The 72,089-nt window shown below is 40.2% G+C and overlaps 1 protein-coding gene across 1 annotated transcript; it reads left to right on the forward strand.

Annotated features, from left to right (window-relative positions):
• Positions 1 to 8,685: 8,685 nt before the first annotated feature.
• On the forward strand, positions 8,686 to 27,623 carry fgf10a (fibroblast growth factor 10a). The gene is made up of 3 exons (XM_051413167.1): positions 8,686 to 10,217; positions 24,288 to 24,391; positions 26,743 to 27,623. Exons 1-3 carry the CDS (start codon positions 9,770 to 9,772, stop codon positions 26,941 to 26,943), a joined length of 753 nt encoding a protein of 250 aa, XP_051269127.1. The 5' UTR covers positions 8,686 to 9,769; the 3' UTR covers positions 26,944 to 27,623.
• Positions 27,624 to 72,089: the final 44,466 nt, after the last annotated feature.

A 72,089-nucleotide genomic window follows, 5' to 3' on the forward strand; every position in this document is an offset into this window, starting at 1 on the left:
AATTAATTTGCCTTAATTCTTTAAGAAAGGTGGATGGAAGGATCTATAATCATTAATTTATCCATCCGCTCGCCTTCTCTGAAACCAGAACTAATCCACCTGTTGCATTATTCACCCGGAACCAACACTCCCAGTCCCTGCATCAATATTTCAGTGAAGGCCATACACCTCCACTGGACAGCATGACGAGATAGATGTGGATGTTGGACAAAATATAGCCCACAATGCATTTTGTTCAAAATTAACATTTTGCTTTAACTTTTATGCTCAAAGTTGAAAACACATGTCAAGTCCACGTTTGACATTCATAGGCAGTATACAAACATTTAATAAAAAGTCTACAACCCACTATAATCTAATTAAAGACAATTATAAGGACATTTTATGTGTTTATTCATATATAGTATTGGTCAACAATTATACATTCTCCAATAAAGACAGACTGTAAATAAGAAACCTACTGTAACTTCTCTATTCAACTGAACAGGTCTAACATTTAAAAAATATGTATACGTCTCAAGTAAAGGAGACATCTCCAGCAACAGATACTACACATGGAGAATATGAGGATCATTCATAGATCTGAAAGGAGCTCTTCAGGTCACTGAGTTTGTTTCCTCGACACTACGGTGGCTGCCGAGTAAGTTAACAGCTAGCCACGTGATGGAAACGATCATCGCATTGGTGAAATGTTATTTGTTACTATGGCAAATGTATCATGAGAATTAGCATTCCAGTGGCAGTTGTGTTTAACATTTCAGCTTTTTAGTCTCCTGCATGGGCCGCACTGTAATTACTTCCATGTAGTTAACGTTATTAAAATATGGAAGCTATCTCAACACTATTAGAAGAAGCTGTCAGCGGTGCATTGGGCAACATTTCAAAATGTTAGGTTTACATTTCAAAATGTAAACTCAGTCGTACGAGTGGCACCATCTGATATGGGGAATCACAGTTTGTAATTTAAGCCAGTAGTTGACAAATTAAGTATGAAACTGGCTGCAGACGGAGCTTTTCTGATGTCAGACTTTGAACTCTAATGTACAACACACTCTTTGCTTCAACGTAATGCTTCCTGTTTCTCCTCTTGCAACCATATACGTTTTGCCATAAGAACACCAGGGCCGGTTTCATCTTTTCAGATTCTACGACTGACTTGTTGGTGCTGTGTTGCCGCATCTAAACCACATCCAGCGTTAATGATGATGTTAGTTTATATTGACCTTACCGAGCCAACACACAAACACAGCAACAAATACTTCCGATCGGGGGGGTCCGCAGCCATTAATAAGATCAACACCTGCTGCACACACTTTGTGCTCTGTGAAATTTATGTTTCCGAGTGTTGTTTGTTTGACTGTATGGCTCATTATGGCATCAGTGCTGTTGGTGTATGGATATATCTGTAAGGCAGATGTCAGAGGGTTATGTCTGTTACACAGATGCGAGGTTTGGTGTCTAAAAACCAAAATATGGCAGCACTTTCCTTCAAATGTATAATTAGCTCCGTTATGACTTCATATTGAGTCATAATTTTACAGCATGGCCCTAAGAAATAAACTATTGCTTCTCAATGTCGATTTAGAAGGACAATTGTGGATGAAGAAGACCAGCAGCCCTGCATCTGACTATGTTGTTTGTTTCCATTGGTTACAACACTTCAGATCTGTTCCGATGGATCCGTCCATTTCAAGAATTCCCTTAAGAAATATTGGTTGTGATTTCTTTATCCAATAATTATCTAGATCAGCCCTCGAGGACATAAATGTTCAGCCCAAAAGAAAAATACTCATGTGTGGCACATATGATGCTGCATAATTTCATTTCTAAACAATAAAACACTCCTGTGAATGACAGAAACCAGATCGTCAAGACTCTTAATATGTGACGATTGTGTGACGATTAACTGAAATGCTCTATTACTTGAAGACAGTGCTGGCTTTATTTGTTGTTTGTAGTTTTGGGAGAGACTTGTTTGTGATTATAAACCTGCCCTTTTTTTGTTTTTTAAATCAGCATGAGGAGACCATCGGAAATACTGTGGTGTGTGAATCATAAAACACCCTTAAACCAAAGCATCAGTTTTATTGTTCTATGTCACCGTCTCAGAACATCTTTGTTTATGCGATTGTGAAGGTCCTGTCTCTTCGCTCAGGAGTCTGGCATACCTTCTGAGGCGGCCTGAGAGAGAGGTGTTTACTCATGTTTCTCTTATTGCTGCAGTTAACACGCTGATACGTGTTTGTTTCCATTTCAAGTTCATGTAGTGCATTACATTGGAATGAAAAAAAAATAATGCACTCAGTGGGAAGGGCAACAAAACAAAGCTTTAAAAAAGGAGCCCGTGTTGATTAATGTAAAACGACTACAGTTTTCATGCTTCAAATTAAACCGCTTGTTCAAAACAAATCGCAATCAAAGTGCAGAGAGAATGATCTCTTCAGCAGCTTGACCGTAACTGTAGTGTACAGTATCTGTAAGTTTATCGTAAGACCTCCATTTTGTCTATAAATGCTTTAATGTGTCTGTAATTAAAGTTAACTGCCAGGGCCATTTCTGCAGAGCTGGTCTGAAGACCATAATGCGTTCAAAGCCACCAGCCCCAACCGCAATGAAACAATTAGAATCACTGAGCCGAAATGCTGGTCCCTAATAGCGTTCTCCTTCTAGGCATGAGCAATCAAGACTTATCCAAGGCATGACAAACGGAGCCAGAGGGGACCTGTGTCAGCTCATCAGGGCTGGAATCTGTGAAGCCGCTTGACATTTACTGATCTAAAGTCTGCAGAGCTCTTTGGGAATATATACGATCATGGTGATGGTTTGCTTTGGGTGCTGACCCCAGATCAGCCCTTCCACTCTGCCTGACTTTGAAGTTTGGCCTCAGATTGCAACAGCAGTTTTAAGCCAAAACCACGAGACAATGAGACTGACTCATTTTTTTCCTACTGGGGGGAAGATTTTGAGAAATGTGGCCACATCTAAAAAAAATATTTATTCATCATTAGAGAGGCAGCGCTTTTGCATTCTGACCTAATGCACAAGACTTACAACTATGTATTAGTAGCACCGTAATTACTGTACAGTAAATCAGATTTTTGGGGATATTTTTAGTTAAAATTCAAAATCAACTGCTAGACAATAAACTGTAAATCATGTAAATCAATATTGAACCATGTGTTACTTTTTGGTAAGCAAGCACTTGAATTCCCAGATAGGGAAGCCCCTACAGTCTTCTTACCAAGTATTTCGGGGGAAAAAGTTGAATATGTGGTGGTTTGCTGCATCAAAATTGTTTTCTGGTATGACGAAACATTTTTTCCCCTTACGGACGACCGACTTCCAACATCTGAGTCTTGTTAGGACAGTTAGACAGAACAACAAGACTGCAGGGCAAAGCAATGAAGAGATCAGTCAGTAATTGATCAGTAACTGATAATTAGTTCAATAGTGGTTCGTGCTTAATATTTCAACACAGTAATGATTAAACAGCTTAAAAACTTCAGTGTAATAAAAAGAAGGGTCAAAGACACACTTTGTGTATTTGTTTGTGTGTGTGTGTGTGTGTGTGCTGTGTGTGTTGTCATTCTACACCCCAAATTTAAGCCACAGAGCCACTGACCAGATGTTTTTTCTTTTTCTTTCTCTCAATCCATCTCTTGGTATTTTTCTGTCTCTTCTTCTCACTCCTTTGTTCTTTCCCTGAGACTTTCAATTTTTTATTGCTTCACAAGTTCCCATTCATTCATTTATTTCTGCCGTTATACCCACAGTTAGCATGGCGTGCACAATATGTATTATTGCCTTGAAGACCCACCGAAAACTACATGACCTATGACTAAAATTTGACCAAAATAGTTCTATTCAAAACTTCCAGGCTGCAACTGTGTGTTTGTATTATTAATTAATCTGTAATTAAACACTTAAAATGTGTCCATAAAACATCCAAAAACTATTAGTTAATTATCTAAATAAATGCTATTTAACTTTCTGTCTATGGGCTTGATTAATCCACTCACTGTATCAGTTCTATGACACTTACAATCAATGAAAGGGTGTTTCTCATGTTAATGCAATAAAGTTACGCACACATTAGTATAAATGACAAATGGATCGGAGAGAGAAATCTACATCACACCTAAAATGCTGCTCTGCTGGGGTTTGTTTTCTACCTGTGTTACAGTGACTCAACAATTTGCTAGTTTCTTCTCACGAGAGCACTGTGTCTGCACACGTCTGTCTCAGAGAATCTCCTTCAGTCCAATAAATGTTAAACAGCTTGGCCAGACACTAAGGGAAGTTTACGATATCTAAAGCGAGGTTATTCATCACACACCACGACGTAAAGTGCTGTCCGTGGTGCTGAATATTGTCTGCAGGTGTTAACATGTATAGTTATGGAAAAAATTATCAGACCACCCTTATTTCTTTAGTTTCTTGTTCATTTCAATGCCTGGTACAACTAAAGGTACATTTGTTTGGACAAATATAATGATAACAACAAAAATAGCTCATAAGAGTTTAATTTAAGAGCTGATATCTAGCCATTTTCGATTGTTTTCCTGATAATAACCAAAGTCACTTAAGTTCTTACATCAATAGCTATGTCATTGTACTGCCAGAAACAGTGCTTTTAGGCATTTCATGTTTTAGTCACATTATACACACAGGAGTTAGTACTTGATTGCATAACCATTGTTTTTGATGACTGCAGCCATGCTTCTTGGCATGCTCTCCACCAGCTTCTGACATTATTCTGCTGTCACAGCAGCCCATTCCTGTTGCAAAAATTCAAACAAATTTGCTTTGTTTTTGTGCTTGTGGTTCTCCATTTTGAGTTTGATGATGTTCCACAGGTTTTCAATTGGATTTAGATCTGGTGATTGAGCAGGCCAAGGCATGGTTCGAATGTTCTGGTTCTCCATCCAGGCTTTAACTGACCTTGCCGTGTGGCAAGGGGCATTGTCTTGTTGGAAAATCCAGTCATTCGAGGCAGGAAAGAGTTAATCAGCTGATGGAAGAAGACTGTTTTCAAGAGCAGCCCTGTACGTGACCTTGTTCATTCGCCCTTCACACAATTGCATTTGCCCTGTTCCACCCATACTGAAACAACCCCAGATCATCACCGATCCACCCCCATGTTTTACTGTAGGGGCAAGACAGTCTGGTTTGTAGGCTTCTCCAGGCTTCCTCCTAACCAGTAAGTTGGCTGGAGAGGGCATCAACTCAAAATTGGATTCATCACTGAAGAGAACCTCAGCCCAATCATCAACAGTCCAATCCTTGTGATCCCTAGAAAAGAGTAACCGGGCGTTCCTCTGCCTTTCGTTGATGAAGGGCTTCTTCCGTGCCCTGTGTGACTTCAGACCTGCTTCAAGAAGTCGGTTTCGAACTGTCCTTGCTGAACAAGTCACATTTCTTGACAGCGCCCACTCATTTTTAAGGTCCCTGGAGGTCTGACGACGATTCCTGACACAGGAACGGATGAGTGCACGGTCATCTCGTGGGGTAGAAAGACGTTTCCTGCCTCGACCAGCTAGCAATTCGGTAGTACCATGTTCGCCTTGCTTTTTCTTGGTGTAATGAACGGCTGTCTTGGAGATCTTCAGTTTTTTGGCTACCTGTCTCTCACTCATGCCAATTTCCAGCAGTGCCAAGATGGCTGCCTTTTTTGGCTTCACATAATTATTTTTTTTTAGGCATTATGTGAGAGCTGACAACTTCTGAGTTGTGCTACTTCTTGAATGTAAGCAGGAAACCACTCTAGGCCTTTACATGTGCAGTGCTGCTTATGACATGAAATGGCCTCTTATATACCCTGGGAATACAATTAAGCTTAAGCATGTCAAATAGGACAAAGTATTATGGAATCAGCTGCATTTTTTGTCGTGTTCATTTCATTCTTCAGGTAATATACCTTTAGTAGTACCAGGCATTAAAATGAACGAGAAACTGAAGACAACAAGGGTGGTCTAATAATTTTTTCCATGACTGTAGATGGACTTCTGGTGCCTGAACATGTGTGTCAAGTGCAGCACAGACGCTCAGAAAAGTTTCTTGAGGTTTGTAATTCCTAACAGCACTGCAACTAACAATTACCAAAAAAGTCTGCAGATTATTGTCTCGAATAATGCTCTATGTAGAACGTAAAATACAGGCGACTTCTACATGGCCTTTTATGTCAAACCAACAGTCAACTCACAGATATTTAGTTTAGTATAACATAAAAAATACTCAGAATTGAGAAGCTGGAACCAGCCTCCACTTCAACGTCTCTCTCCCTTCATTTCCTGCCATCTCCTTCTAGTCAACTCCGTAGGAAAGGCATAAAATGACTACTATTACTTATATTTCAGCTCTAAGTCTCTAATTTAAACATGAGCCACAAGACAAAGAAAACTCATTCGTACACACCGTATTTTACCTCTCCCGTAGCCAGTTACACAAGGAGTAAAACTGTGCAATCATCGATTAAATATGAAGTAAGGAAATAGCATTATGAATCACTTATGATCATCACACAGCTTGTGAAATTCTGCACAGTAGTTGGTCTTTCACCGCTGCTCCCCATCAAATCAATCTTTGCCATCTGCAAAGTCGGGCCCTCAGCGGGAAGTAGGAGGCTGTAAAGTTGATGTGAATGACAGATTGTTGGCAGCACTCGACATCTGTATAATCTCAGTTAGAGTTGACTACCTGATAGGGAAATGCTGGCTGGCTGTAATTGTACAGGTCTTTTTGTTTTTACGTTGCTATTGCTGTGCTGTTGGTGCATCTGCAAAAAGGAATTGTTTGAAAACACCCTGAAGTACTAATGCATGACGGATTGACACTGAGGGATTAAATAGAGGAATAAACAGCAACAGAACGTGATAACTCAAATTTATCTGCTGCATACCTTGGACAGGAGTCAGTAGCTCAAGTAATAACAGACAAACTTATGAGAGAAGAGAAGAGAAGAGTAGAGAAAAGAAGAGGAGAGGCAGGGGCGGAGATATGGCTGTTGTCTGACAATGTGAAAAGGAAATTAAACAATGCTGAAACCAGACAGTAGACCTAGATTCTTGAAAGGTGAAACACAGCAACACACGTAAGGTACAACTTCTTTCATCCAAACACAGATATTTATCTAAAGATTAAGCTCCAAAGTAAAGAAATCACTTGATAGTATCTGTCAAAACAGCTGAGGGGAAACTTGGCTCAAAACTGTTCTGTGCATCTTTCAAATGAGAAAAAGAAACTCTTGGCACTTATCAGGCATAGGCAATTGCTCGTCATGGAGAGCAGAGAATTTGTAGGTTTTTAACTCTGTCATAAACTCTACAGGAGGTAATTTTACTAATGAGCATCCGGAGAAGAAGACCTAATCAGGAAAATTAGCGCACAACTTCAGTCAGAGACACTTATGTCAATGAACTGACCATTTATATCAAATGGTTATAAAAATACATTTGGCAGAAAAATGCTCTTGAAGCTCTCAAAGAATCCGAGCAGCAAGAGGCTTCTGGTGGGTGAACAACCCCCTCCCCTCTTAATATATGACATACATCCACATTAAATCTTAGTTAAGGAGGATGTTGGGGTGGTGGAGGGGTAATAGTGCGGGGTGTCAGGTTATAATGGATGCGCTGTACACCTGCATGAATATGATTGGATGTTAGGAGTCAGCTGGTAGGCACACAGCTGTGAATGAGCCAGCGATTGTGAAGCATGAATGAAACAGCTGATGCCAATCAGCTAATGCACAGCTTCAACGCTATGCTTCATCTTTTATTCACAGGAGAACTTGACGTCATTTATTTAAGCTACAGCCTAAGGGATTCATATTTACTGAAACACTAGTAGATTATGATATGTACCTTGTAATGAGTAGGTCTGGGTGTGGAAGTTCAGTATTATTTTGGTACTGACCAAAATTAGTCTAAAAATCTGTCTGAAGTAATTAAAGTGTCTTGTTATAATCTTGTTTACTTAATCTCTTCTTCAGATAGTTCCTGATTTAAAATGTTTGGGTTTTTTTACATTTCAGACTATTGCACTCAGGCATTCTTGTGCCGCTGCCCAAGTTTAGACAACATTTAATATTTCAGAACTCTGTCTTCTTTTGTTAAATAAAAAAAGGGTTTTGTAGAGAAACATGTTCATATTTCTTAAATTAGAGAATTAAAAATAGTACTATTTTGGTACAAAAAAAAAAGCACCAAAACCTACCAACATTTTTAAACAATACCCAGTGCTACTTAAGAGGACAGAACTGTTCTAGAGATGGACCTTGGAGCACTGCAAAAGGAGAGAGAGATATGAAGGAAAGGTTTTCCTTCTTTCAGACCTGCTCTGCTCAACTGGTGGGGTTTTGTCTGGGAAGGGGAGGAGACAGAGAAAAGGGGGAGAAGGAGAGGGAGGGAAAGAGAAAACGGGGTGGAACAGATCTCCCCCCTGCACACACACACACACACACACAAACACACATGTACATGTGCAGACACATGCACGCACACATACATGCACACTGCTCTTCAAAGCCAAGTGGTTTTCATAGACATCCAATTACAATAAGAGATGACATCTGGGGAACTGCAGCAGATAAATAAGGTGAAAGGAAAGACAAGATTCAGTCACCTCAGAGAAACTCCAGATAACCAGAGAGAGCACCACTGATAGAGATAGGAGAGAGGGAGAGGCAAAGGAAAGAGGGAGGGGGCCAAAGGAGAGGGAGCCACACACAGGAGGAAAGAAGAGAGGCAACGCGCTGCTCAAGCGCTCAGACACCGAGAGGCAAGGACAGAGGAGAGATAGGGAGCTCAGCTCACTGACAAGACGCACAACAAGAGAGGGAGAAAGACGAGAGCTCCCGGGCTCAGTTACACACTCAAGTAACTTCAGACCAGCTCCGAAAAACCAAGAGAAACAGAGAGAAAAGAAAAGAACAAAGTCTGGATTCTGTGACTCTTTTTTGTGGCCTGCCTTGCGTGGATTTCTCTGTACATTTTATGAGAAGCAGCATTAATCCCTTTTTTGACTTCCTGTTTTTATTTATTTATTTTGTCAGCAGTTTGGCATCTTTTATCCAGACCTTCTCCGCCTTCCTGTTATCCCTGGACTGGAGAAGATCAATGGTTTGGGACATGTGTGTATGTGTGTGTGAAGTAGATTTTTTTAGCAGTGTATATGAATGAACGGATAATGTGTGTTTTTGTCTTTTGAAGACGTATAGGTCTATATTCAAACTTTAAAAAAAAAAAGGATTCTTAGTGCGAGTGTGTGTGTGAGAGAGAGAGAGAGAGAGAGAGAGAGAGAAAGCAACCAGAAGCAAAGAGCGGCAACCTTTGGAGAAGAGAGCGAAGGTGGTGAGAGGTCTTTGAGGCGAGCCCCCCCAGTTGTTCCCGTTGCGAGGTGATCTGGGTTATGGATGTTGACGCATTCCTGTGACGCTGCTGAGGAATAAACAGCACAGGGGACTACAGCAGAGCCACCGCAGGCTTCACCACCACCACCACCACCACCACCAGCAGCTGCATCACCATCACCCCCAATATTACCGATAACGCTACATCTGCTACTATAATCCCATCTACCGCAGACAGATTGTCTTCAGGAGCCATTCTACAGGTTTTAACAGCTACAGCTACAGAGGTTGGGGGTCCCCAGACAGAGGAGGTGTAGTCGGTCAGTCAGGGGGAGTTTCTCCCACTCTCATTCCCTCTCCCTGCACCCAGCTCAGCATGCCCCAGCCCCTGAGCACCTCCACAGCTCTCTCAGCTCCACTACCATGTGTAGATGGACAGTGACACAAGGTGCACCGGTCGCCTGGTTCTCCTCCTGCCCCTTCTGCAGACCTCCTTCACTCCTCCTCTCCCTCACCTTCCTCCTCCTGCTTCTCCTGCTCGGACCCACCTCGTCCTCACCCCTGGCCACTTTATCGCCAGACTCTGAAAATAACCACAATGCGTCGGGAGGGACTCCTCCTGATATCTTCATCTCACGCCCGCCACCTTCCTCGTCACCTCCACCAGTGCATGCATCCTCTGCGAGGTTGCCACGGGCGACCAATGTGTCTTCGTCCTCCGCGACGGTCGTCGGGCGCCACGTGCGGAGCAGCTACAACCATCTACAAGGAGATGTGCGCAGAAGGAAACTGTTCTCCTACCAGAAATTCTTCCTACGCATTGACAAGAAAGGAAAAGTTAATGGCACCAAAAGTGAGGACGACCCATACAGTAAGTCCACTTTGTTATATTTTTTAAAGTGTGTTTAATTGGTTCTTTACATTTTAAGCAATATTCAAGGAAACAGCAACTTGTGAGAATCAGAAACCAATCTGGGATTTTTAAAAGCTTTCACGGGATATTGAGCCATTTAATTTGCACTAAAAATTGACAAAAGCACAACCAAAAGTTTGCTATTAAGCATTTTTTATATCTATCAAAGAGAACAGTGTGGATGCACTAGTTTTCTGCAAAGAGAGAGGTTTTCGGTCTTTCCACCCTTCAGCAACTGTGCACATTATAAGACAGGTTAGTGGGCAAAAGAACAAATAACAGAGCTGCGTGATTTTCAGCCCTTTCACCATGTGTACAGGCAGGCATATTTGCCAGACTACAGAGAGCATGACAGTGGGAGAGGGGAAGAAAAAACAAAATGAGTAAGTCAGGAAGATAAAAAAGAGAGATGATCCACTGGAACCAATTAGAAATGGCCCAGAGAAAGTTCTTCTTTCTTTGAGGAAATATCTAAAACACAGCTATTATCAAACCCCTGGGGAGAATGACAAGTAGACTTACTTCTCGCTGCTATTGTGCTGCAGCCATAATAGTGGTGGGCACATGCTAAGTATGAGGTTATACAGACTTAGATGTAAAGTAATAACCATGCGATTCCTGCTCCTTTTTCTGGTTTTGCATTTTGAGGGCTGTGAAACATGATTTTAACCTTTATTTATCCCAAGAAGGGTCACTGAACACACATGCTCTTTTGTCAGCACCACTCAGCCTCACATTCACACAGTTATACTCTTTCACACTGGGTAGGCTCCCAGCTCTTAGTCCTCCACTGTGGGGCACTCCACTGGTGCTTTCAGGACACCTTGAAATACCTTAAGTGTAGTTTTTGAGGGAGGAAATAGTATGATTGCATGAATGAATGCAAAATGCACGAATGATGTGGAATAATAGATGCATATTAGGAATATTTAGTGTACAGTGACTATATATTAGCATGCAAACCTCACCAAAGCATCTAATCTGTACGCTAGCAAATAAAAAACACTTTTAATAACTTGTAAGGGTCATCATAATCATTTATGACTGATTCAGAACAGAAAATCAGCTGTTATCATTTTGTAGTCCACATCTTTATCTTCTAGTTAAACACATCTGGAAGTTCTCCAGGACTGCCACAGTCTTCTGGTCTCTGCCTAAGGGCACACTGACAGTAGTTGTTGAAGGAGAACAGAACATTACTCCCACATTTACCTGCCCAGAGTTTCCCTGCCAGTTCACTGAATTAGATGGGTGACGTCCAAAACACGAACTAATTTCTGAAAGATTATACCGCAGGCTCTCGCTGCATTACGTCTACTACTATGTATACAAATCTGTCACAGCATGTCAAGAGTGTGTGTGTCTGGGGAATGTAACCGTCATAAATTGATTTTTACCACTCACACACCTTTATACACATGTCGTAGGTTTATCTGTCTGTGGGTCTGCGGTGCTGTACAAGCCTCTCCTGCTAAGAGCACACACACACACACACACACACACACACACACACACGCTTGAGCACAGAGAGGCCAGTCTTGCACATGGCCTCCATATGGCAAAGCCCACTTTTATTAGGGCCAGGGCCAGTGTGAATATGTGTGTGCATGTGTGTCTCTGTGTGTCTGTGTGTGTGTGTGCGTGTGTGCCACTCAGACACCAGGGCTCTGCCAGACATGGTTGAAGGAATTTCAATTAGCGTCTCTTCCTCCCTCCCCTTGCCTGCAGTCCTTTCTGACACACACATGCATGTGCGCACACACATACACTTTTACACACATGCACATAAAGAGCTCAGCCATTAGGGTGCAACGTGTCACTAACTATAATGGCATCAGGTCATGGCATTTGAAGCACAATCCATCAATTTCAACAGCTTTTGCCACTTGATTGTAGTGAAGAAAGAGAAGGCAAATAGATAAGAACTTTGTAGTGAAAAAAGAATCTCAAATATGAGGACTTGGCCATGGAGGCCAAACCTTTCAGGACAAATTTGGTCTTGGCAGCATATTTAGTAGGCATTTCATCAAGTATCTACCTGATAGTAAGTGCAGATGTTTAACATGTTTCAGATTAAAAGAAAATGTGTGAAAATGTGGCTATAAACTTTGGCTGATGTGGCTGTGGTGAAATAATGATTTAAAAGTGTCTGTCTGCACACCATCATATATGTTCAGGTGCTTGTGCATTGACAGCATTTGCATCCATGCTTAAGCTTGCATTTACAGCAGTTTGCATGCTTATGTGCCACCTCCTGCTATTTTGCATGCACTCTAAAATCAGCAGAGAACAAATTGTACCCTTCAAACTAAACCAAACAGAACATGATTCAATTCTCCTCCACTAACTTACAACATGGATGTGGTATCGGCCATGCTAGACGTCATGTTTTTTTGCTTTGCAAGTTTTCAATGCACTTACTTTTTGCTCATTTTAATATGCAACAGATTATAACATTGTTTTAGAGTCGATGGAAGCAAAGAAACTGCTTCAAAAGTGCACACAGACCTTTGGACAAATTAGTTCTTTGAGGCAAGTTTCTGGCCTTTATGTGCTCATTAAAAACACATGGCTCTTCTGACATAATGCAAAGCTAGCTCTGTGTATATATATACTGTAATGTACTTAAATAACAAAGTGTACTAAAATTTCCCCAATGTGTAAGAGAAAACTCAGGTGTTGCACATCTACTAGTTATCAAAAATGGACCTCTCCTTCAGGAAAGCATCACATTGAAAACTAGTAAGGGGGCAGTTGTTAGTGCTGTTATCATGGTCGAGTAGTCTGGTAATGTTCAGGAGGTCAGATTGCAAATGGGTGTCATTAGATGGTGTCAGAGGTGATGAAGAAGTTTCAGCTCCAGCTCCAGGGTCGAGGCTCTCCTCCACAGCGGAGCCTTTCTAATCATCTTGTCAAAGCTGAGGGCAGTACATCATTCAGGGTTTAGGGCCTGTATTGTGAGTGTGTGCTCACTGGTGCGTGGCAGTGTTTGCCTATTTGTGTTCATGTGAGATGGATGCTCATTTATCCATCTCACCTCATAAGGCCTTCAAAATAAGGCGCTCCTAGTCCGAGGATGGGAATCCTATCAGGCTGTCATGTGATTGAGCATTGATCCTGCCACTGACCATAAGCAACAGAACTGCCCTTGTTCTTCTTCCCTCGGTGTTGTCCACGGACTGTCACATCTTGTTTACAAACAAACGAATAAAGCAATGAAACAAATGGACATGTGTTTGCAGTTGGACCACAGACTTGTGGTCGTGCGTAGCTCAATTAGCATTGAACGGTGCCAACTTGACCACAGTCAAAGCTTTGACTCTAACTGTGGCCACCCGGATTGTAAAAGCTGCCGCACATACTTATTGTTAACATTAATCACAGCAGACACATTACCCGCTGACATGAATTAATCTAACGCACAACAATTTATGGAGAGTGTAATACACTGGACATTATTCTGATTTAGTGCAGGTTTTCCATGTCCAGGGTAATTACGCAGGTCTGCCCCCTCTGGTTTGACCTCTACCCATTGACCCAAGTCAGGAAGCTTTGTTAGTGGAAAGGTCAGCGCTACACATAGTGCATCACTTTTGGCTGTTCTGTTACTCTGCCACTGTTATGTGTATAGCAGGGGATGCAAATTTCATTCTACAGTCTAAATTATACTATATATATATATATATATATATATATATATATATATATATATACACACACACACACTATAATACATTTAGATTTCCAGTGACACATCTGCATCCAACCATATTCTCCTACAGTGAATATTCTTCATCGCACAAAGTAATCTAATCTATTATTGAGCGTAAAAAGAAAGAGAGTATTGGTGTTATATTGTTTTCAACACTAATCATCTTGTTTCAAGACGTTTTTACAAACATAAGGCAGATCACTGCACTAGAATCAAAGAAAATTACACTGGATTCTAGAAAATTCCTGAAACAAGTTGATTTTTATTGAAAATTATAAAACTATTTCACTGAAGTGGCAGATTTTTTCCACTTGTTTTGAAAAAAATTGGATTATTAGGACTGTAGGATTTTTGCAGTTACCAAATTACCAAAAAAAGCTAAATGGAGCAAGAAATGCCATAATCTTTCTCCTTTAATGTGAAAAGCAGAACAAACTTGTGTTTCAGAAACATTTGGATACGCCTTAAAAACCAAAACCACCTCTTCTCATCTTTCTCCTCTGCATCCACAAAACCTCCAATGACTCAGCAACATTAACGCATAACAAAAAAATGCCCTTTTTGAAAATGTTTACCATTTTCTTGAAATGAGTCGCAGTCTTTTCCCTTTTTCTACTCCTGTACATCTTTATTCCGCTGCCTTTCTCCCTGCTCTCCGCTTGATGAGTGTGTTTAGGGTTCTCGTGGGAAAAGGTAACAGTGTGGCCCATAAAAGAGAGTTATGAGGCGGTACTGGATGCACCAGAGGTTAGTGTCAGTGTTGCTTTTCATTCAGAGTTACTTTGACATCTTCATGGACTCTCTCTCTCTCTCTCTCCAACAGCTGTAAATAAAAGCTGTGAGCAAACGTCACAGCACAAGCTTGTTCAGGAAATGCTGAACCCATCATCGAGTACCCCTAAAGCTGCCAGAGTCGAGGCTGACATCAACAATTACATTCAGCTGCACTCTAAAAACATACAATAAACCTATACTACCTGCACACTCCCTCTGATCCTCCCTCCAACAGCATTAATTTGGCCTGTGGTTGAAGCTAATAGGAAGTTCTCCTTATAGGTTGTAAACAAAAATCATGGAAAACCATCCAAGGTAATGATTGAAATTAGCCAGGCTCTTTTACTTCATCACCACATAACATCTTAGAAACTCCAATCTGTCTGGATGAACAAATAATTAAATTTTCATATGGCAAACTTTGTGTCTGAGAGTCTGGATCAAATCATGTCAGTTCCGGATCATCACTTCTTTACTGGAATCTACGGAGCAAATGCTGTCAGTGTCCTGCAGAAACATTACATAATGTTGATTATTATCTTACGTAAGAGTGATGTAACTGACGGACAGCTTTGCCTTGCACATTTAACGGATAACGGAACCAAGCCAAAGCATTGATAACATGTTGTAAACGTTCGAGACAGGCGGATTAACAACCCATTTACTGGTATTTACTGGAAGTTTAATGGTGCTTCACACACACAAGTTATTACACAATCTTTGATGTCTAGAGCCTGAAATGTTCAGTTTTGGGACAAAACTTGATCCCAGAAATCAGGCTGCCTAAAAAGTCATAGTGCAAGCTGCACATCCAAACACAGCAAGCTTTCTCAGTGCAAACAGAGACTGCGAGAGAGTGAGCATTAGTGAATTTATCTGCTTTAGAAATCTGGAAACTTACGGTCTTTTAACATAGTCTGAAACTTCCAATATTAGTTATTACGGAAGAAATGATCTGTCCCATATTGTGGCAACATATGCAGTGCTCAGTCTTTTCAGCTCAAGACTACAGTATAGCTCAGTGATGGTCTACATGTTACTGTGATTAACTGTAGTAATAAAAACAACTGTCAGATGTAGCATTCGTATGTAAAAAATAGTGCCCAATTATGACTTCCAAAACTGATTAGACTTGAGTGACTAAAATCTTATTTACAGTTAATTTAATAATTCTAAAATAATTCTAATTACTTTGAATTTAAAAAAAATTCAAGTAATTCCTGTATCCCTCCCACATGAGGATGAATGTGAAGGTCCAGAGATCCAGATGTATGAGTGCCCTTTGACCCCATAACTACCCGAACAGGGTAATTTACAGAGCATGCGTATGTGTTCATGCTCTGGATGTGTCTAGGAGAAAAGGTGAAATGAACAATTCTTTTAAGATATAGACCTTTTTCACAGCAGCCCATAAAAGTAGTAGGGTAAACACAGGTGTTACAAATGATAGTGATTAAAGCTCTCTTCCATTTAGTGTAGCAGAGCCTTTTCCAGTGAGGCAACAGGCACGATAGAGGCACCCTGACTCTGTTTGACCTGGATGGAGCGGGACCTTAATGTGTTTACCCTACTATTTCATGCCAAAAGGGCTGCTGTGTGAAAGGTCTGCTGGTTAAGAGATTTCTTCATTGTTAAAGAGCAGTTTTTATACTTCTGAATGCTCAGTGTTTTTGCCGAGAGTCACTGAGGACACTGACAGGATCTGTCTCATTTTTCCATCACTGTTTACATATTCCCTATCATCGCTGCTTGATATTTTCCCATCAATTCACTCCCCTGTCCATTAATGTGTCAGCTACAACAAGACTGAAATAAAAGCCAGATTTCTGTAGGCAGACCGAGGCAGCCCTGCCACAAACCCCACCAGTCAGGCACCACCTTAAACAAAAGTCTTTCAGCAGCAAATCATGTTTCTGTAAGATCTTCTGATGCTTCGGAGCGCTTCGGCTGTCTGAAGAGAAAATGGCTCCAAAACATCAAGAGTCAATTACAATCCGCAAGGAATCTCAAGTTGGGCATCTTTGTTTTGATGGACGGCCTTTTTCATTGTTTATGTTATGTGGAAGATTCTTGCAGTGTACAATCATAAATATCCAGGAGAGAAGGAGAGAAAGAGAGAGGAACAGGAGGAGATTCTCGGACTTACAACTAGATCTCAGTAATTTAACAGATTTCTAAACAACCATCAAAGTTGTGGTGTGAATAATCATCTCTGTGTATCTGGTATACAAATCTAGTAAATGAGCAAATGTGTGCTTTACAGATGCACTTATCTGTGTAGTTTGCGTGGAAGTCTCGGATACATCTGGTGATACTCCTGAAGTATTCCTGAAGTACATGCCCCCAGAGTTTATATTATCAATATGAAGATTACTGCAAGAATGCAAACACATCGCCCATTCAGGATCAGGTTTTGGCTCGTATCAGCACTGTCCTAACAATAATCCAACAGTTTGTTGTTGTCTGACTAACAAAGCATTACATTTGGCAATAAACTGCAAAACAGAATGTCTTTGGAGTAAACAGTGATGAGACAATTGTAAGCATCATTTTACAGTTGAGACCTAGAAATCGCAGTATTTGCCATTTCAGACAGTTTTCTCCACGGCTCAATGTTGTAACGTTGTGTAATTTCTGCAAAGTTAGAGCCTCTACTACTTTGTTGTAAACATAAAAATACAGTTTGCAGTGCAAAATATTACGTAGTTTAATTGCTGCAGCAGTTTATTTTAAGTTATTTTAAGCTTATTCTAAGAAGTCCATGAGATGACCCTAGACTGTAAACTAGGCTGAACAGTGACCTCTTGTAGCAGGAAACAGAGACAACTTTGTGACGCACGTAATATCCAGGTAAAAATGTTATTTAGCCCGGAAAACCATTACTATTAGCAGATTAATCGACTGGGCGATCGGCAGAGAGATTTTCAAGTTTAAAAGCCAAACTTTCTTTATTTTCAGCTTCTCCAAAGTCAGGATTTACTGCTTTTCTTTGTTTCTTACCATTGTAAATGTAATATCTTTGAGATTTGGATGGTTGGTGGGACACAACTACATTTGAAGATGTCAACCTCAAGCTCTAGGAAATTGTGACAATTTTTTTTTGACATTTTATAGACCAACTACAAGATCAAGAAATAATTCTTAGTCACAGTCCTTTACAAACTTTTAGGAAACCAAAAACAAGAAGCCCAAACAGTATTATAGTATGCTGAAAAATGGAAGCCTAATACGGAAGTGTCATTTTGGTGTTAGCTTTGTGCATGTGAACAGGCAGAATTCATGGCCAGTAAAGCAGTGGGAGGTGAAGAATAGCATCTGTGACAGATAACATCCAGGGCTGCTGCCATATAGACACCACGTGCTTCAGGAAAATCCCCCCCACCGAATACGCACACATACACCTCATGTTACTGCTCCTCCACAGTCACCCTTAACCCTGCTACACACACCCACACACACACACACACACACACACACACACACACACACACACACACACACACACACACACACACACACACACACACACACACACACACTGCTTGAAAGTGAGGCTCTTAATGGAGTCATCAAAGGTAGAGCTGAGAGCTGAGTCCAGAGAGGCATCTGGACAGCCTGGCCGTTTGAACAGAGCAGCCAGGAATGCCGGCTAATTACCCAGTGTGCATTTGTGTGTGCGCGTACTATACGTGTACGAACATAAATGCATGTGAGGAGAGACAAAGAAAGAAAGAACGATCTAAAGTCGAAAGATGCACGGGACAAACTGAATAATATGTGCATGTCCGTGCGTTACGTTGTGGTGTAAAATAACAAGATTTCTAAAGCTGAAAATCCGAAAATGTCTCAAACCACAACAGTTGGGCAACATTGCACTGGCAGCTGAACTGTAAATGAAAAATGTGTGAAATGCAGACGACCGTCACAGCACTTTGCCTGAAAACATAACTCCTGCCGTGTCAGGCCTGTGAAATGTTTTGACAGAAACTGGCAGCTTTGGCACTTTATCATGTTACAAAGTCAACTGTGTTAAAGAAATCACAAGTTTTTTTTTCTCCTCTCGATCAAATCCCCATTAACATCACTGCAAATTTCTTTTGGTTTCCTCCCAGCTGCTCTTAAACGTGTGTGACATAACTTGCTGTGGTCTCGCTGCGCCCAGTAAAGTGATCTCAAATGATGTGGACTGGAATGATAAACAGTGCGGACGAGAAACTTAACGCTATCTGTTGGTTGGACCTCTAGTATTTTTAAACTGAGGGGTTTTTTCACTCAGGTGATCCCTTTTGTAAGATTTTTTTTTTTTTTTTAATAATCTGGGTTTGTTTTTCTTTTCGTACCTCGGCCAGTTTTGAAATCACACACAGCTTGCACGGTGTGCGGTTTTGGCTATTTCTGTCCAACAAGAAAGACAGTGATGTGAGTGTTCATGTCAGGAAAGGAAATAAAACCATTATGGGGGCAAGAATAAGCTGAATAATACAGTGAGTGCAGGTCAAATAGAACAAGCCTGCTAATGAAAAAAATACCGGAGAAGAAACTCATTCAGTGCAGTACAAAACGGGCACACAATATCTGTTTAATATGATTTACAGCCCAGAAACTTGATACGAGCAAAACAAATTTTGAAAACAAATCAGTTTACCAAATATTCTATTTGTAAAAAAAATGTGTCTATATTGAAAATCAGAAACAGGCCTCTGTTTTCTCAGCTTCGGTCTAAACCGTCGGCCAGGCGGGCTTTGATGTGGCCACTTAGCACAGGATGATACTGTTGTCAACCACATCAGTCTAAACCAATACCTCAACGCTCCTCAAAACACATAATATACAGCAGTTTCCACTCCAACCCAATATCTTCACCAGCACTCACCAAGCAAAGCTGAACAACCGAGGAGTGTTTGTTCTCTCTCAGACTTCATAAAGAGCCAGAAATATTCAACCAAACTCTGAGAAAAAATAATGCAAAGGAAATAGTTTAATCCTGTTTAAAGCATGGGTTTGTGGAATTGCAGCGGTGGCCAAGAATACTTGTTTGCATGCATTTCACTCTTTGTTTTTTTGTATCTATATGGCCGAATAGAGCAGAATAAGTTTCATATTTTCAACTGATATCTGATTTGAGCACATTGGTGGTCCATGTTTTCTTTCTAAATTCCTCTATTCTTTTTTTGAATCTTTTATCTTTTTTTACTGGCATGGATTTTCTTCTCTCTTAAGTCTTTGGTGGTTGCATGGATGTAAACTCTCTTGTCACAATGAATACGAGTCGTCGTCAGTCACTCTGTTGCCATAGTTTCAAAGAGGAAAAATGATCTTGGTGTTCAGACCTCAACTGATGCAAATCAGATATTAAATCTTTAAAAAAAACACAACACATAATAGGGCCACTTTTGTTATATGAAAATTTAGTTTCCTGGATGTCACATTTATATTGAACATCTAAAAAGAGTGAGAGATTTAGTCGCTGCAAAGTAACACAGGGGTTCATCCAAATATCTGACTTTTGGACGCAGAATAAAAGAACTGAACCATTCCATTCTTCGCACTGAGGGGAGTTCATGACACAAGCTAGTCCGCAAGTGACAATATTTCACAATACAGAGCGAGACCTCTCCGGGCTGCAGGCACGCAGTAGACCCACTCACAGCTGGTCACCGTGTCGAGGTCAAATTGTGAACAACCGCAGCATAATCTTCAAAAAATCTCCTGGATAAACAGTGGGAACATTTTTATAACCTCCCTTAACCTTTAGGTTCAGCTGGAGTCTCACCGACCGGGTTTCCAGCAGGGCCGGGCAGGGGTCGATGGGAGGTCTCTGCGCATGTGTGTGTTCCCGTTTGTGATCGTTTGTGCTGTGCTGTTATGTATACGTGAGTGTGTGTTTGTGTGTGTGTGTGTGTCTGTGTACTGCAGGCTAGTTGGAAAGCTGGTTGCGTTACCCAAGCCTAAAATGACAACGAGTGTTTATCTTAACTTGCAAGTGACGGTTACACTTTGAATGCGGTACAAAGTAACCATTTGACATATTTCCCCATCCTTTATATATTTAATAATTCTATGGTTACTTACCCAATGACTTTATTTATGCGGTATAAGAGCAAAAACATCCGTTTTTAATACAAATGTGCTACTTATCAGCGTTAACTTCAAACTGACTGTCTTTTTGTTATCAGAAAGATTCTTCAATGTGGTGTCCTGTCATCTCTCCCCTCTTAGGGATGGTCATAAAAAAACGTTTTTTAAAATATCAAACCATAACAGACAGTACTTCATTCAAAACTAGACTTTCTGTGCTAGCAGGTCCTCTGTTTCTGTTTGCCAGTGTGTGTTATCGTAATAAGGACTTGTGCCTAATGGCTCCTCAGTCAGATGGGAAGCTGAATGGTTGACCGAGAGGTGAAACTGAGACAAGATTAGAGAGCAGACAGAAGAGAATATAGATGGTAAAGCAAGAAAGTGATGAGAGAGACAGTGAGGTTGAGGAATTATTTCACAGAGCTTTGAAAGGGTGACAGAACTGGACAACAAAGAAACACCAACCATCCATAAAATGTGGATTTAGATCATCGCAAACTTTTAACCCTCTTAACACCAATTAAAGCTATAGAACAAAAAATATCTTCAATGTATTAAAACTGTTGTGTAGTTACAGTCCTTTTACGTTTACGTGCATTTTAAAAGACACATTTCCATTCACGTTTATGGCTTTGACAGGGTCACACTAGAGTTTAGTTTTGGCTACAAAACACATTAAACATCGTAGTGGTCTTTGTGAAGTGGTTAATGAACAGTTTCTTACTGTTAGAAGGCCAGGTTATGTTTATTTGTACTTGCTGCTCCGTTAGTGTTATGGTTTGGGTTTGACTGGCAAAGACCCCTTTTGGCCTGTCTTTATGAAAGTTGTAGCGCTGCCCTGTTACACACAGGTGTTTGCCCTTGGTAGTTTTTAAAAAAAATTGTTGATAGCGGAAAATGTCCATGCTTTTTATATTAACTGTGCTATTTGTGCATTTAGTGTTGGGTCATAAAACTGTTTTTCCTTTGCACTTAAAAACATAAATTCATAATTAAGATGTTGGGCTGAGATCCAGGGGGCACGAGGAGGGAGAAAAACAGTTTTTTAGAAAAATACATAACAGGCTCAAGACACTAATAAGACAATGTGCTGAATGAGGAACATGAGCGAGTAAAATAAAGTTTTATGTTTTAAGAGCAATGTAGGTGTAGCAGTGTGTTTGTGCATGACTGCCTCTGTGTATTTGTGTGTGTATTTATCACAAAGAGCTCATGTCCGGGTCTGTGTTACAAGCTCAGGTCCTGCTTTTCTCCATCTCCTTGCCATAAACTCTGTTGTTGCAATCTAAGCCTTTTGTTGCAGCCTGGCCTTTTAACTTGCAGGCAGACGGGCTGCTTCTGGTAACTGGTAAAGGGCCCATAAAAGAGCCCTGTGCTTTGGTTTTCGACAAACCACATCAAACGGGACGAGGCAAAAAGGGGTTTGAACAGGTGGACCGGCCTTTAGCGGAGCACAGACAGATCTTATTTTGACAGATCACAGCTCAGAAATGTCAGCTGTGGCGCAGCGAGACGGAACATTTTGAACCTGATAGATCAGCGTTGTGTTGTGGTACACGTCTGTGTGAGTAATGGACTTAACATAACAAGCCAACATGATGCACTGTAAGCTACGAGAATCTTCTTGAAGTTCAGAGGTTTAACAAGCCTTTATTGACCAAATAAGGCAACCGTGAGGATGGATTAATGCTGGTTTACATCAGCCAAGGACTACATTTCACAAAAAGCAACATGGCCAAAAACTTTTAAAAAAACAACAACACACATTCAAGGAAAAACTGTTTGTCGCTGCAAAACATCAAGTTAATTTTGATGCTCTTTTTAGACATTTCCAAATGCAAAACAGTCTCTCATTGCTATTGTAAAGCAATGAGACATAACAGCAGACAATGGGAGATAAGTGTGACACATTTTGCAGTGAGAAAAGGTCCAAAAGTCCAACAAAGAAAGATATCTCAGCATATAAAAGGTTCAGAGTTTGGATTTATAGCTGTAAAACACAACAGTTTGAGGGCGACAACCCGCTTCCTCATCCCCTCATCTCTATGACAAACAAAAAATCACACCAGGGCTGCAGGACGTTGCAGAACTCTGTCTGAGAATGAGAGAGAGGGGATGAGGGGAGGAAATAGGCATCTGGTAAAAAGACAAATGATTTGTATAAGATTTTAAACTGAAAGAACAAAGTGAGAGTCATTTACTACTAAATCTAGCCAATTCTCTCTAAGAGGAGTAGACAGATGCACTAGTTTTTTTGGCAGTGCAGCACTGTATACGGCTGTCCATAACACATTACTCAAAAAGGAAATTGTCTAATTATTGACACTTTAAAATCTCAAGAAAAGAAAATAACAGACCTCGAGAGATACTCTGGATAAACTGTCCCTGTTTCTCACTTCACCCTCCCGACTATTCCTGCAACCAGGCTCCACTTCCTACAGGCCCCTTTAAGCTAATCCTCTCAAACCCCTGATAGTTTTATGGCTTGGTGTAACTAACTTTAGGATGAGAGAAGAAAGGCCCCGCGACCACAGCTTAAACCAGTAATTGGTTCAGGCTTGAAAACTGATACGGATGCCTTGACCTCTTGCCAGTCTGGCAGCCACGAAGCCTCTCTCCGTCCTGTCCGTGTGCCCATTTAGCTGCCTGCCCGCCTGCCTGAGCTCCCCTGGTCAGAAAAACAAACATAGAACGGAGAAATGTTTTTTTTCCTGGCTTACACCTTGGTCCCAGGGCATGCAGCCCACAAGCTAACCAGCAAATGAACAGGGGGCAAGAGGCCGGTCTGAGGTCTGCCTGTCACATCGTGAAGAAAAAAAGAGAAGGGGAGACAAGACTGGGGTTCACTTGTGCGGACGAAACAGAGATGATTCAGGTTTCTTTTGCAGAATCAAAGAACTCCAATTAACAGTGATGCATGCAGACCTAAAACGTCATATTCCAAGATGCACCTTTTCACATTTTAAACTAATGTTAATATGGTCTAATTCCTATTTTTGTGGTGTTTCAGATCCCATACTCTCGCCAACCTTTATTCATATTTTCTTGGTAACAACGTCAACACACGGAAGAAACAGTATAAAGGCCATGAAGTCAGTTAATTTGTATTAGTTAGTGATTAGTCAATGGACAGAAAATATTTGATAATTCTGACAGTTAATTCAGTCATTTTATAAAGCAGAAACCTCCAAAATGTGTTAGTTTCAGCTACTCAAAAGCAAGGATTTATATCAGTTTATATCACTTGTCTTTTGCATGATGGTCAAACAAAGCAAGCAATTAGAAGATGCCACTTGCTGCTGGAAAATCGTCATAGACTTTCATAATAAAAAATAATCATTAGTTGCAGACCTGTTTAGGACCATACATATGTAACCGGTTTCAGCAAGATGTAAAAAGTCAACAGAACAGAAAAAAACCCACAAAGTTTTGACCCGTTTGTGTCTCTGTCCCCGCTGCACCAGGTATTCTGGAGATCAAGTCGGTGGATGTGGGAGTGGTGGCCATCAGGGGCCTCAGCAGTAACTACTACCTGGCAATCAGCAAGAAGGGAGAGCTATACGGAGCGGTGAGTAGCTGTTTCAGTACTGTTTGACATTAATCTGCCTCTTTTAATGTACAGTTACTTATTTTTTTGCTTTTTCGTTTTGGGGTTTTTCAGTGTCCCACCCTAGTGCAGTCTCACAATTGTTAAATGTTTACTGGCGGCACGGTGTAAAATCTGTGTCAATCTTAATGAGTCAAAGCCTTGCACAAGAGATACTTTTCTCCCTAAACTGGTGATTTCCTTGAATGCCTTTTTAAAACAATGGACAAGGCTACAAGACTCTCTATTCCAGAAATAGGAACCACAGTTCAGTCAATGTGAGCTCTCCTCTCCGCTACCTACCTCTCCTCTCCGCTCCATTCAGAAACAGGAAACACAATCCTTCAGTTTCTCTATTCTGCTTCGGTCCCTCTGGGGAGAGCAGCCCTTGTTTCATCCGTTCTCTCTCTCTCTCCTTCCTTTTCTTCAGCTCATTCTCTCCCTCCTTTTTTACCTCTCTTTTTCTTACTTTGAAAGACCCAACTTTCAGCGTGTCTCTCTGGAGCCACACCACAGATGAAATGACACACGGTAGAAAAGACAGAGAGGCATTCTGTTGCATGGCCTGAAACTGAATTCCCATGACGTCTTCTGCTCGGTGCAACACAAGCCATAGTAGCACAGCGGTGAGGGGCTGGCGTTCGATTACACTTGATGGGGTTTACACAGTGACTTCTTTATCCAGCGGTAATCAAATGAAATCATTGTTTCATTACATTGCCAGATTAATGCATGTAAATGACACAACAGAGTATGATTGGGTTAGGACTTTAGGTTGTAACGTGATTGAAGTCGTATAGAATTCTCAAAGAAAACGAACGAGGAAGACAGGGTGATAAATTCGCTGTGTGGTCTGGGTGAAATTAATCGTATTCAACAGTTATTTCTCTATTAAATGTAAATATTTACTTTTTAAGATTTTGGCATAAATTCACTTTGTAAAGCAATTCTGACATTATTATTTTTTTATGATTCGTTACCATAATTTAATGTCACTTGTGATTACAGTTTCTCTTTTTTTTTGCTTTTGCAATCATTTTAATTGAAAGGCAGCCAGGGCGCACGCACACGCACCCACACAGAGTTTGGTCGTACCGAGCACCAGTGTTCGTTAGAAAGCTGCACAGTGTCTGTAAAATATTCTCATTTTGCTTTGGGAACATTCAGTTTTACTTCTGGAACCAATTTGAACAGCTGTGGCCAGATACAGGGAGAGGGAGAGAGAGAGAGAGAGAGAGAGAGAGAGAGAGAGAGAGAGAGAGAGACTGAGTTATATTGTAAGTGTGTGTGTGTGTGTGTGCACGCATTCGGGGCAAGTACATTTTTGCTTGTGAATATCAACCGCATCCAGTTAACTGGCTGTTTAAGCGATGTTAGCCTTAAGCACAAGGGCAGCTTCCAGTAAACTGACAAATGTTACTCTCTCAGATCATTTTCTCTTTATTTACCAGTGGGTGGTCACTGCGGTAATGTAGGCCACAAACACGGTGTCACGATGCTCTTTGCTGGCACAGAGCCCGAACCTGTAAGACGTCACATCTTATGCTAACCTCTCTGCCTGCTGTCCCTTCCAGCACCTCCCCCCCCCTGCAGTCCACTGACACACAAACAACATCTACAACAATTTGAGTTGCATGTCCAGTTTTCAAAATTGGCCTTGATTACACTGGGGATTGTGCAGCAGATTCTTAAACAATGGCTGACCATTTGTTGATCCACGTTGTCACAAGAAGTAAAATATCAGCGAGTTCTTGCTGTGCTAAGACAAGGCCCATAAGAACAACTTGAACATTAATAAGCATGAACAAAATGCAGCAACAAAAACCAACAAATACAACAAAGCCTGAGATTTGACTACAGTTTTCTAGTAACAACTAAAGCTAGTTATGATAGTAATAATGAAACTGAAAGATTAAGAAGAGGGACTGGGGACAAGATGTGGATAAGGAGAAGATTAACTGAAGACTGGGGCCCATTAAATAAAGCACAGTTAATAAAACATACAGTAAGTAAACAACCAGAGATGTACAGTACAACAGCCTTCTGACTTGAAGAGAAGTTTGTTTTTGGCATTAAAAATGAGTAATTAATTATCAAAATTGTAGCAGATAAATGATTAACTCATAGCTTAAGGTCTACAAAGCATTCATGCTCTTGTACAACCCCACATCACGTATCTCACTCACACTGCCAGCACCATATCGTTGGAAATCAAATCAAATCAAATCACTGCCTATATGGAAGTGGTGCCTTTACATTGGACATTTGAATGTAATCTCTGCTCTGAATCATTTGTATGTCACATTCACACTCCCCGTCTCTCTCCCCCGCAGAGGGACTATGGTCTGGACTGTCGTCTAATTGAACGCATTGAGGAGAACAAGTACAACACCTACGCTTCAGCGGAGTGGCGCAACAAGAAGAAGCACATGTTTGTGGGACTGAACGCCAACGGCAAGCCAATGAGGGGGAAGAAGACAAGGAGGAAAAACACAGCCACTCACTTCCTGCCCATTGTGGTACAACCACGATGATTGGACATATCAGCCTTGAGAGAGCTCTGCAGACTGCGGGGGTATCAGACTTTATTTGGAGTTACAGCGATGGCCACATTGGACAGATCTGAATCAGATCTGAATGATGCACTGAGGAGGAAATGAATGGAAACCTATGGACATTGTATCTCTGTTGGATAAAGACATTTCTATTTTTAAAGAAAGAAATAAGATATATTGCTATACAATGTATATATTATTTTCAGTTTTAAGTTATCAAGTACATTGGCACAGTAGAAAATATGAAAAGAAATGACTTCTGTGCCAAAATGTGATTAGTAACTCACATTTCTAGATTTGTGTACATGTGAGGTGCTTGACTGGGAAGAAATATAACGCAGCATGCAAGAAAGGTAAAGAAAGAGAAAAGATGAGGAAGTATTGATGGAAAACTGATGGAAAAGAGGAAGAAAAGAAAAGGGAAAGCAGAAAATGAAAAGGATTAGAAAGAGTTAGAGTCAAGAAGCACCCACACAACAGCAAGTCTAACACTATCATGTTTTTTTCTTTAAAATTTATTTATTTTGTGTAATATTTAACAAAAAAACGAACAAAAACACAAAAAGGACAAACTCTTGTCTTTTTTACCATTTATGCTTCTCTTTTTGAATACTAATCATTTAAACCTAAATAAATATAAAAAATATATTTGTCTTTAAGTTGTTTGACTGACTTTGAATCCTTTTAGATATTTTCACGGTTCAATTATTGGTTGTCCATATTGTAAATACACAACAAAGAGATAGAAATAAATACATATATAAACAAAACACTGAAGGAAATTCTTCAATCAGTTGATCCAGGTAACTGATTCACTGTATTCTCTTAATATTACCATGCAGAGCTCTGGGAATGAAAAGATACTGTAGCACAGGTTGAATGGACGCCACCTGCTGATGAAGACCAATAGATGAGATATTATGATTGGTTTGAACATAAAAAGGTAATTCTTAGGGATGGCTCGATACCGCTTTTTCAAGTCCGATACCTTGAGCATCCGATTTTTACCACCTAACTGTTAACGATACATTTGTATGGATGCTTAACCTAGCCATCTAAAAACATTTTGCTCAAACTGTGAAAGGAATATTCTACTCCCATTAAGGAAGAAATACATAACCTACAGTTTAGTTAAGCCTTTATAAAATAGTTTAGGCTAATGGATCATATCGGATTATACTTCCTTTTTCTTTCCTCAGATATCCGACCAAGTGATTTTTTTCCAATGGTATTGGACCGATACAAATACTATCGGATTGGCATATCCCTGCTCATTCTTGACCTTTAAAACAGTAGGTTAACAATAATCTTAAAGAACTAGTGTGTAACATTTAGGAGGCTCTACTGGCAGAAATGGAATATAATATTCATAGGTATGTTTTCAATTTTGTATAATCACCTGAAAATAAGAATCGGCATGTTTTTGTTACCTTAGAATGAGCAGTTTTTATCTGCTAATACCTTCCGTGGAGGCTGCCATGTTGAACTACTATGTTTGTACAGTAGCTCATAATGGACAGTCCAAACACTAGCTCAGGGTCGGCACTGGCAGATGGACTTTGGACTGAGTTTCCCTAGATGGAGCAAACTCCATTCACTAATGAATACTGTGTGGTTGAAAGCTTTAGAGCATAAGTGGACCACAAGTTAAGGTCGTTCTGTCACACTACTATTTCAAAAAGGTCAGGAATTACCTTTCATGCGCAAATATTTAAATATTTTGACAAAATTAAAAGCATCATAAACATTTTTCTCCAAGTAATCAGTGTCTACAACAAACTGAATGAGTACTTTAAAAAAAACACCAAAAAAAACCCCAAGATGTGAATCAGACTTTTGAAAGAAGCCCAGCAGACAACCTGGCTAATGAGTTCAGGGGTTTTCATTTCTCGCTGCAAAAACCTTACAAGTACACATGGCAAACATGGCTTCCTGGAGGATAAACACTGTCTTTTATGTGATAACAACAAAGACAAAACAGGCTTTAGAAACTGCCGACACACTCACACACACACACACACACTCGGGCGGTTTGGGTGAAGGGGTGTGTGCCTCAGTGTGGTCCAGCAGCTGGGGAAAGCCTCCTCCTTGACCTTACTTGTCTGAAACCTGTTGCTGTCCACCCCCCGAGACAGAAAGACACATGGAGAAGGGCATATGGTATAACGTAAATATCACTCCCTTGTTTATCACCTGATTCTAATTAACTATGATGTCATGTTTTCTTTATTCTTTTCTCGCTTTCCCTCTCTTTTACTTAAATGCCTTCCCTCGTGTTGTTGCTGTCTGGGTCCTGCTCTGCATTCACTTTTTTTTTTTTTCATTGTTTTGAAACTTTTGTCATGTCTTGGGAAAGTTCAGATAGATTCCAGCAATTAGTGGGATCAGACCTAGAGCAAGGTTATCTCACACACACACACACACACACACACACTGCCCAGGGCTGCAGCAGTTGTAATTTGTTCATTGCATCCATCACTTTCAACTCTCTGCCATCTGTTTCTGTGTGTGTGTGTGTGTGTGTGTGTGTGTGTGTGTGTGTGTGTGTGTGTGAGTAAAGTTAATTTCCGAGTATGATGGAATCCACCAGAGTCGGTCCGTCCCGCTGTGTTTATTACAAAAAGGTCCTAGATCCTCTTTTTGTGCGCAGGAATCCTCAATGCCTAACACTCATGTCAAAACGTGAGTAAGTATGATGCATCAGAGGGAGATTCAAATTTCCTTTCATCCTCCCAGGGCACCTAGTCTTTTGTTTATATGATTACTTGGGTGTTCTGTAAACTACATATCAAGTACAATTACTTTGAAATGTGTTCAAGACACTGATCCCCCTCCTCCTTCCCCTCCCTTCTCCCTCCCTCATAAAGTTCAAGGGCTGGCATTCCTAAGCCAAGATGTCTTTATTATTTGGTGGTACAACTTAAGAGATCTAAATATGTAAAATGTCCCATTTAAGTCCTTATTAGAACATGGAAATCTGGAACGAAACTCCGATATTCAAGACAAATTCGTCCACTTGTTCATTCAGGGTACTTGGAATCAAGTCTGCATATATATCATGTGTAGACCTCTTGGAATAGCTTGATGTATTTTTATTGCAACTTTAACATGACTTAATGTGCTCTTGCCTTTTACCCGTAATGCATAACAAGGCCAGACTTTAAAAGCGGGGCATTTATCCAAGACAGATGTTCCACTCTGATTATCAACCCCAATGACATCTGAGTTAGTCTGTTCAGCGGCACCAAGCCACGCATCATTTCTCCCATTTCTACAGTGTGCCTAACATGTTTCTAAAAACTGTTTGCCAATGTCATTTTTTAGTGTTGTGCTTGGGTATGTTTGGTTAGTGTTTGGTTTGTTGAGGCATGTGGCGAGGCTCAGTATGCGGTTTCTGTTTTGACTACATCAGGATCTATCGGACCTGTGTCGGACCTCAAATGAAACGTACACCATCGGCTTCACACGTTCACAGCTCCTCTGTTTGCCCAGAGAGTCTTGTGGCCGTGCGACCTGACCGCAGCAGCAGCTGTGAATATTTTACTTCCCGGGGAGAGGGGGAGAGAGAGCCAGAGAGCCAGAGGAGGGGAGAGAGAGAGAGAGAGAGAGAGAGAGTTTGCGAGCTTTGAATTGGAGAAAGACGTGTGTATGAGGAGGAGAGGTGAATAACTGAAAGAACCACAGTCCTGGGGGCATTTACAGCAGTTGGAGGGGGGAGTGGGGGCAAGAAAGAAAGGGGAGGAGGGGAGATGTTTGCTGAGAGGGCAGCAGTTTGGATGGGATGCCAAAGGGTGAAAGGAGGGGGTGAGTGGTTGAGAGGAAGAACCGGTGATGGGGGGCGAGTTGCCAGAAAATTTGGGGTTGGAGGGTTGGGGGTGGCTTGAAGGGGTATTTGCAGAGGTAAAGAGGGTTGGGGGGGCAAAGGGGCTCGGGGGCAATCATTGGAAGCAGACCAAGGGAGTTCCTGGAACCCAGGAGGTGAACCAGGAGTCCTCCTCCTCCTCCTTGCATGTTCAGGTCCTTTTACTTAATTTCTTTTTCACCATTTCATCCTTCATAGCTCAACTATTTGTCATTGTCTTTTTCGTCCTTTTTGCATTAAAGCTGAATTAATCAATATTTTGCATATTAACAATATCAACATTTCAAAGTGGAATGGGATACTTGAACTGATAAACCCACAGAGGATCACAAACTCTGAAGCTCCAAAGAGCTTTTCAGCCTCAGATATCACACTGATTTTTCTACAGCATGAGGGATTAACTCAAAAAGTCTCACCACTCTAGCCAACCCTGTTTTAGAGCCAGCCATCTCAAGCAAAAAAAACTCTGATTATCTGACTGTATGTAAGCTGTCCAGCACCAGAGAGACAAGGTTAACAATTAGTCCCATCTGGTTCTGTGATTGGCTAGCACTCGTTGCTTTCTTTGGTCTGGGCTGGTTACATTTAGGTATGAGGAGTGAGATTGGTTAGGGTTAAGATAAGAATATCAGGGTAAGGAAATCAGAGTACGGTGGGTCATGACTTTGCACACAGACTGCATGGACAGACCTGATACAGCTATATTAGAGGCATTTCTGATACTGGTATTGGTATCAGGACAACTTTAACTTATAGTAATAAACTTCTACTTATTGTCACAGATAGAATAAAACCGTTTCAGTTATGCCAACAGTTGACCACGCAGAGTGATGTGCTATATGGATAGTAACTCTTGTACTTGCTTGTGCTTGTATGATGAAACACAGCTGAAAACACTGGTGCTCAACATGCTTAGCACGCCACAGAGTCCTCTCAGGTTATCTCACACACACACAACCAGTTGTTGCCCAGGAAACAAATAATCTCATCCATTTTAAATAAAATATTAATAAAATAATAATCCGCTTATTCCAATGGAATGGACCGAATGATTAAACTAAGAAAAAAAGGAGTTAAAAATAAAATGTGCTGGGGAGAACAGTAGAGTAAAATAAATGAAGGGCATAAACGGATTGATAACATTATTCTGCCTTTTGTCAAATGTGGGGCTTTATACAACCTTACCATGGTTCTTGGAGTTCACTATTTAGTCTTATGTTTTTACTTGCTACAAATGCCTGTGTTATTTTATGTTTGTGTTGATAGGCATGTCAAAACCTCTAAAATTAAGTTATTTGAAGATGCAGTGGCATATTAATAAGTTAAAAGCTTCTAAAAATCTTTTTTTTTAATTTTAATTTTCCCCTCTGGGATTATTTGTTTTTCTTTTTAGTGAGGTGTCAGCAGACTTTAACAAGTTTAAATATAGAAATAAGTATCATTCCATCTCATTTGTAAATGTGCTTTCACACTCACACACACACACACACACACACACACACACACACACACACACACCCACCTAGTCACACACGCAGTCACATCAAGTAGTTCACCCCCCGCCAGCCCCCCCTTGACACAAACACACACACTGCTCCGCGTTTTCCGTCTCCCTTTCTGTTCTGGTTCAGAGGCGACCTGTACCTGGAGCTCAGCCTCAGCTCCAGCTCCATCTTCACATCTCCTGAGGGCTTCAAGTTTCCTGCAACAGGTGGCTCAAACATTTACCTTGGCCTGCGCTGAGGTGAGGCCTCTGTTTATCGATTCGGAAAGAGTGAGGAGAGTCAGGAGAGGGAGGGAAAGACTGAAATAAAAAGGAGAGGAAAAAAAGGATAAAGTTAGAGCGTGTCAGCAGGAGGGAAATATTAAGGAAAAGTCACTCTGATACAAGAGTTCTGAAATGTGAGTCACTGAAGTAGAGTGTGTTTCATCTAAATGCATTTGTTACATGGAGATAAAAAAGAATGTAAACATGTATTTTGTACTAATATTTTAGTCAAGGCTTTGATAAACCTATGAAACATTTTCCAGAGCCCGAGCCAGAGCAGGGCCAAAACCCCCAAATCTGTCTCCTCTCCTCTCCTCTCCTCTCGCAGTTTTTCCTCACCTCATTCCTGTCTCACTTAATCCATTTTGTTTCTCCTTTCTCTCCTCTCGTCTGGTTTACCTCTCCTTTCCTTTCCTCGCCTTTCCTCCCCCACCCTCCCTCATCACCCCTACTCTCCAGAGGAATATGCTTGCAGTCTAAATGAAAATATATTTGTTGTTTTGGTTGGCCTTCCCTCCTCTAACTCCACTGGCGTGATTTAGCCTTTTAGACCCAGGGTCGCTGGAAGCGGCTATGGCAGCAGAAAGCCTCTATTAGTCCTTGATCACTGGCTGCCTGACAGCAGAATCAACAGGCTAGGCATCAAGGCCTGACACGGGATCAAATAAAGACTAATTTACTGGGTGTCTGTATATAGTTAAACCACATTAACCATTCCCTTTCCTGGTTTTGTTTTGTAATAACTCAATTAGCTGAAATTAATAAATGAATTGATGAAATGAACAAGATGAGCAGTTATTTTTACTGCAGCAAAACACAAAAGGAAGACAATATTTTTATAATAAAAAATAAAAATACGATTACAGTGAGCCCATTAGAAATTAAAAATGACATACTAAAATCATATTGGTTTCATTTAAAAAGGCAATCAGATTTTCTTTCCATTGGAAGGCATTTGTTGATCAAAAATGATTTGGTTGAATGTCATGTTTACATTGCAGACTAAAGATTTTAATAGATAGCACTAGAAGCTGTTATGAAAGAGAATAGTTTTACAATCTGTTATTGATTCATGGGGATTTCCATGTAGAAAAATGTAATCAAACAGATTAAAATCTGAATATCACTCTCCCTGAAGGAACTTCAAATTGCACAGACCTCCAAACTTGATGTGCAGGTGTTAGATGAATTCAACACATTTAGACATCACTTCTGTGAACCACAAACTCACAAAGTGATAACAGCGAGCTTAGACAAGGTACCACAGAAAAAAATACCCCCAGTACACCTTGTGGATTCAACAAACTGTCTTAACAAGGGTTACACTTGAAACCAAAGAGGTAATGTTTTCAGGATATTTCAAAAAGTTTTTGAACAGATTTAAATATTTGGTGAAACATTAAGCAATGGGAAAAAGATGTTTTTGGTGGGGATAGCGCCACCACATGGCAGATGGTCATTTATTTAAGAAGTATTGAACTTCTCACTCAAGCTTTATCTTCCCCATTCTGTCCACAACTATTTCTGTCACTGTTCATGAGAACAACCAAATGCAACCCGATGAATGCCTTACAAGAAAGGCTGTCTGAAAATGTGTGCTGTTATCCCAACATATAAATAATTATTGTATCTCGGGTCTCTTTGAAAAGCCAGCGTTTCACCCTTCACCCTGCATTTGAGTGTGTCCGTTCAGAACACCTATAAAAACTTATTCGGACGTAGTCGGACGACCCGTCATACAAACTAGTTATTTTTCAATTATTCTCCAACGTATGGTGAACTGAGATTCCTTGGTCAATCACATACTGTATGTACCCATGTATGCCACGCCCTTTAACCGCTCCTACCAATTCCATCCGGTCTTCACCAAAACTGCGACAGAACAAACAGGCAAAGTCTGCAGGTGGTGCTGCAGAAACATGAGGAACTGAAATCTCCAAAGTTTAGTTACCAGCAGATTAATTTCTTGGACAATTAGTCCTTGTACACAGCTCTAATATTTCCAGCCTGTGCGTGTATTTCACTGTGTACTTTGATACAAATCCAAATCAATAATTTGTAAATTAAATGATAAGACTAGGATTGTGCAGCCTTGGTGGAAATGTGTGCTCTCTGAGTTCTTTCTAGTTCTTAGTCTGTCTGTTTTCTGGATTTTTTTTTCTTAGGACACATGTTGTTATGAGAATTATGGCTAGCAGAGCACTGGTAATACTGTATGAAGGGTTTGCAGCTGAGGTCGGTGTGTTATATGTGTGGTGAGAGTGTGTGTGAAGTAAGAACAGACTGAATGTGCTCAACATGAGGTAAGGTGGCAAGAAGAGTGAGTGGGTTTTTTGTGGTAGTGTGGAGGGATTGCTGTGGTGTAAGCCTACAACAGGGTTGTGGCAGGGGAGAGCTATTTTAGGGTGTGTGTGTGTGTGTGTGTGTGTGTGTGTGTGTGTGTGTGCTGGAGCTGGTTTACTCTACATTTATATTGAGTTGGTCTAACAACATTTTATAATACTATAAAATGCAAATTCGTATGTAAACTGTGCGTGGAAACGGAGAAATATGCTCTGCGCTCTCCAATGCGTCTTTTTTTCATTTAATATGCATAAGCATTCAGCTGTTTCGTTTCCTTTCTGAGTCCGAAATGTCCCCCCCCCCATTCTGTTCATCTTCAGTTTCCATGAAAAGATTCTCTGGAAAGGCTGTACAACACAGAGAAGCTTTTTAATGTTTATTATTAACAAGAATATTAATCACAAGACACAGCAGTGAAGTTTCCAGGCCTTGTTGAACCGTATTCCAGTTAGTCTTTTGGTGTCTGACCAAATAGTAAATGCAATAAATTAGGACACATATTTTGCTGATAATTACATCATGTACTTGAATGAATCTCTACTGTCTGTGAGTGGGAGTTATTAAAAGTAATTTCTTTTTTTCAGTTTGTTCTCGTTAACTCCCCCTTGAGCTAAACTCCCACTGGCTGTTGTTACAATTGAGCTCATTCCTGGAGACTCTTGGACTACTTCAATGACACACATGCCAAGAAAATCAACACATTTGAAAAAAAAATAAAATCAAATAAAAAACCTCAAGTGCCGAGACTTGAAACCTGTCACACATGATAATTTGCGTAGACTGTTGGGCCCAAGTGTCCCTCGGTCCCAATTTCAGCTGCATGGTTGGAATGTCTCAGTCGGGTTTGGAATCGGCTTGAAAATAGTTTGGTATGGCACAGTGTTGGATTGTGGTGGTAATAAGCAATATGTGGTTTTGCACTGAGAGGGGGCCTGTGTGGTTGCACCACATCAGGGGTTTTCGATGGCATTGTTGAGCCCTAAAGCCTAGAGCCTGTAGAGACATCAGCTTCAGGATGTATGGATAAATCACTGTGTTGCATCACACTGTAAATCCACAAAGCTATGAACACCAGAGGAGGTGGGGAGGGGTCGCACAATCAAGTTCAACATAGTATCACAATAAAACTAGATTTATTGTCAATGCAAGGGTTTAACGGGAGTTCAAAGCTAATGCAGCAGTGCATAGCAGTTGAACATTTACATTGTTTCATTCACTGTGAGAAAAGAGTGTGGGGTTACCATCTGCAGAAGGTTTGTAGTGGAAATTGATGAGGATAAATAGTAAGATACCTCAGCCTTTTAAAAAAAAAATAATATATAGGAAGTAGTTGACCTGGATTTGGGACTATTTAAGACACAGTTAAGTTCAGAGGTATTTTGAAAAGCGGCCTTCCCTAACACATTTCTTCCAAACAGTGCTGTCGGTGATGTCCTCAACTCTCTGAATACATTCTTTTCTTCAGCTGAGGATGTGAATAAATTTTGATCTTACGGTCAACATAATCTGCCTAGAAGCAGATTTGTTGTGCAGTGACCATGATTATACGATCTGTTTCAGCATGAAGTACCACAGTAAAACCAAAAGGTTGGGGGGTTAAGCCGTAACTTAACTTACTAACCCACTAATCTTACTCAGTGAGACGGGACAAGGCCCTGACAAAATAATTTCACCCATTACTATCCCCTCCTCTCGGCTTCAGAATAAAACAATGCCTGCTTCATTTCAACCAAGCATGCTCCAGCTGGGCCTCACAAAAGGGGTAATCATGGAGAAGATGAGTCCTGTGATGGTTTGGTTGTGGTGTGTGTGAACGCACACACATGTCCGCACATGCAAGATGTGGTCCCAACAGTACAGAGCCCACAGGAACATTGATGAGGTTTTCAGTGATGCACTTTGCCTTTCAGCACAGTAGAAGACTTCCCATTGATGTCATATTCTGCAAGTGCTCCATGCCAGTGTATCGTCACTAGACTGCAGACACCACCTCCAACTGGTCTGCATTATGATACAGGTTCAAGATGCTAAGAAAAACAAAACAGGGGGACCTTTCTAAGAGTCCAAATCAGTCATTTACAAGGAAAGAATGGCTATTTTGGGATCCTGAAGTAGATTTGTTTACAGTGAAATGATCGAACCGCAATCTACTAATCAAAAGCAGCCAAATAAATGCACTTGATGAATTATAAACAAACTACAGTCACCCTCATGCAGCTGGGCCAGGACTGTAATGCTACACTTTTGTTACAGTTTAGATTTTACTTTGTGTGTATCAAAATCTGATCTGCACCAATTCATTACAAAGGAAAACTGTGTAATCCATTTATATTATAGCAACACAAGGAAGAAAAAAAAGTGCAGCTACTTCAAAACAAGCTTTAATTTCTTAGTTTTACTAACAAATGATACGTTGAGGCATTGTGATGATGTCTCAATGGTAAGAGCACCCTGAGTGTACATATTAAAGTAAAAAAAAAAAAAAAGAAAGAAAAAAGATCTCCTGGCAAATTTAAAACATATGTTGGCTCCATATGAAAGCAATAAACAGCTTCTGGCCCCATGTCCCCAATTCCAGTCGTCATACAGGGCGAGCGTAGATAATAGCACCGATGACTGCCCAAAATGCATTTATTGCATTTAATTATTTAGCATGGTGCTTTCAAGCCCCCAAGGTTATATGAGACACAATCATTCGCCATTAATCACACAGCTTGAAATCCTAATCAAAGTCATGTGCGAGTGCTTAGTGAAATCTTAGTAATGAGTTGATTTTTCTATTATATTATTGTCACAGTGCCATACGGGCCTATGGTAACAAACTGAAATGCAGTATTACACATTATTATTATTTCCTTTTAATATTTGGATGGATATTTCTAGGTTATAAATTCAATGCCATGTTCCACACCAAGAAAACTATATTTATCTAGACAGTTTTCCTTTTTAACTTGCACCAGCAATTACTGTGCATATTTTTATCCAAGTCCATGCAGGTGACTTCACTATGTGTGCTTGCTGCTACAGTAGCTATATTGTGTCCTTAGCAGACACTGGCTAGCTAATGCCCCTGAGGGTGTCCCCCCCCCCTTCCCAGTCTGGCAACATGATTCACACATGGACACACAAATCATTGCTGCTACAGCTTTAACAAATAAAACTAAAGACAAACCGTTCCACAGTACATTCTTGCTCATATTTTTCTAGACACTGTGGACAATAGTACCAGACATTAACTTCAAAACTAAATCTTAAAACAAGAGAAAACAAAAGGAAAAGCACTTCCTGAAAAGATTTGGCTTTATTAGACTCTCAAAAATGATGGCCAGCTAATAGGAACCGCAGGTCGCTGGAGACTTTGCGGCGTGAGTCTAATGCAGTCAGCCTCACAGTCTTTTTTTTTTTTTTTTTAAACTGTGGAGGGAACGGTGGTTATGGCAGAACAAGACTAGGATGGGCAACCACAATGTCACTCACAACACTGTGCCTCGACTCTGTCTGCGTGGGTACATGTGTGTGCGGATCTACGTGTAGTAAAAGCACTATGGCTGCTTGTACATCTGTGAGCATCGACAGTATGTGTGCATGAGGGTGTTTTGTCTCTCATCCGTCATGCTGAGCTGCAGCGGGACGGACTAACCGCCCCGCTGTTTGATCACTATAGCATAGAGTCTGCACGAGGACAGTGGTGGTTTTAGACTGGCATTCTTCATCTATCCCCTCAGGTCACCTACAGATCCAGATGTGAGATAGCTCGTAACCTACAGTGACTCTGGTGGCGTCTGGTGGGGACCTCCAGCAGTTCAAAGTGTTTTGAGTTTGCAGCTGCTGAATTTGGCGGGAAGTGTTATTTTGCTGGAATTAGTTGTACTTGTGTCTATTTTTCTTTTTTTCAGACATGTGTGCTTGTGTGCTTGTGTGTGTGTGTGTGTGTGTGTGTGTGTGTGTGTGTGTGTGTGTGTGTGTGCCCATAAAGGATGTCAGACTATTTCATTAAAGGGCTCCTAAACGCTGTGCTGCTGCCGGCTGTTTGTTTAGAGAGAAAACAAGCCGAATGAGACAGAGGAAAGAGACTCTTCAATTTCCTTATCTCTGATTCTCCCTGGTAACTGTCCAATATCCTTGCATCCCGTGTGTGTGCGTGTGTGTGTGTGTGTGTGTGTGTGTCTGTCTGAGCAGTCCGTCTCCTCCTGCAGAGTCCAGTCTGTGCGACCTGCATTCACAAGCAGCCTCTTTCGCCTTGCTTTCCATAGTAACAATCTCCATATGGCGGGCGTAATGATGTTGTGCTTTTTCTTGCATGAAATGGATCAGATAGAATTGATGATGGCCCAAGCTTTTTTTCAAGAGCTTTCACGGTACCTTACGTCTCTCACACACACACACACACACACACACACACAGGCGCACACACAGTTATTGATATGCATATATCCACACAAACATTGGCAAATGCACAGTTACCTACAAGAGCATACAGACACTTAATTACCGGTTATATGCACACACAAAACAACTGTACATTCAAACACACCGACCAATGCTTGCTACAGGTTTGGCCTGACGGTGCTCACTTCCATATGTCTTTCATAAGGTAGGCTGAGCCCTTACTGTGTTTTACTCCTGCTCCCTCCAACCTCCCATGTTTATCATCTGACTCGCTCCTGTAGCACACCACACTGAACAAAGGTGACAGTAGAAGATAAAATAATGTGTCATCACACTGAGAAGTCCCCCTTTAGTCAATAATATGTTTCTCTTCTTGATCCAACAGGATGTTTGAGGTTCACTGTGCAGAAGCTGTGTAGAATGAGGATTTCACATTCACACATTATAAACTTATATTCTGATACCCCACCCATAGTATCTTTTATTTCACCTACTTTTAAAGAGTTACTGAGGTCTTTTGCAAAGTAGACCTGGCCAACATGGCGGCATAAAAGGTTGCAGATGAAAACTCTGTCAAAACTACAGTAAAAACACTTTAATTGGCTTCCGCAGACTACTAAAGTGGCAGATTGCAAGATGAACTCATGAATAATGACAATTATCCCAGGAGGAGTATACCACCTTTGCCTCTCACAGTGACCATAAAATACTTTATATATAATAAAATAAAATAAAGTCTTTTTCTGTTGTTGCTCATACCCAATTTCATTTCCAACATCTGAATACTCCTTCGTCCTGCTTCCTTGCCTCCTCTTTCCTTTTCAATCAGTTCTTCCTCTCTATACTCGGCGCTCATCCTGCTCTGCCTGTAGCTGTCCGCACCCTGACATCTTACTGGCTCCCTCCTCCTTTCTCTCTCCCGTTGTTTTACTAGCAGAGCTTTCCCAGCCAGATGTACTCTATAGTCAGAGTTTATCTTACCTTGGCTTTAAAACTCAGGTCCTCCACATGATTAAAAAGAGTCAGGGACTGAGAGCAGACTTCAAAAGAGGGGGGATGAGGGACCTCAGGGAGAGAGGGAAGGAGGCACAGACTGAGTACCTAATGATGACGATACCTTTACTTTCATGTGTGTATTTACTTGCTGCACTGATGCCACTTGCCTTCAAGAAGAAATAACAAATCTCACTTTGGAAATACAGCACAGATGCAAGAAGGAACAGATATCATTTTGCTTGATTAGGAAGATACTGAAGACAGTAAGTGATGATACTGTGACTAAAGAGGGAATTTGTTGGTTCTCAGTAGCTGTTGCGAAATTCTTCTGGGTGATACGTCACGACCTGATGTCTGTCTGCTGTATAACACAGGATAAGACACTGAACCAGTCCCGTCTCTGCTGGATACCACTGACAAACATCTGAATGCTGCAGTCTGTTTTATATCATCACCCACACAAACTGTACAGAATCAAATTAGTGCATACAAGTGTTTCCCACCCCTGGAGTTGAAGGAGTGCTTTAACAAAACACTCCACAAAACAATTTATGGATCACTGCAGTGATCCATAAATCCATGCACAAGGACAGACGCAGAAAAAATGGCAGGATCCTGTTATTTACGGTGCGGGAGGTACCCTCCCGGGGGTTTCCCCCTTTTGAATTGTTACATGTATGTGGCCACAAACCTTGAGGTGTCTTTGACCTATAATTAAACAAAGCTGGGTGAATGAATGGTCCAGGCAACGCCGCCACACTGAAACTCCCCACAGGGTTGTGATGTGGTCTTGCTCCCAATTCCTACTTTGAGCGCAAGTTGTTCAGGCAGAATGGAAGCAAAACTGAGAATGGGAGTAATTGATGAATCCCACAGTGAGTGTTGCAGCTCTGATTATGTGATCTAGATATGACTGCTCTACACGCTGCTCTGTGGACTGTTTTAGTATAGATTCAGTGTGAAAACTGTATCCCAATCTAATGCTCAAGTGAAAAACAGGCTTCTATACACCATGTGGCTTGTACAAATACATCACATGTCCACTTTTAGGTTAGCTGCTGGAGAACATGTGATATTTCAACAAGTCATGGATATGGGGCTGTAACATTTAGGCTCATATACCATATATATAGCAAGAGAAACCTGTTGTTTGCTCTTAAATAAATCACAGTAAAGTCATTCCAGTGTGCGGTGGTTAATTCTGATTTTTTTTATATATATGGACATCTTTGTCTGTAGCTTCACGTAACAGCAGCGTATGGAGCAAGCAACCTGGAGTCCTTGAGGCTGGAAGGTGGGCCTCATAGCCAATGTATGCGATTGTACAAGTGAATGGAGTTTGAGGTATCACTTGTTGTAGGCAAATGTAGTGGTAGACAGATTTAGCAGTAGTGACTGCGGCTTGCCCTATAAGTATATGAGGCAGTGTGCAGGCCTGACAGGCTGATACAGGTATCAGTCTTCTCATCAAGTGTTGTAGATATGGAAATATTTATCTTCTCTTTATCTAAAAAATAAAAGAAAAAAGACAAACATTGATACAACACATAGGACTAAACATTAACACACGGGAACAGACATTCAACACATAGCTGCATGTGCAGTGTGAAATTATTAAAGGTTTTACAACATGTCCGTCCCCATGTGAATAATGAGGGCTAGGAGGCTGATTGTGGATCTTTAGTCTCTGAAACAAAATCCTCTCTAACACACCAAGTAACACACACGCAGTTCTGCTGACTGTAACAGGTAAACAGAGATGTTTGTTGGCTGAATGTGACAGCGGTAATATGCAAATGTGGAGAAACATCTGGCTGATGTCATGTAAACTGGTGGAAGCCAAGAATATTTCTTTTGGTCATAATGATTCACATCATGCATCTGTTTGTGTGTGTCCAAGTACACCTGCGTGTGTTTAAACTGTACAAATGAAACCTTATATCTGATATTGAGGAGGACTGGAATTAAAGAAAGGGTTTGGCAACAAAACAAGATGTTATTAAAATGAAGAAGGGAGTGGGTAAAAATGTTGTGTAACTCTGGCAATGCTGTTGTTGTGTCTAAGATACATAAATTATATATTTTATTCCAAAAGAAAATCAAGTATAGACAAAATGTAAACTGATCTGCTCCAAAATCATGCCATCTTATGTCAAGGTAATGCAGATGCATATTTAAATTCTGCTCTCATTCAGGTAGCATCAAAGCAACTTGGGAAAATTTTGTTTTACAAGAGCCCAAACTTTATATCTTGTGTGCTCAGACAGATGTGACCCCTTCAAAAGTTGAGGACTTGACTCAAACTAGGTTCTTAGTGGTTAATTAAACGAACATTTTAATTTAGACTAGTCGACTAGTCTAAAAGTAATTAAACGCTCAGGAAACAGTTAAAATTAAGCACAATTTAAAGACCATAAATAGACAGTTAATACAAGTTACTCTGTTATGTACCTCAGTATGTGCTGTTACACACATTGGACGTGGGGGTAGTTTGTTACGTTATCTGCATTTACAGGTCAGAAAACACATTGGGATACTACCGAAATTAGCAACATATAGACAATAACTTTCAGCAGGACAACGCTGTGAATAATTGGAAAGAAAATTAAGAGGCTGTTCATGTTATTAGACGAAGAGAGAGGGATCGCTCTCATGGCTATTGATCGTTGTGGGATAACCTGATACATGATGCCTTTTGAGTTTATATTTTCTATATGTTCCACCGCTGGCTGGATTAACTCTTTGAACGACAAAATGTAGATGAAGGCATCAGCAATGATGTGAAGTTACAGAGGATAATGTTACAGTTTTCAGGGAGCAGGTAAGCTAACGCTACGTTAGTTGTCTAAACATCGCCTGTCAGTCAGTATAGACAGCGAGGCTGACAGCTCTTTTGTATGTGCTCAAGGACCTACAATTCTCTGAGTATTTTCTTTTCCACTCCAGTTTCACCATCCTCTTTCCCATCTTTAACCAATTTGTTGTGCTCGGGTTAAATGGGTAAAGAGTGAAATTGGCCGGTTGAATCCCAAAGCAGACAGTTACCAAATGTTATCACTATAATTTCTTAATTGGGACTCTTAAAACCAGTGATGGCATTAGGGTAAGGACAGGGGGCTGCGGCCCCAGCAAGTGCCATTAAAACGCAATTGACCAGCGTCGTACATTAATAAAATATGATAATTAGTTTAACCGACTAGTATTTCTGGTGTTGACAAGTGAGATTAGCAACGTATAACTGACTAGTCGACTAATCGTGCACTTCCCTTATTAGTGTATTACCTGAAAATAAGAATTGTTGTGCTCATTATCTTAGATTGAGCCGTTTCTAATCTACAGATGTTGCGGGTCGCCTTAGATATGGGCCTTTTGAGCTTTTTGTGAGTTTAACATATTCACAGCCCGTTCTCGTTCCCAGGTCATCAAACACAAGGAGATGCAAGATAGCCAGGACAAAGAGCCGATGACAGGCGGCAAATCTCAAGAGCATCTCACACTACAACAAGTACATGTATTACAGGCCTCCAAGCAACCGTACATACATCAAATCCTCAGTATTCCTGCAGACACATGACACATGAGAGACAGAAGCAATGCGTGGAAAACTACAAACACCAGCGAATCATCCAAGTGTGAAGCGTCTTACAGAACTCAGCCCAGAGCCTTGGACCAACCTGCTCATCAAAAACAGAGGGGGAATTACTCTGGTGCGCGCACACACACACACACACACACACACACACACACACACACACACACACACACACACACACACACACGTATACAAACACACACATACACACACACACACACACACACACACACACACACACACACACACACACACAAACACACACACACACACACACACACACACACACACTCTCAGGCAAACACAGACACAGGTCTAACGAGTCCCAGCTGTGAATGGTTGCGTGATACAGCAAGACAACAATTAATGTGGAGAGGAGGCAGGACATGTTGACCTACTAAACAGAGAGAGAGAAGAGAGGATGAGAGAAGGTGAGAGAGATGAGGAAGAGGTAGAGTTAGGAAGAAGAACAACAAACAAAGATGTCCCACAGATGAAGTGACTTATTACAGTAGACAATAACGGCTGTGTGTACCCAGATTACACTAAAAACATTCACTGTTTGCTGTGATCTCTGAAATATTTGACACTGAAATATAAAATAATTTGGAAAAGTAAATTACTGCAAATTGTCTCATCCCTCAGCAGCTGTTGGAGGGATGTAAGTCAAAGTCAGCTCAATCGCTCTTGACAAGCTCCATACTGACGAGAAAAGCCACTCTAAACAGAATTACCATGTGTTATTCTGAAGATCTTACACTGCTCAGATAATCATTGTGAACAGGAATACGTCTCTCACAAAGCTTGAAACCAGAGAAATTAAGAAAAAAACTGAGGGTTGAATGTTTGTGTGTTTGAACTTTACTTTGCATCCTTTATTTCACTGGGGTGTTGACATCTCCGAACCAGAGAATGTGCCTGTATCCCCATAAAATTTCCCTCGGTACTGTCAGTGCCTGTACAGTCAGTTTTTCATTATCTGTCAAAGGAGCAACTGTTGGCTTTGTACGTTAAAGTTTGCGAATCCTGACAGAACATTAAACACAGTAGGTTTGTGGGAATTTGATTTTAGTGTGTTTAACCTCTGGCTGAAGAGTCCTAGTGAAGAAAAACTACAGTATGCTGTTTACAGATCAGAGTAAACAACTGGAACAACCTCAACCACATTTTTATCTCATCACATTTTATGTACTGTTACTTTACCGAGGTAATTCTTGGCCTTGGAAAAAATAAATACATTAATAATAACCTGCAGTTGAACGCCCTGGAAAAGGCTAAAAAGTGTACCTTGAGTTATGAGGGTCTAATCCAGTGGTTCTCAACCCCCCCTCCGAGGGGTCGCAAGATCATTTCTGGGGAGCAACAAAAGGTTGTGGAGAATAATGTAAAATAACATATTTAAGTAAGAGAGGCATGAAGCAGCTCTCAGCAATGACATCCCTTTAATGACATTCAACAAAAACCCCATGTACCATATGTATACTGTGTTTTTATACAGTACATGTTGACAGTTGCAATATGAAAATGCATTACTGGGCTTTTATGCCTAAAGCAAACATGTTGACTCTTGACTGTGACGATGCCGTTATTTCAATAAATCTAAAAACATGAATTAGTTGTTCTGTCTGTGGGTAAAGCAATGGTCTTCCTGTGTGACTTTGGTTGCTTTAACGTGATACACATGGAGGGGAGGGGTTGCAAACACCACCCAGATTATTATTATTCTGACTCTAAAAGGTTGCAAACCACTGGTCTGGTCTGGAATAGTATATTTCTAAACCTCACATGCTATATGTAGTAGGTTTAACCCAATTCCTTGTTGTGGGTGTATTGGGTTTACATGCTGCAGCATTTATCCCTTAAAATAACAATGACCCTCATGCAAAGATTGAAATAAGATGAGATTAGTACTGATTTCTGTGCATAAAAAAAGTTACTCAAGTAATTAGGAACTTGTCAAGTTCAATAATTTCAAGAATGAATCTTCTTTTGTAATCCTTAAATTAGGCCAAATTCGAAAGTAGCATGAGTTTCCAGTTTATGGGAAGCCTTTAAAATAGGACAGAGCTTCAGAAAAAGTAGAACTCGTAATATCTCTAGCCCTGCTTGTTTGGAAACACAGTCCAGAGAGAATAAAATTGCAAACAAGACCTTGATAACCTCTCGAGTTGGGGTAGCCTTATCCACCTCTCTCTCTCTGATTGGTTTAGGGAGAATAAAACTGAATCCATTTTGATTCACTGCAGGTACGTTGTTGTCATTGTAAAAACTGCATGTCCTCTCCTCTGCCAGTGAAACTGGGTGTGTTGCTATTTAACTGGCAAACAGCTCAAGAAGGGAAACCTGAGAATGTAGCACTCACACTAAAATAATTCATCATAAAGTTGCTGAACTGCACTTTATCCTAGGTTGGGTGTAAAAGATACTTTAAATTTGAAAGTTATCAGAAGAGGATTCATATTCCATTGACCTGAACGGCTGATATATGCAAATGTGTCTCCTGCTGAACCATTCTCAATGTCTGTCCATCAACAGCTAATCAGATAACTACTTTTCCTACTTCAATGATTTATTATAATCAAGTAATGACACCTAATTAGCTGGCTGTATAAACTAATCAAAAAACTGTAATGTTTTGAAAGGCAACATAAAGCACAGATGCAGCCAGAAAAGAGCAGGCCGAGCTTCATGTGTGAATTTGGACAACTTCTTGGGGGAAAATTAACTTTTTCCAGAGTGACGGAGTCGCTAGACAAGACTTGGTGACATCATTGTGCTATATTGAAAAAGTTGAAATGACTCAGGAATGTCTTTCAGGGATTTTGGCCACCACAAAAACCTACTGCCGCAGTAATGTTATACCCTTTCCATCAAAACCCATTACAATTCAAGCGGGCCAGTAAAGGCCCCGGTTGTCCCTTAATGTAAACAATAAAAAATAATAAAGAATATGTTAACTTATTCAAGACACTGCTGTGATTTTCTGACTTCACACATGAACCAGTTACACTTTTTTTCTCTCTTTCTCATCTGTGTGTGTGAGTAGAAGACTGAAAGCACTAATAATGAATGTATGTGTTTTAATGCAGCATACAGTGCACCTGTCAGCAGGTGAAAACATAGCTGGCTGATATAAACACCTGCCTAGTTTGCATCGCTGACTCTGTAAAAAACAACAACAAACAAATAATGCAATAATCACCTACCCACAGACATTTTAAGAGGTGAAGTCAACCACACCACAGCAGCTGGTCAAAACTGGTCTAAGCGCACACACACACACACACACACACACACACACACACACACACACAAGCAGGCAATCACATAAATATATAAACTCTCTGTTACAGTTTCTTACGCTCTCCATGCGCACACAATCGTGCTTTCAGATTTGGCCACCCAACACTCATCTAGCTAATAAAGCTTTTGGGCTGCAGCCCAGAGAGGGGCTCGGTTAGAGGGGCTGGGTTTTTTTTTTTTTTTTTTTTTTAGGGGCTGTGCAGAGTAAACAGAGCTTTAAAAACAATAACAAGTCACTTGTGAAAGATTCTGCGTTTGCAGCGGCTCTGTGGACTAACAAAGTTTGTATTAGCAGGTGACTTTATTGGGACCTCAGGGGAAATGTGTGGAGGTGTTTGCTTGTGGAATACAACAGGGATCAGACAGTCCGGTATCATGGATCCAGAGAGGACAACAAACACATAGTTAGTCACACACCGACTCTCTACTTTACAGAGTTTCACTTAAAAACACACACAGACAACAAGTTTATGTCCTGATGCACTCTTTAAGATTTTGTGTTTTTAGGTGAAGTTGTTGTAAACACGGTCCTCTGGCAGTTAGCAGTTTGTGAAGCTTCAGGTTACATAAATAATAATTTGTGACAATATGTGAATGCGTTGGTGATGCTGATGTACCTCTAACGCCGTGTTCAGACAGACAATAACACTGCATGAAACAAACAGGGTGCCGTAGCAGATGGCTCCGGAAAAAAAACACCACAGTGTCATCCAGACAAAAAAAAGAAATCCTATCTCATAGTATTTTAAAAGACTGTGCAGAGTTCTGACATCTGACAAGCCATAAAATTCTTGTAAGACCCAAGATGAATGATGCATCCTGGATTGTATTTCAGTGTCTCAAACAACAACAGTAACAACAACAAAGCCACTTGAGTTTGTCAATAAAGGACTACGTGCTACACACTAATAATTTTAAAAGCTCGATTTACTCCTGGAATTCTGTGTGACTGACTTTTTCATATCAGATTTATACATGATGATTTATACATGACTAGAGTATAGACCAGAGATACTCGCGAGCCACATGCGGCTCGTCAAGCTTTAATTGGAGGCTCGCATGGAAGCTTATAACAATATGGTAACACAGCCAACACGTTTTTTCAAATGTGCTACATAAATATACAGTGAACACTGCACTACAAAAACTCAAACATCTGCATTATACTTCTCCTTTCACCTTAATTAAGGGGGCACTGTCAAACCTGGCAACGCAGCCCGCTTATGGCATTGTTTACACTTGACTGCAGTGCACGCTTACAACCAGGTTACGTTAGCTCCACCAGCCAGCGTGAGATGCAGGCACAAATGGATCGATTTCTAATTTTAAAAAAGGGCAAAAACCAGCACAAAAACCAGACGGACAGACACACAGTGTTGAAAGGAATAGTGAGGAAAAAGAGTCTGAGGAAGCAGCAAACGAAAATCAACATGAAGACGCCGGAGAGGGGACGAGCAGGTCAGTCAGTTGTTCCCAGTAAAAAACGAAAGGTACGAGGCATACAAGATGAGCCCAGGAAATTTCAAGAGAAGTGGATAAACGAATTCTTATTTGTTCTTCATGGCATGAACCCTCTGTGCTTAATATGCAAAAAAACCTGCGCCTGTTTCAAACGAAGCAACTTGGAGCACCATTTCAAAACGGCGCATCCAAAATTCAATGAAAGTTATCCGCCAACAACAAACTACAAATACAACATGAAGAAAGTCAAGGACATGCATGCCAGCTTCCGCTCATCCCAGTATTAAGGTAAATATGGTCTTAATTGAAAATGCATTGGCTGTGTTGTTTCTTTTTTGTGAGATGTCCAATTTATATGTAGAAATGCACATTTGCAAAGGTGACTTGGTATGTTGTCGTAAAAGTGGCTCTCCCCTTGATTTTGCTTTGCCAATGTGGCTCTTGTGAAAAAAATAGTGAGGATCACTGACTTAGACTATGGTGTAGTAAGTAGTTTACTGATGGGCAACAGAGAACACAATAGATGAGAACGACAGTGAATGTTTCCGAACATAAGCTACGGCCTGTTGCCCTTATACGTGGGGAATTTTGAATTTAGTCATTACAGATCCATTATTATTATTTTCCATTATTTTTTTCCTAAGATCGAATGGTAGTTCAAATTTCAAATAAAACGTGATAGCCCTAACAGACAGACACACACACGCTGACACACACAGCCATGTTCTGTTCCACTGAAGGTCAGGTCACCCCGCCTTACCACAGTCTCCACAGACCAGGGGAGAGATGAAATAATGTTCACACTGACAAAGAAAAAACACACTCTCCATCCAAAGAATGAGCAGGGAAAACAGGCAAGCGGCAAAGCTAGTGAGGTGGAAAAGTATTCCTCACACAAAGAATCAGCACAAAAGGCCAGGCACGCTGGAGACTGGAAGATGTAGCCACAAAACCCTGGCTCTGAAAACCACACAAAAAACAATAACTGTTGATCTTTGGAGGCCTGAAAAAAGAAAAATCAGCTCCAAATGTGTTTTAATGCAAAGTAGTAAAATTAGAATGTCTGTCTAGAAATATCTGCTGTCTTTTTCCTAATCCGAGAGAGCAGTGCCAATATTAATACACCTCTTAGGACACGGAGGCAATGTTATTTCATCTGGATATTGGGTATCTGTGTGCGCGCTTGTGTGTGAGTGTTTTGCGTGAGTGCGGAATTACATCTAGGAATAGCCGAAATGACCCAGAAAACCAAGTTTAAAAACCGCACACACACAGTGGAATCTGTACTATGTTTGTTTTGTTTTGTTTAATTCCAGACCCCCAGTATGAGGGCTGACAGGACGGTGAAACAGGAGCTGAACGAGGGCCAGACATAGCCAGGAACGAGACCAAAAAGTACTCACTCACACCTTCCTAAGCCTCCATCGAGGTGCACTTTATGTCATATTTGCAGCCATCTTGAAACCATCTTTCAGCAGAGCTTTCTTCAGCAGAACATTGAACAGGGAGCCGGGTCTACGCTAACGAAGGTCGTTTCAGTGTCCGCTTGAGGAACCTTGTACTTTCTGAAGTGATAATATTTACACAAGAGACTATATTTGAAGAGCAATTAATTAACTAGTAACCACCACAGAACCAGATGTACTCCTATATTCTTTGGGTTCTTTCAATAAATGAATTAAAGTGTAATTTGTTTCTAAAGTGGTGTTATGCTTGATTGTGATTCTTATGCACCAATGTACCAGGGCAAATTCCTCATATGTGAAAACTTACTTGGCAATAAACCTGATTCTGATCTGTCAAAGTGTTTCTGTAAAAACACTTAATCTAAAGAAAGTTGATTAAGAGACAACATGTACTCTCATATAAAATAGTTCTGTCAGTTTAACGCGTTATTTACAGTGTTAACGCAAACCCATTTTAACGGCGTCAATTTTTTTATCGCGCGATTAACGTTCTTTTTGGCCTAGCACACTTCGTAGTTTTTTTTCACATGCTGTTGCAACAACTAGTAACGTTAGAAAAACTACAACACAACACTGGATCTAGCTAGACTGGAAACAAAACAACAGGCACGCCGCACACACTTGTTTAAGAGTAGTAGACGTTACGTTTTGAGTGGATGGCGAGCGTGAGATGATGAAATGGATGGATTCCTTGTTGTCTGAAAATGTCAACAGGCTTGTCTGTTTGAGTAACTGGCTCAAAGCAAAGAAGTAGTAGAAGTAGTAGGCTTACCTTTTATTGGTAACCGTTACTGTTCATTCTTTCTGAAATAAGAGGCTGGGTTGAGCCTCTGGTGAATAAAGAGCAGTAGCCTGACTGCTATGCTCAAAGCAAACTTGAGAAAAGTATTAAGCCATGGTTTACCTGCACTATAGGCTGAGTCCTAGTTTACCTTACATGTGCACTTTGTAATTTTATTTTTTATTGCCCTTTTATTGATGGACAGTGTTACATTGTGTGAGAGATTATTTGCTCCAAGTGAGAATATTAGTGTGAAATTGAACACTACAGTTTATGCCAATGTTGTTTTCAATAAAAACAACATTTGCACAAAGCAAGCCGATCCACTTTTCCATGTTGATAAGAGCATTAAAATGAGAAAAAATAATGGGACAAAAAGAAATCAAGGGGCATTTAGAATAGATAAAAATGTCTGATTAATTGCGATTAACTGCGAGTTAACTATGACATTAATAAGTTTAATTGAGATTAAATATTTTAATCGTTTGACAGCACTAATACAAAATAAAAAAAGTCTTTATTGTCACTCATGACACGATGCTAAGTTATGGCCAAAACAATCAAATATGTAGAAAGGAAGGCTCTCCATGCTCATGTCCAATGCAAACTTATACTCGACCTTCATTAGGGCAAAAATCCTTAAATCCTTGCATTGGACGGATGTGGGAGTGCCTTTTTTTGTCCACAAAAACATTAATTAAGACCTGGCAAAATATGTGTGTTCTTAAGTGTTAAGTGTTGTGTTAGTATTCTTCATTCAATAACATTTTGTTGGTGACTCATCCTGGGGTGAATATACCAAAAACATATCCAATCAAATGTGATTTTGGGCAACCAGTTAATCAAACTCATCATATACAATCTTAGTAAACACTTTTCACAGCAGTGCTTTTGGCAGGTCATAGCAGGAAAAGCACGTGTCTTTGTGCATGCTGGCTCACTGTCGTGCCTTACTGGAACACTTAATGGTACTAACCCATCATTAACACAATTTGTTTCACCTGTGTTCCTGCCTGAAAATGGCTGCTGTGAAAAACATCTACTGGCCGTTGGCTTGTGGGAGTGTAGTAACTAGTGGAGTGTTATCATGTGTTTAGATATCATTAGGCCAATACTCTATTTAGATAACATTTTCAAAAGCTAAAAGCTTTTTAGTCAACTATTACCAACTATTTTGGTTATTAGTCCTACTGTGACATGTCAAAATGTTTTCATTAGCAAAGGCCTATTCTCCAAAGACTCGCTGTGAGCCAAACCCATTTTTGAGCAAAGCCTCCTGTAATGATATCCAGCCCAAATATTCTGTTTAATTCAGACAATGGGCCTTCACTGAACCAAGATAAACTCTCAGAATAGTTATTGGAATAAATTCCACCTGTATTTATGGGAAATGCTGTCAAAAATCATGCCAGATCCAAGAACACAACATTTAAAATGAAACATTCCTCGTAGATGTTGCGCACTAGTAACTAACCCTTCAAGTATATATATTTGGTTATAATTTGTTAAACTCATGTGGAGACAGCACTTAACTGTTTTCCTTTATTCTGTGAGTTGTTCAGCTTGCAAATGGGGTTTTGGTTTTGGTTTTGGTCCTCAGGGGCAACAAGCTAATGCAAACAACTTTGATATCATTTCAGGAAATAACCCCAACAGTTCTCAGGGTTTCTTCACGGAAAGAGGTATACAAACAATGCTGATTTTGATTTTATTTGAACGACATGAACCGTGGTTACTGATGGGAGAGCAGAAATCATCTGTGCTTCTCCACATCCAAACAGACAGGCAGGTAATTTTAGACCCTGGGAGAACAAATTGGCCTGTTTCACCCACTCAAGTCAATCAAGAGAGTGAGGGGGAAGGGAGAAAGAGAGAGACAGACGGGGGGAGAGAGAGAGAGAGAGAGAGAGAGAGAGAGAGAGAGAGAGAGAGAGAAGGTAAAATGCTGAACATGACAAAAGGGAGAGGATAACAGAGATAAAAAGATGACTGTGTTAAAGAGAAAATGATAGAAAATGGGCAACTGTAGACAAACTGTGAAAGAAAACAAATAAAAAGGAGGGGATAAAAAATGTGAAAAGAAATCTGTCTCCCCATCCTCCCACTGGTGGTCCATGTTCCCACTGTTGCCTCTCTTGATTTAATTGCCTGGGTAGGAGTGAGATCAGAGCAGAAGTTCGGCACTAAGCTTCTATCAGACTTGAGAAACAACAACAAATAAGAAATTAAAGAGATGAGAGAGCAAGTAAAAAAAAAAAAGAGAAGAGAGAGGAAAGAACTAGAAACCAGTGAAGCAAGATGAAAAGGCACATAAAAGCACACATTTAGAAAACAAAGAAGAAGACTGAGCGCAAAAAAAAAAAAAAAACGTGAGAGAAAGAAAGGGAGGGACAGAGGAAAAGCAGAAACAAGGAGAGCTGGTGGTCCATTTCCTTGTTTTCAGCTATATTTAATTACCCAAGTAGGAGTAAGTTCAGTAGATCAGTAGATCAGCAGTAGGAGTAGCAGGCCTTCATCAAAGCAGCAGTCACTGCTTATTAGAATATTATTACAGAACAGCAGCAGCCAGCCAGTGGGCTGATTACTGACTGGGTCCAATGGGAGGCCTCATTTGACTGGAATGTATGGAGGTTGAAATGGAGAACAGGGATAAACACAGAAATACCATTTATAGACCAGACGTTTTGATATGCTTTTATAAAAACCTCGTGTCCATAGGCATTCTTTTTCATTATACTGTACAGTTGCTTTTCAATGACTTTCATTGATCTCATGAACATAATATTTTCTCCGTATTTTAGCTATCCAAAGATCTTGCGAAAAATGCATTTAATCATTAAAATTAAAACACTTTCAACAACAATCTGTAACTTATCTTTCTAGCTATTAAATGTGTTCGAACATATGAAATTCTGAAGGACAATTATGTGGCTAATCAAAGGAATATTGTGTTGTTTGTGGCATAGCTGATGGGTGATTTCACATAGTTTTGTGTAACTGTATTAGAAGGAATTTATGATCGCTTGAAATACTTAGAAATTTTACAAAAAATAAATTAATCAGATACAGAGAAGCATTGAAGCAAAGACAGGAAACAACTGCAAGGAAGATTTTTTTTGTAATCCCTTCATTATGTTACAATATGCATCTTTCAGATTAATTAACATTGATCTAATGTAAAATATGTTAAAAGACTATATATTTGATCATACATGTGTGAAACTTAGCTGATATAAATCAAATGTGCATAAAGTCTAAAGGCAGAATAGAGGAGCAAAATACAGATCCTATCTAGGAATACCAATTCTAGGATGAAACACGAGTAGAAAAGCATGCTGGGTAATTAGCATTACCTACAGGAGTTCAGATCACATCTCCTCCTCCAATCAGGACAGACACTGATCTCAGGTTGATTGGGTGAAATTAGGCAAAGCAGTGCCTATTATTTATCCTCAGATTTAATATGGCTGGTTGATACGGACTCTGCTACACAACACACACATGCTTACAAACACAAGCACGCAAGCCGTATGCCTGTACAACACATTACATCCCTCCAAACTCACGCACACACAGAAACATACACACACCTAGTGTGGTCCAACCGACGACCACCGTGACTGAAGGAGACACAAACACACAAACCACAAGCATCCAGTCATTCCTGACTGAGAAAATATTCTTGTAAAAGTTTGATTTGGTAGAAAAGCATAACGTGTGTAAGCACAAATTTAACACACAGGGCAGTGTGCGAGTAAATTCACTTCTACATGTTAATGCTGTACACGTGCATTAATGTTTTTAATGTTGTAATGAGAACAACAAAAGGTTATGTCTATAGTAAATAATGCTTACAAATTAAAGTAACATTCTCTTTTAAATCTACAAAATGCTTTATAGTACTGGGAATAAACCAGAATATTCTATATATACGTATATATATATGACAAACTGACAAGAGATGCAAGGATATTCATTGATAGATTGTTCCAGACTTTTTGGAAACGCAAGGTCTCTTCGGGCGGTTCAGTCAAACAACTGCCTTGCCGAGTTGGATAGCCACGATTTGGCATGTTTGTACTAATATGACTTGGATCACAAGTTTAGGTCCCGTTCCGGCCAAAAACCACAATGGTGTCAGCCGGGGCGGTGTGGAGGATTTTTGGAGAATTATGTCTGGGATTTCTGAAGTCCTGGGTTTAATCTCCGCAAAATAACACAATGAAGCACACATTGCAACTTGAATTAAATGTAGCGCTTCCAATGAAATGTCTCTTTTCTTCTCTCCTTCCTTATCCCCCTCTTTTCTCTCTATAGCTGTTGCATCAGTGCATCAACATGAGTACCTACCCAATATGAGGTGGCAGAGTGTGTGTGTGTGTGTGTGTGTGTGTGTGTGTGTGTGTGTGTGTGTGTGTGCGCACGTATGTGTGTAAAGTACAGGCATAGAGTGAGTCAAGGTTGGCCTAATTGGAGGTTGTTTGTATGTCTGGGAGAACGTGTAAATGATGGAGGTAAGAAGAAAATGAAGGAAAGGGAGGGAGCAGGTGGCCTCCTTCATCTGGACCACAGCTGTACACAGCATGACTCACACACTCCTACCTTGACCAAAAGATACACACACAGACGCACACACACACGTACAACAAACAAAAGTATATGCGCACGTGCACGTCCAAACACACTTTTGCGACAGCTAAAAACCCTCGAGACATCTTGAATCAGACTACAAGGACCTCCATGTCACTGATACATGCTTTGATGTTGCAAAAAACATGTTAAACGAATCATATAATTACAAAAACAAATATTTTCATGTCATTTTCATTCATATTTTTGCTGCATCATTGCTCATTATGCAACAAGAAACAGCTTACTTTGCTTAGCAGTTTTATTTATGAATATATTTAATTTGTTTCTGTGCATTAAACCTGTGAAAGTCCTCCACCTTTCATTTATTCATTTACAGTATTCCCAAAATGTTTCTTTGGATCGAGCAACAGTCTTAAACAAGCTGTGTCAGTCTAGATCTGGAAACTCTGGCCATTGTTTTTTTTTACCTGTCATTATCCTTAACGATCTTCACTCCAAAAATTCCAACAACGCACTTGCACTGAGGAAATCAACATTTTTAAGCAAGTTGATCATTAATCCCGGCAGTGGTGGGAAAACAGTCAAAACACACCACAAAAAAAACGAAAAAAATAGTACATCATAAAATACTTGATTCAGGCCTACGCTGAAAGTTAACGTGGCTTCCATTTTTCTGCATGGGTCATTTTGTTTCATTCACTTTTTCAGTCAGGCTTTACGGGCAGCTGGCAGCTCTGTTCTCTCCTCTTTCTTGAGTTCACCTACGGGCTAGGTTATTTTGTTGGTGTGTGTGTGTGTGTGTGTGTGAGTGTGTGTGTGTGTGTGTGTGTGCATGCGTACATGTGGAAGGGACAGGGGGTGCTTGCCCTTCAGGGCGTAGTTAAGGTCCTTTGGAGCTCAAGCTTTTTTTCCCTCTCATTTCACTTTGATTCCTGGAACACTTAACATTGCACATGCATGAGCACGTACACAGACACACACAGACACAGACATGAACACACACACACAAACACACACGCACGCACACACACACACGCACACACACACACACACACACAGACTTAACTAGACATAGACGCTTTACTGACAACAAGTTGGGCAACAGCTCAAACACTGTATTCAATTAAACCAGAAAGTGACACACTCATTTCACCCCCCGTCTTCCTCTGAATCACTGGGAACTACGTGAATGTTACTTTGGTTTTAATCAAATTTGGGGCATGATAAAATCAAGAAGGCATATATAATTCTTAATTTCATGGTGAAATAAATAATGCACCAAAGTTTTCTTTGACAATAACTTGAGCTAATGATTTGCAAGTCAAGCCAAAAGTGTGTTTATATGAAACTATGAAGACACAAGCATTTTTTTCCCCATTTGTAATGAGACATTGGTTAGTTGGGACTACAGTGTTGTGTATTTGGGTATCTCAAGGTTTTAGGTGGTACAAAACAGTAGGAGTGCCACTAACAATTATCTTCTTCGTTGTTTGGTCCCTCCCAGGGTGACGACCTCAAAAGTCTCTAGTGTTGTCCACAACACATAAATATTCAGTTTACTGTCATAGAGGACTGAAGAAACTAGAAAATATCAATTTGAGAAACAGAGAAGTTTGACTTTTTTTTTCTTAGAAAATGAGTTAAAATTATGAATCGATTATGGAAATAGTTTGCGATTCATTTAATAATCATTGCAGGTCTTTCACCACAGTGTTCTGAAAACAACAGTAAGTATTTTATATTCTAGCCTGGCCCACTTATCAACATGCTCAGCTGTTGCAGGAGCAGTGTTGGTGACGTACAGCTCATGGAGGCAATTAAGGTAATTAAAAACCCTTAATGCCCAATTTTCACAATTTAATCAAAAACCCTACTCCTTCTGGGAGTCATATCTATGACTAATCTTACAGACATGATACACATATTTTTACATTCAGTGTCACTTACACCTGAGGCCATCAACAAGACATAACTCCAGCACTGAAAGTAACCCAGTGATCATCCATGGCTTCTTTCCAAACAGAAACAGCTAATTCTAGATAATTATTTATTCATTAAAAACAAGTTATTTTGTCCATTTTTCAGTAAATGAATACAGCCCTTAAAAAAAGTGAGCTGAAGTTAAACCCACAGCTAACTCACTGGCTACATGGCAACATTATATTTCCTGTTTATATCCCCCAAAGCCCCAACATTATGGGAACTTAGGCTACGATTATCCCCCAAATACAAGTAAGACAGAATAATAATAGGAGTGACAAAACCCATTAACATTGGGTTTTTTCATGTTGCACTATGGATATTGTTTTGGACGTCAGTGGGGGTGGGGAGAAGAGGGGGTTGGGGGTTGCATTTGTCTTGATTTTGTCTGAGGAGTGTCAGACTCTGAAACCTCCTGGGTTAGGGCTTTGTTTAGGGTAAACATCAGGGTAATTCCAAGTAACATGTAAGTCAATGCAGTTACTTAAATAACTTTGCTAAACCAACATGTGTGTTGAATCTTTAGTGTAAAACAGAGCAGTGCACTCCAGACCTCCTCTGAAGATTCCTTTCCTTCTCCTTGTAGACTTTTTGTCTACTTTTTTACAGTCTTACTTCTCTACATTCTTCATGGCTTGTTGAGATTCCATGTATTGGATTGTGGTTTCCCTTTGCCATGATGGTTATTTGACTGAACCTTGGCATTGCTCATATTCTGAATTCTTAACATGCCCTTTTCATAGTTGGAGCATTGGAGAATGACTGTATTTTCCATTGTTACTGTGAGCCAATGAAGGCTTGTTTGAATCATTTTCTGAGTAAGGGATGGATTATCATGTAATTTAAATAAATTGATTTTATTTTGTCGTCATTGAGGCGCCATTAGTTATCTTATTGATGAATATGACAACGGAGACCAAGATGGACAGCTTGACAACCTTTTTGCCAAAAATCATACTCACTCACAATATGATCAAACTCACAGGGATGCTGCATCTTGTAATTGATTGTCTATGTGTTTAACCAGGAACACTGCAAAACAAACAAAACAGATATGAGGCAAAACTGTATTAACGCATGTGTATAACATTAGAATATAGACTTGGCAGCCAAACACTCTACACCAAATTTAGGTCTGGATATAGTCAAGTTATATACAGTGACATTAAAGAACACAAACAAGCCAGAACAGAAACAGCACCATAAAGGAATGTAAAGATGCGGAACAGAGAGCCACTATTCACCAAATGTCATGCATATTAGTCTTGGATAAAAGAGAACGCAGCATAGACTGTTAGTATGTTTTCCTCCTTTTAAGGGAAAAAGTTTGACTCTTCTTTTGCTGCTTACTGTGCCCATTTGCAACTACATAATGACCCCGCTTCGCTGTTTGGTCATGGAAAAGCCATCCTAAATCTAAAGAGCTAAAGTTTTTGTTATGGGTATCAATCTCGAGAACATCCCCTAGAATCTGGATAAACTGGAAGGTCAATCCAGGCAGTCCAAAATATGAGAAAAAATACAACAAGGAAGGAAACTTAAAAAAGCCTTTCTAAAGGCTAAATCATAAAAAGAAGCCCACATTTTGATCACTATAGGACTTTTTCAGGGCTTTAAAAAAAGAGATTCACTAGAAACTACTAAAACTCAGCAGAATGTTTAATGGCAAGGTGATTCTTAAATATGCAAACCACAATAAGAATTACTTAAATTAGGCATTTATAAATGTAAAATTAAGTATGATTCAGCAAGTTCCAGGCCTGACATATATTTCAAGTTTGAAAACTACAAGCAAGGACCGTAGGATCAGTGCAAAGTCCTTTTGTTCAACACAAGTCAACAGGTTGATGCCCGACATTGGCTGTTCCAAATACAACAGGTGGATCTAAGTCACTAAATGCGTTTCCATCGTCCTGTTTTTCTCTTGTATTTTACATTTGTGCATAAAGTGAAATATTGCAAAAACACTGGGTGGATGCATCCAACCCAGCAGTGGATGGAAACTGGATGGGAATCAGCATTTTCTTTTGAAGATATTGCGGAAAATTGAGTTAAAAGTTGTGCAACATTTAGATGGAAACTTGACTATTTTTGGTAAAGTAGCTTTAAATAGATGACTTTGTTGCGTTCTTTACAAGAGTTTGGTTTCAAAGTTTCACCTGTCAGAACATTACGGCATTGAAATAGTCGAGGAAGAGTCAGAGTAAGGGCATGGGGCATTTTACCAGCCACTATGTTGAGTTTTTAAGCCTCTGAAGGGAAAACTAATAAGTGTAGCTGAAAGACGACAGAGTGGTCTCCCTTTCACTTTTGAGCCAGAACCTGCTGCTTCACTGAACTCCCTGAACCCTCGCGGAAGAGGAATTGTTGAATTGATCCTACAGCACCAGAGGCTTTTTATCTTCAGCGGAGTATTATCCAGTGCTATGAGAGGATTTGTGAAGTGTGTGAACATGCGTGCGCGCACACAGCAGCAGAAATAGATAATCAGGCTGTCAGCTGTGCTTTTGAAGAATTCGCTCTGTAACCCGACTCCAGTAACATCTAAACATTCAAACGCTGGTTCCCGAAAAATACTGCTGAAACCAGCATTGTGCAAAGAAAAACAAAATACAGACTTAACTTTAAAGCAGTGAAGAAATCATTTGTTTGTGTTTAACTTAATCCCAAATCTAAATTCTGCACTGACCTTTTTTTTGTTAATAGAAGCAATTGTAATCATTATCATTTAAAAGTGTAAACATTGCTACATCTCCAACACTTTAATCAAGACGAATGACATGTATTGTTGTACTGGAGACAGACTTTATTCAGGCTTGGTATTAGGTTGTGTATTAGATAGCAGCAGTCACCTCCTTTCTGCCGTTATTCTCTACTCAGAATAGTAAAGGTAATCTGCCTGAAATCAGTGTTACAGACAGTTTTATCAATATTGATATAATCTCAAACTAAACAGTGCTGGAATGGAAAGTTTTCCCCTTCCAGCCGCCTCCTATCCCTTCGTTTCTTTCTTTTTACCGATCAAAATGAAACTGTGGCAGCACTCAAAAGAAAAGTCTGAAATTAAACAGAATACCTTACTTTAATTCAAAGTTTTTTTTGTTGAGTTATTGTGTCAAGACTACAGTGTTAATTTTGGTTGTTTAGTTTATGATTTACAACAGGCACCAGATTTTACTCTTCAGTGTATCAGTTTCCATCTTTGTTTCTCCCACCTGCCTTTGCCTTGTCACCTCTTTTTCCATCACACAACCTGTTTTTCCCAACGGTCTCCTTAGTTATGTCACTCCTCTCCCCTACACATTTCCCACTCCCCTCTCTACTCTGTGTCCTTTACCACATTTCCATGCTTCTCTCTTTTCTCTCTCCATCTCCCTCCCAATATCTCTCCCACTCATCCTTTTCTCCATCACTCCCACATACCCATCAGTGCTTTTCTGAGTCCAGGCTTGTATATCCATTAGTCAGTGTTATCTTCATGTCAACAGTTCCTCTCAAATATTTACAATAGTCCCCGGTGGGGAGACATCCAGCCAGGGGTGGGATGATTCACCCTTTGTTAACACAATCACCAAAAGTAACTATGTACCACTCAGAAACACATGAACATGACTAATGTGCCCAAAATGTCCCAAAACTTGTTTGGTACACTGAAGCACTTGACCTTTGAGAGCAGGTTTTATAATGTAAATTAAGGAAGGAAGAGATCAAGCTGGAAAGTAGCAGAAAAGTGATGGGCACCTTACAGTATATGTATTTAACAACAACATTAAAACATCCAGTCAACATTAAAACTACAGTAATGACAATAATCATAAATCCACAGTCTGACATTTTCCTCATAACCATGATCTTCGATAAAAAATCCACGATGGGCCAAAACTGTTGAACTTTTTAGTATGATAAAGTCTACTGTATTTATATTTACTAAAAACTGCAACATGACAATCAAAGCTGACAGTAATGGATATAATAATGATAATAATAATAACAATAATAAGAATAAGATATTAATTTAATTGCTGTCTTCCAACTTTCATGTCTATGTTGTATCCAAACAGGACCCGACCTGGGGGTCAGGACCCCCAAAGTGGTTTCAAGATGATCAAGATAGAAAAGAAGGGAAATAAACTACAACTTCACTTTTTTCTTTATATTACTGGATACAAAGTCTCAAAATCAGTGAAGTGAAACAAATGAACTGACATTGACAGAGAGGTATTTTTTCCTTAAATATTCTGGGTTTTAGTGACTCTTTTCAGTTCAGTTTATTTATCAAAGTGCTCATAGTATACAACTTCATAGTCAATTTCAACCAAAATCCATCATTGAATTACAGAAAAGTGTAAGAAAAAACAAAGATTACCAAGAAACATTCATCATCCCGACAGATTTTGGAAGTCTTAGTGACATCGCTATTCTCCTTAGGGTAAGATTGGTGACTGCATTTACCCACAATGCAGCAGCAACACTTTTTTTTTTTTTTTTAAAACCACAAGTCAGGCAGCAGTAGCTGACACAAGAAAACAAAACTAAACATACACTTTGAAATATATACCAGCAGCGGTAGATAGGCCACCCCAGGTTAACCACAGATATGTTGCACGTGTACACACCGTAACACTTCCATTTAAGGGACACCCACTGGTAACATATACAAATGGCGTGAAAATAACACAATATTGCAAACGTATGTACAAATGTACAAGTCACACACAAGCTAATGTGAGCTTGTGCTTAAACACAGATGCAAACACATACAGATAAACGCAACAAAAAATATATTCAGAGTGAGTCACCAGTAAACTCTGATAGATAAACAGAATTGTTGGAGGCAGACAGTTTATTTGACATTTCTCCCTCTCTCCTTCTCTTTGTGGTGTCTCTCTTGGCCCATCTTTAACCGTAACCTTCTGCTGTATTTGTTTTAGAGTTGGGACTCTGCAGGGCAGTTCAGGGAAATCCACGCACACCGAGGGACACACTCATGTATGCATTCACACACACACACTCACACACAGACATTGCTTAATGGGAGGAGGAAATGTAGTAACACAGTCTGACGTTAGTAAAACACTCAAGCATTTCCTTAGATCCTTCGTCAGATCTTAAGATATTAAATGTGGGGTCTGCTGGTGCTTGAACTTTAAGATTTTGTTTTCTCTAAAACAGTCAAATCTGTCAGTCTTGTTAAGCTTTCCTGGATATGAATCTGAATATTACAGAGACAGGCATGTACTCAGAAGCTTGGAATAGTTTTTATGCTCATAAATTTTGCCATCAACTCATCGTTTGGAATCATGTATTTTTCACCAAGTGATCTGGAACATGGTGACATAAACAAGTAAAACAAAGTAGTATTCGGTACAGCATACATATCTGTATCATATCTGCATATATGTTATCAAATACGATGACACAGAAAGGGTCTATGTTCATTCTTCAAAAATTGACCGTATCGGCTGCCATATCGGTAATCTGTGCCCCCCCCCCACCTCACGATCAGCATCTGTTTTTGTCTCATTCCACTAATAGTCACATTCTTGTGTTGCTGTTGTAAATTGACATGTTTGAAGCGTTTACACAGACACAGCCAACTTCAGTTGAACAATGTCTGAATACAGTTTGAGACTGCAAATTGAGCTTGACTAACCCGGCATAGTCGACTAGCATGCTATAGTCACTAGACAACAACTCGTGTAACTCTTTCACTGGTAAACCTAAAATCTAGAATTTCTGTTCCGTGCTTACAAGTAGTACATATATCTATATATACACACTTTTTTGACAGCAATTGTTTTAGTCGCAGGGTATACAGGTTTGGTAAGCAGTGGCATACCGAACCAAATGACCTGTAACAAACGGTTAAGGACGAATATACAGGTTAGTTAAACTTATGTGGCAATCTAAATTAAACATTTAATTGGTGCCTACACGGACCTTTGTAAACATCCATCAGACTGCCCTACTGTTGGCTTGTCTGATTTTCTGACTGGTTGTGTTAATTGCCCCGCTGGACTTCATTGTAGTTACTTTGCCACATTCCCATAATGCAACGTTACAACAGTACAATGCTATCATAACCTATATAAAATGGCCAAAAAAAGTGACCTAAAACAAGGCTGTTCCGTCTCCAGAAGTTACAAGCATAAAACACAGAAACAGATGAAGACAAATTAAAGTAGAAAATCAGTATTTTATATTACTCTCATAATGAAGTCATCGGTTCAGTTTTGATGCACCTTCCTGGGTAGTCTTTCAGCCCATGCTGCACTGGTAGTTAACCTTATACCTCCATAGACTACAGGGTAATCAAGGAACACCCACACATCAGCATGCACCCGGCCTGGTGATGAGCTGGCAGGTATAGCAATCCATGTGCAGACCGGAGTGTGAGGGGTAACGTTTCAAAACAGACCGCCAAGTCTGCTCAGAAACAAAGACAAAGTACCCTTACACACACACGCACGCACGTACGCACGCATGCGCGCGCGCGCGCACACACACACACACACACACACACACACACACAGATGCATATCCACATCTGCACTGGAAAAAAGCAAAAAAAAAAAAGACTCATCAAATTCCAGGTGTGTGGAAAATGTGGAATAAACATCCTGAATAATGTGAGCAGATCATGGAAAAAAAAAACATTTGACAGCAAACAATAAACATCCGTCTTTCTTATTAGTTATTAACCTTTATTGATAGTCCTAATAGTTACAAATAGCTGAATGCATTTTATAAACAAGAACACTTGGAAATACACATGCATGCAAGCCAGTAAACAGCATGACAAAGAACTAAAGCTGGGCAACATATTGTTTAAATCGATTCATTCAAATTTACGCTTTAAAGCAATTAAATCGATTCATTCAAATTTACGCTTTAAAGCAATGCAAAAAAAACCAGTTTGAATTGTTATATCAAGATTAACTATGAATGTTATAATGCAGGGATATACAGCTACGAAGAACTCTGTAAAACAAGTCTGAATCCACTCATCGTACGTCACTTCTCCATAGTATCCCACATGAAAAAGAGGGACCGCAGTGATAAGACTTTATAGATACAGTGGCGTTTTTACATCGCCAAAGATATGGTGCCTTTTGCAGTTCATTTTTAAGAAAAAATAATAAATTAAAATATGGTGTTGTGTGATTATAATTTTAGGTCTAATCTACTATGTCATGCTTAATTTGGATTAAAAAAAATCTGTTTTTTGCTAGCTTGATTCTGTCAGTCTTTATACTGAACAGTACATTAAGTCTATGATCACATATGGTGTAATACCATGCTCCTGTTTGCTGCGCAGGTTCAGGACCTGTCTCTTAGAAATACTGTCATCCAATCTTGTTTCTAGTTTTTGGCATTTTAACATAAACTCGACTGTCCAACATCATAGTAGTAACACATGTCGATTCTGTCAAGAGTCATAGCTTATGCTTATAACATAACAAAATGTATCTGAGTCTAGGGCAGCCCCCGACTTAAGATTTTCCTAGTCAATTGGTAATCGTTAGATAGTTGTGGTACGTTTATGATAATCATTTAATTATTTAATTATATATATTTAAACAGCTGCCTGTTAAATGACAACGGAAAGAAGCGGTAATGAATCTGAATGCGTCAGAACAACCACCAAGGAGACATAACGCCTCTCCTCCGTTTCACACCTCCCCTGTCCCTGCATGAACCCGCCATGTCTTCATCCCCAGAGTCAGAGTCCTGGTAAGAGCCATTGTAAATCAGCTGGCCTCCATCGGTCTTGCAGGCTGGTTCCGTTCAGCACTCGCCCCACTCCGGTTCTGTCGCATATTCTGGCCCCGCTCCCTGGCAGTATTCCCCTTAGGGTCCCCTTGCTCCTACAGTAAACTCCCCCTGTTCTTGAACCTCCCAGTACAGGTACAGTTAGCTAATAGGACCACTAAGTAGCTAAAGGCAGCTAGCAGTTAATACAGTTAGCATCCTCGGCAGTGCATAAGTAAGTGACTACCTGTCTTACAAGAGAAAAGGTCCGTGTTGCAACAATCCCCTGATACTTTAGTCCCTGTGACATGCCGCAGCTTCCAAACTGATGTGACGTTTTTGTTTTTCTGCAACTATCAAACTAATGAAAAGTTCGTCAACTAACACTCTTCTCAGCGACTAGCAGTTAAGTTGACTATTAGCAGCCCTGTCTGAGTCCGCATATTTATTTACTTATTTTCCATTTCCTTGCTTGCTGTGTGCATTATGGGTGGTTTGCATGCAGACTGTGTTGAATGCAGAGTTGACCACTTCTGCATCTGGTTTTAAATATTGAATAGCTATTTTTGCTAAATCTGATTTCCGTGCCTCTAAGTAGTCATATTGAAAAGACAAGTGTAACTATAGCTCTGGTCTCAAAAATTATAGACAGACAACTGATTGTGGTGTCTGGGTTCAGTCAATCACCAGGAAAGACACTAGAATGAACTCCATGATTTAGTGCATATTTTATCAGGCACCAAGACAAACCACACTCAGTCAAAGTCAAATGCACACCCATGATTGTGCTAATACAATATTCCAACTTCTGAGATCAACTCCAAAAGGCTGGAAAATAATGAAGACACGTTTCAGGCTGAGATTCACAAACTTCAGGTTTCACTTCAGAACTGAATCTGTACATTGACAAAGCCAATGTGACCTGGTTTTGAAAGAATCTTTCTAACCACACTAACCAAAACAAGCCTTCCAACCAGAGCCCTTAACAGACACACTTTTTTCAGCTTTTTTCTTTGAACCTGCTGGACTGAATCAAAAGTTATACTTGTGAGTAAACAGACCCATGAAAAAAAAAAAAAAAAAGGGTTAACTAAAGAGTATAAATTCAGGACCATAAGTAGGCAACAATGCGTAATTAAGCACAATGAAATAAACAAGCTCTGTCTTTTATTTCTTGTACGTTTTAACTCTCCACAGCTCATCTTCATCATGACTGCCATGATTCCTCGGCAACAGCTGAGGAATGTCTCGTACTGATGCTCTAATATACACAGATCTTCACACACACACACACACACACACACACACACACACACACACACAGTGACACAACCAAAAACCCACAAACACACACTTTCAAACACAGTTGCACGCAAGAACACACACAGGCAGGTCAGGGCTCCTTATTAATATTTCCTATTCTGGTGTGTTCTCTTGGCAGACTGAGCTGTGTTGCTGCAGTGTGTGGGCCTGGCTGCACAAATACATCAGAGTTTTACAAATAAATCTCTAAATTAAAGTTTTATTACCATCCCAAGGGGTGACTCATCGAACTGTCACGCTAATGAGGGGTTTCCCTAGTTCCATCCCATTTTTTCTCCCTGTTTGTTTCTGTATGCTGGTGTCCGTCTTTGAGCCTTCCTTTCTCTTAGTCATCATCACCATCATCATCTTTAACACCATGCATTCTTTTAGTACCACACAATGTTATCATTAAATCTATTTCAATTTATTGACTATGCCAGAATGTCCTCACCAAAAAATAACAGCATTGGTTTTTCGTTGAAAGGTTCAGCATGTTTTCTTCTTCCTGTCCAGTGACATGCTGTGGTCATATAAAGAATGACTGTACTCTTAAATCAGCAAAACTGGAAGTAGCGCCAATATTTTCAAGCACCGATCCCATCAAGGCCCTAAATTTGGTGGCCAATGTATATTTCTGGTGGCCCAATGTAAACTTACAAAAACAAGTAAATATACTCTCATACAGCGTTTAGCACTGACACGTGATGAAGTGAAAGACAGATATATTGAATATAGGTTGCAAACATGACAAGTATCAGAATTTCTCTTTGCAGTCATAACTTGTAATTTATTATTTGTAAATCATTACTTGCCGATACATAATATATACCGATATGAGCACTTAATAATACCGTTACAGTTCTAACAATTCATTAAAAAAACAGTAATGTTTTATTTTTAACTGCACAGAATCAGACCCGGTACTGGTCTATTCCTATCCCTATTTTTTTTTTTTTTAAGTTTTGGGATTGATCAACCAACAACAATCTGAGAGACGGACTGGCTTACATTTGCTGCCAGGCACATTCAAAAAACAATGCTGAAAACATGTCCAAGGCACAGCATCTCTCCTATCTGAATGATTGATTCAAAATTAGTTTCTCGTCTGGCACCATGTAACCACTGTTATTTTTCTCTGCCTGTAATCTGTTCATTGTGCAGAAGTCTGTCATATATTATTCACGTCTGTTCAGTTGGCAGGGCATTGATTGTTCTCTGTTATTACTGTCTGTTTGCAGTCAGTCTGAACTGTCATAGAAAATTTATTTATACATTGACTGAAAGAGTCCTTGTCTGTTACCACCATGTAGTGTGAAAATTAATGGGAGGGCATGTCACATGAAATGAAGTCTGCAAACCTACTTGAAGCACTGCGCTGTCAATAAGCTGATAAGCTTCTATGGAAGTGCAGCCATCAAAAAACCCCACCTCAATCTTTGCTGCTGCCGCCGCCGTCTGTGCTGCCGTCTCTCCCCCCATGCAGAATTCAACTATGCACTGTCTCTTGACAGTATCCAATAAAAGGTTACAGTTAACCTCCCTTTCTACTTTGTTTTGGCTGGCTGTAAATAAAAGTTCACAGGGAGAGATGTTACACAAAACAGCCATTACGCCAAAATAAAATCTCCTCAATCTGTACAGAGTGGAGCTCATAGTGGCATATTTGCTGTCAACACTTTCCAATATTCTCACTTAACGGAATAAATCCCAGATGGTAATTATGTTTTTGCTGATTAAAGTTTTTGAGACATGGATAGAATGGAAACAAAAGAGACTTAGATACATTGAAGCCAATGTATTGGCCAATGTTTTGCTAACAGGATTATTATTATAATCTTCTGCATATGATTATTTTACCTATCAAAACAGAAATCTCTGCAGTAAGAACAGAGGTGGCAGATTGCTCTTTGTTGCGTGTTCCACAAACTCAAGCAAGTACAAGACAACGCTGTGCCGTCTTTTCATCCTTCATCTGCAGTGGCACGGAATATCTATTGTCCATCCCTCACACATAGACACGAAACACCCATAACCACAACAAGTGCTTTTACTGTGCTTTACAAACATTGGAGTGATATGGCTAGAGTGACGATGTGGGTTTCACAAGAGTTTCAAGGTTCCACCATCAACATCATCATCAGCCACGCACACTAGGATACTTCAGACATCACTATGGTAAGACACTTCCTCAAGCACAGGCCTCTTTCACAGTCTTTTTCAGTCAGCATCATGGGAGTTGTCTCCATTGTTAAAGATCCACCATTGCTGATGAAAATCTATCTGATGTGACAAATTATGTTCACGGACAAGGTAATATTCAGAATCAGAATCAGAATAAGAAATACTTCATTGATCCTGGGGAGAAATTTGTTTGTTACAGTTGCTCAAGGTGCACACATGATAAAAATAATTAAATCACAGTTTCTAACACTAATATAAAATAGTAATGCAATAAGATAAGAGCCTAAGTATATAGATTATAATACGATATATGACATTGTTGATAAACGTAATGTATGCTACATAGGGGTGGGTAAAAATATCGATTCATCAATGCATTGCAAAATATTTTTTCCCAATTCAATATTGATTCATTAAATCCTCTGAATCGATTCAAGCCCCTGGCCAGTGGGGGCGCGGTGAGCAACACCTGTGTGTGATTTGCGTTGTACGGACGGAGGCCGCACTCGACCACACAACAACAACAACAACATGGCAACCGAAGCAGGTAGCAGCAGTGTTAAACCAGTCTGTGGATTCAAAACAGACGCAACTCGACAGAATCTTCCTTTGCAAACTGCCGCCAAACTCTGCCCGCACACAGAAGATAATGGAGTCTGTGGCCATCTGCATATGTAAGGACCTACGACCATACAGTGTCCTGTCCTGAAGCTTTTAAAATTATCAACAGGTACTCTCATTAATTATTTGTGTAATTCTACTTATTACTGAATCGATATCGAAGCATTTAAATCAATATTGAATCGAAATCGAATTGTGACCTAAAGAATCAAAATTGAATCGAATTGTGAGGTTCTTAACAATACCCAGCCCTGATGCTACAGTATATGACCGACAGAAGTGTAAGAAAAATAATAGCATATTATATCATCAACTAATCATTTCAGAAGTACAACAGTAGTCAGAAAACAGGTTTTATCAGATACCCACTCAGACTGTGTGATCAAACACTTGCGAGCTTCTGATCACTGAATGGGCCACCATACAGCTGGGGAGTGTTCAAAGACTATCAGGTAGGTAGGCAAGTGAGGTATGCTGGCTGCTGCCGTTTCCCTCTCATCCAAACACCCAAACAGACACGCACATACACCTGTGCACACACGCACACACACAAACACAACCTCACACAAGTGCCACATTCCTTCTATGACATAGTGCTGCCCAAACAAGGGGCTCAGGTGTTTCTCCCTTTGTAGCATAACAAACACTAAGAAAGAGACAGAAAGTGAGTGAGACAGAAAGAGAAAGGGAGGGGAGAGATATGATGTTTTCTTTTTTCTGCCTCGGCTGTGAAACCCCATCCCTCTTTCATTCCCTCTTTCATTGTGTCAGTCGCTCTTTTGTGTGCGTTGCTGGTGAGGCCCCCCTTGACACTGAAGAGGTTATGCAGCTGATACCTGACTCCCATTGAAGACGTTTTTCTCTCAAACACACACACACACACACACACACACACACACACGCACACATTCACAATTACATGCACACATCAGCTTCCCTCTTTTCTTTCTTTACACACAAGCCTCTGTCTCTCAATTTCTTCCTTTCTTCTTTGTTCCCTGAGTCTTTTAGTCACCCCTCTGCCATCCTAACACAGATACGCAGGTCAAACCACAAAAAGATACCACAGGAGAAGTGTTGGAAAACACTTACATCACTGCCAAGAGTGGGAGTAAAGAGGGAGACATATCCTTTCTCTTCACCCATCTGCTACCATCTGTATGTCCTTTCCCCTCATTCCTGCCTCTTCGCATCAGTTCTTCTCTTCACCCTTGAGTGATGGTATTGAAAAAAACTCATATTTCTTCTCTGTTTTCATGATTAGACCATCTTTCTATCATTAACAGAAATTAGTAAAGTTTCATCACCTTAAAAAGAGAAGTAAACTCGTCGACAACCCCCATACAGCCATACCAACCAGATATAGGACAGCACACAAGGTCAGATCCCGAGGGACTCCAGCTCCGCTCCAGACCTTATTTTTGGCAGTTTCTTTGGTGATGCTCAGGGAAAGCTCTGGAGCTCTCCCTTAGATAAAAGACACCTCAGATGATGAACCACATCACAAGATAAGGCTGGGTGTGTTTTTACAGTGCTAGGCTGGGTATGATGAGACAGAGAGAAATGTGTACATGTCTGTTTAAATAAATGTGTGATGACAACTCTTAAAACATTGAACAGCTGGCCCTTCTCCATCACACATACCATCCTGGAAGAGGGAAATTTATGATTTGTGATATTGGGCTATATAAATAAAATTGACTTCACTTAACTTCACTTGACTAGTAGTGACAGCTGTAATAGTGGCAGCAGTAACAGTACAGCAACAGTAGTAGTGCAATAGAAATGATAGTGGTGGTTGCAATAGTATTGATTTTAGTAATAGTGTTCAAGGTTTGTCTTAATAATCTATCTCGTCCTTGCTTCCTGGAGGAGTACCAAAAGGTTCTACCAGTGTTTCATTTGAATGAATCCTTAAAAAGGAGCCCCCAGGAACCTTTTCATGTTCTGGGTGCTCTGTCCTTGACTGCCCTTATGAAAATGTAAAAGCAATCTGTCACCAAGTCCATCCAAGTCCATATACTAAAACTGTAGGATTAGATTTAATCCAAAGCCAGCAAAAAAGGCCATAAAAGGCTTGAAAGTAAACAGTAAGTGAACCTTCTCGAAGTGTCAAGTGACTGATGTCATTTCTGGACAAGTTCATAAGACACCCATAACTGAGCTTAAAAAACAAAACGAAACAAAAAAAGGATAGCTTACTGTGCAACATACAGTCTTTTTGCCAGAACGGAGGCCTTCTGCCACTAACTGCTGGAACAACTCACGGCGTATATGTTCGTCTGTGTAAGCAGGTTTAAATCTCACAGCTATGATACAGTCAGTGCAGTGCCTTGGTGTGCATACACAGATCATCCAGGATCAATAAACATTCAAACAGGCCAATGAGGCAGGCCGTTTCAAAAACTGAACAAAAGGCACCAGATGGACACAGCAGTGTTTACTGAACCCATCTTTCTCTCTCTACTCACACACAAACACACACAGAGCCGTTTTAGGTCACAAACTACCACCCTCGATGATCAGTTTTACAACCAGGCTGGCCCATGTTCAGGTTTGAACCCAGCCTTAGACATACCTGTGTGTGCCTCTGTATGACTGTGGTTTAACTTGTGGTTAGTTTTAAAACCTTTATGCAATGAACATAAAAAGAAAGTATGCCTTGATAAACCACAACACCTTGCTTGTTTTACTTCTTGTTTATATAAAAAAAAACAACAGCAAGTATAACT

Source organism: Dicentrarchus labrax, unplaced genomic scaffold (genome assembly GCF_905237075.1).
Source record: "Dicentrarchus labrax unplaced genomic scaffold, dlabrax2021, whole genome shotgun sequence".
In the NCBI taxonomy this organism is placed as follows: domain Eukaryota; kingdom Metazoa; phylum Chordata; class Actinopteri; family Moronidae; genus Dicentrarchus; species Dicentrarchus labrax.

Bases quoted from the DNA above. Each gene is read 5' to 3' on its own strand.
- fgf10a (XM_051413167.1), top strand. From the start codon at position 9,770: ATGTGTAGATGGACAGTGACACAAGGTGCACCGGTCGCCTGGTTCTCC. The intron at 10,218-24,287 runs GTAAGTCCACTT...CCGCTGCACCAG, and splicing joins AAGTGAGGACGACCCATACA to GTATTCTGGAGATCAAGTCG. The intron at 24,392-26,742 runs GTGAGTAGCTGT...TCTCCCCCGCAG, and splicing joins AGGGAGAGCTATACGGAGCG to AGGGACTATGGTCTGGACTG.